Below are 69,729 nucleotides of genomic sequence, written 5' to 3'. Positions count from 1 at the left end.
CTCTGAACACGCGTACGTGCGTGAACACACGCACACGGACAAAATAAGTGAATGTAAAATAAAAAACAAAATAATATAACAAAAATCCCCAAACCAAATAAACGAAAAGCTCACGAATCAAAAGAATTTAGAGCAGTGGGGGATTTACTTGCCTAATAAGTGCAAGGCCCTGGGTTCTGTTCTCAGCACAGAAACAAAATAATAAATGAAATAAAGATGCCTTATTGCTTGTGTGTGTGTGTGAGAGAGAGTCCCAATTAGAAGTTCTTTTTTTTTTTTTTTTTTTTTTTTTTTTTTTTTTTTGAGACAGGGTCAATTAGAAGTTCTACCACACGACAGAGGCTATTTTGTTTTTATTTATTTATTTATTTATTTTTCGGGACAGGGTTTCTCTGTGAGACAGTCCTGGCTGTCCTAGAATTTGCTCTGTAGACCAGGCTGTCCTCCAACTCACAGAGATCCGCCTGCCTCTGCCTCCTGAGTGCTGGGATTAAAGGTGTGCGCCACCACTGGATGGCTCTGGAGAGGCTAAGTTTTAAGTGTGAGAAAGCTTAGAATTGATTGGTCCTTGAAGCTGTCAGTAGGAACAAAGATCTGAGATGAATTTCTTTCTGTTTCCACCCAAAGAGTCTACCAGTCCTGGACTCTGTTAATTAAGTGTTTCTCAGAGCCTATCCTAGGAACTGGGTTTTCACGCAGGGAAGATGGGTCTGCGGATAAGCCGCTTGCTGCCCTTCCAGATGACTTGAGTTCAGTTCCCAGCATTCATGTCTTGCAGCCCTGAAATAAGAGACAATTGTCCCTTGTTCAAGAACACTGTATCTCTGAGGCCTTCAAATAACCTTTAAGTTGTGACTCATCTTACCCCGAATTCCACCCACACAGGATTTTTGAAAATATCTCTTTTAAGCAAGGCAGCTCAAAGCTTGAGTATGGTTTTTCTCTCTATCTAGAGCGAGTACAAGCAAGACACTGTCTAACGTGCTGCCGGCTGTGGTTTTGAGATCCTCTGTCACACGCATAACCTAACCTGGAAACGAGGTCAAGATCCACCACAAACATGTGGGCTGGGGCGGGAAATACACTGTAATGTCAGTGTCACTGGCGGGAACTGCAAATGTTTTCTTTCTTTCTTTCTTTTTTTTTTTCTTTCTTTTGGTGATGATTATGGTCAAAACCAAAAAAAGCCAGTTGGCTCAGACCCAGACCACATTGCATACTGGGAGGGCACCTGAAGGTGGAAATCAAGGGTTAAAATAGCCTGCTGGTTGCCTTTCTACATCACTTCTAGGTTTTCAATTAATTGATTTTTAATTTTTATTTATGTGAATGAGGGAGCCGTGTGTGTGTGTGTGTGTGTGTGTGTGTGTGTGTGTGTGACATATTCGGGTCCCTGAGAAGACCAAATTAAGACAAAGGATCTCTTGGAACTAGAGTTATGGCAGGTGGTGAGCTGCCTGATATGGGGCTGGGAACTGAACTTGGGTGCTTTAGACGAACAGCATCTGCCCTTAACCACTGGACCATCTCCAGTATCTCATCTCCCCTTTTACTTCATTTTCAAATCCACAAATGGAAAAGCTGAAATACGTACAATTTGAAAATCCACTTGCTAGGTGTTGCTTTTTGCCCACACCTGTTTAAAACCGAGGCGCTTCCGTTATCGGCCTGGACGGATATATTTCTCCCTTACCTGAGTCTCCCTCCCTTTATAAACAAATTGTTTTATTTAACTGTGTAAGGTGTTTTGCTCGCACACATGTTTGTGTACCGTGTGCATGCCTGGTGCTGGAGGAGGTCAGACGAGGATATCAAATACCCATATAGACAGTTATGAGGGGGCTGGAGAGATGGCTCAGAGGTTAAGAGCATTGCCTGCTCTTCCAAAGGTCCTGAGTTCAATTCCCAGCAACCACATGGTGGCTCACAACCATCTGTAATGAGGTCTGGGGCCCTCTTCTGGCCTGCAGGCATACACAGACAGAATATTGTATACTAAATAAATAAATCTTTTTTTTTTTAAAAAAAAAAAGCCCCCATTGGCTCACCTGACAATTATGAGGCACCATGTAGGTGCTGGGGATTGAATCCAGGTCCTCTGGAAGAGCAACCGCTCTCCACCCCCTCTTGTCCCTTTCCTGTGCATCCTGAGCTGTAAAAACATTTTGATGTCTCTGTGTTGGGGTTTGGCTGGCCCTAAGGCTTTCTGCTTTAGCTCCTTGTGTCAGCCTCTCTTCTGCTGGAGGATCTTGGGTCTGTTGCTGCGACTTCAGCTTTCCTAACCAGAAGCCATCGGGCCTTTGGTAAGCCTTGGCTAAAAGGTGGTGTGCAAGTCGAGAGAAACTTGGCCAGCATCACCAATGCCATAGAGTAACTGTGAACTGAATCAGGTCCAGGAGTGCCCCAGAAAGCAACATTTATCACGTGACCACTGGAGCTGGCTCCCGCAGAGCTTTGCAGCTGGTTTGATTCAAGGGTTAGCACCTGGGCCTGGATCTGCCTTTTGTGTCCACTACCTTCTGTTTGAAGTATGTAAATCTTATCTGTGTGTTTCCTAAAGGGTTCAAAGCCTATGCAAAACTTGGTTGCTGGGAGGACTCAGAAAACCGAGGTGTCCTGTGACTGGGAATTGCTTTGGCATTTGTCTCTTTGGGGAGCTTCAGATATGAGGTTTTGGTGTGTGAAAACTGACTTGCTAAGGTGTAAATTGTCTAACAATAAAATGCTATTTGCAAAGCTACAGTCAAGCCGTTCACCAGAAGCTCAAAGGCTACAAATCATCCTAAAGTGACCCTGTTTCTTCCACAGACCCGTGTGAACCCAACACCTGACACAACATCCCTATGGTGGTGTTTCTTGAACATGCTTAGATGTGTGTTTTGTGTTTATCATGATTTTTGGATTCCTGTTCTGAGTGTTCAAAGTATAACGAAGCGTTCTTATTACCTGGTCTTGGACATCCTGCAAAAGGCGATTTGGTGGCGGCAGTGGCGTCTTCCTCTGCCTCTTTCTATTTTTGTGTATGTGTTTATCTTTGTAAGTGTATGCCACGCCTGTCGTCTGTGCAGTGCCGTGGAAACCAGAAGAGGATGTCGAGTCCTTTGGACTTGTAGTGGTTGTGAGTCACCATGTGGGTGCTGACCTGTTTCCTGGAAGAGCAGTCAGTGAGCCATCTCTCCAGCCCCATTAAAAAAAAAAAAATGAACTGAGTTATTTATTTAATCATCTCTCCAGTCCTGCTGCTGGGAATATTTTTTTGGTTTCTCTGTAGCTTTGGTGCCTGTCCTGGAACTAGCTCTTGTAGACCAGGCTGGCCTCGAACTCACAGGGCTGCCTCTGCCTCCCGAGTGCTGGGATTAAAGGTGTGCCACCGCCTGACGCTGCTGGGAATCTTAATCAGCATGATTTATTTTGGTGGAGTGGCGATGGGGTGTAGAGCCGTGAATTGCATTTAATGAAACAAAAATCTAAAGTAGAATAAAGCCTCTTTTTGAAAAAATGGTTAGCCTTCCAATTCTTTTCAAATCATGTCTCTCACTCATTACCTCTTTCCAGCTAACATTTCTGGCCACCGTCCCCGCCCTCTGCATGCAGGTGAAGCGGCATTGACGGACTACAGCTCCCGGCATGCCCCCGTACACTGGGTCACGTGAGGTCCGGAAGCTCTGGCCACTTCGCTGGGTGAGGCGGCGGCGGGGGCTGCTGGCAGCCCGAGTATAGCGGAGTAGGTACTTCGGCGGGTCTCAGGTGCGAGTCTGCGTGCGTCCGGGTGCTTGGGGCCCTAGCCCGGCTGGGTGCGCGGGGAGCTTCGGGTGCCGGAGGCTCGGGCAGCTGGTGGGTGTGGCAGCGCGGGCACGGCTGGCCGCTGGACCCCTCCGGACCCCACCGGAGCTCCCGGTGCTGCCGCTGCTCGGTCCTGAGGCTTGTGTGCACCGCAGGGGGGGGAGGACACCCTAGAGGGAAGGTGGCCTCAGTCCAGCCCACGCGATCCCCCGGCGGGGGGAGACTTGTACTCCTCGAACCATCGGTCCCTTGGCCTTGGATCATGGGACATTTGAACTGAAGAAAAATGAAACCCAAGAAGAGGGCTCATGGTTTAGCCATTGGAGGCCTCTTTTCAGGTAGGGTGGAAGGCTTTTGAATAGGTTGCACCGAGGTCAGAGAGGAAGAACGGACTTCGTGGAGAAACTAGGCTTTTGTTTTCTAGTAACTACCAAGAATTCGGCTCTGTTACTTATTCATCTTTCTTTGACTCTTATTTGCAGAGTGTGGCCTGTTCTTAATTTTGATAGGGACAACGGGAATGTGTCCACTTAGTTTTAATGTTTCCTGAAATACGTTAGGCGATGCTGTGATTACTTACTGAAATGTTTTAGAGGAAGCATAGTTGCCAGGGCGAGCAAAACCAGACTTGTAATTGCTAGCCTCTAACCATTGCTTGGTATCTTCACACACGTTTCTGAGTTTACGAAATAATCGCCGATGAAAAGAGCGCCTTTGCTTCTTTGATGGCTGGATTATTTCTTCGCCATTTGCCAGATGTTTCCTGTCTGACAGACTGCCCTAAAAAATGCAGTAAATCGTTTCATTTAATCCTTAAGTGAGGAAATTGAGCCTCAAAGAAGTGAACTAAATGGACTTGAATTTTCATGTCAGAGTAATGGGTGGTCTTTCTCTGGCTCTCAGGAGCAAGCAGGTTCAGTGTTCACTGTCTAAGGTTCTGGATGGGTGCCTGTTCGTCAGTGAGGGTGACATGTCATTACAGTGACCATTGGCATGGTTAGTGCTTTGTCTGGAGGAGGAAGGAGAAAGTAGTTGTCTTTGGAACGTGTCCAAAAATAGCAAATAAGGAGAATGTGGTCTTAGGAACCTTGGTATAAAAGGGTGTGGTTTTAGAACCCTGCCACAGATAGCTAGGTCCTTAAACATCTTTGGTAATGAGGCAGTTTTAAGAAAAGAAAAAAAATTACTAGATTTGGGGTGTGTGTGTGTGTTGACAGGTGTCAAGTTGTCCAGGTCACCTCCACCTCCCCGCCTAGCTGGAGATAACCTTGAACTTCTGATCTTCCTGTCTCGCTAGGTTTGCTACTGTTTACCAGCGCGGCAGGTGTAGTGTGTGCTGGTCAAACACTCTCCCATTGACCAAACCCTGCTTCTAAGGCAGGCTTCCAAATGAATGTGCACTCTGCCTGTTTTTGAGACAAGGTGTAGTTCTGTAATCCAGGCTGGCCTCAAATTTAGGCTCTTCCTGCTGGGATCATAGGAGTATATACCTGGGTAGGCTCGAGTTTTGAAAAGAGAAGGGATGTGCGTGGAATTGGTGAATAGTTTCTAGTTAGATGACGAGAGATCAGAAAGATACTGTTTAAGTGCGGAGTATTGGCACATAAACGATAGCACATAAAGTACTGTGAAATCGCCGAACTCAGCGATGCGTCTGATGCCTTTCTATCTACCAGTACTTTGAGTACACATGTAAAAACCAAATCCTTGAGAGTCGGATGATTGCCAGTTCTGCCCATTTGAGGGTATAAGGGAACCACACTTGTTTATAAGTTGGACTTTTCCTATCCTCAACTACATACCAGTGGGTTTAAGATGTGGTAATTCTAATTATGTATTATGCAGCCTGGCGTGTTTTCTCTTTTAACTTTCCCGCTTACACAATATGCTGTGGAGTCTAGTTAGAGCTGGATTTGAGTGCATGCTTTGTCTCTCAGGAGAGAAATTACTTTCTGAGATTTTTTTTCTCACCTGAAAGCCACCTGGAGAGCTGGCTCCAATTATATGTGCAAAGACCCTATCAGGATGCTGGTGTCTTGTAGGCAGGCATTCATCACCCTGGGCGATGGTGACATAAACCTTTAGCCCCAGCATGTGGGAGGCAGAGGCAGAGGGATCTCAGTGAGTTCAAGGCCAGCCTGGTCTACAGAGAGTTCTGGTCAGCCAGGGCTACACAGAAAAACCCTATCTCATAAATAAATAGATAAATAAATAAAGAAAGAAGAGAAAAGAGAGAAATCATTGACAAAGTTTGTGTTTTATTTTGATGGTCTGAGTGCTCTGGGAGGTCCTGGGGATACAGCTGTGGACTTAGTACAGAGAAAGACACCATTTTTTAAAATGGAGTTTACAGATGAACAGTAAACATGTATCATTAAAGAAGCAGAAATGGGAATGGAAACTTTTTATTTATTTATTGGTACAGGGACTTGAACGCAAGTGCTCTACTACTGAGCCATGTCTAGTTCTATTTTATTTTTGTTTCTAGACAGGATCTCAATGTTACCCAGGCTGTCGTCTGTTATTGCACTCCATAGTCCACACAGGCCTTGAAATGGCAGTGTCTGTTGTTGACTTTGAGTAGGTGGGACTGACCATATTTCGTGTTATCTCCAAGGCCAGTGCATTTAGTGTTTTGTAATGAAGTCTTGTTGTGATGCTGACCTTGAACCGCTGAGTACTGAGTCTCACCTCCACTCCCTCCTAGCTGGGCAGTGTGCCGCAGTATCCTGCTCATGGGGTCTCACTGTGAAGCTCTGGTGTCTTGTAGGCGGGCCTAGAACTTGCTTTGTGGACCAGGCTGACCCCAAACACCTCTGCACCCTGAGTGCTGGCGTTAAATGTGACCACACCTGGCCCCAAGGGGAAGTATTTTTTTTTATTTATTATGTATACAATATTCTGTCTGTACATATGTCTGCAGGCCAGAAGAGGGCACCAGACCTCATTCCAGATGGTTGTGAACCACCATGTGGTTGCTGGGAATTGAACTCAGGACCTTTGGAAGAGCAGGCAATGCTCTTAACCACTGAGCCATCTCTCCAGCCCCCAAGGGGAAGTATTTTTGATGAGTGGTCCGAGTAGTTCTTGGGGAGGTGACATCTGAGTAATGACCCCCAGAAAGGGAAGACCAAGCTGTTGTAGAGAACCAAGAGAAAAACACCAAGGTCCAAAAGGATGCCTTGGTGGGTTCAGGAATCGGAGATGGGGGGAGGTGTAAGGAGTGGGGAGGGAGAGGAGGCAAGCGGACAAAGAGTAGATTGTGGCCTGGCAGAGGACTAGAAGCCGCTCAGCTGCCCAGTGGGGACTGGTACAATAGATAGGGATTTATTTGTTCACATAATGGGACCTGCTCGGACTCAAGCAGCAGGTGTGTAGGTGCTGAGAAAATAGATCGCCTCTGATGGTGAGGAAGAAAAGGGCCCGGACTGTGTGCTGTGTGCTTGGAAGTGTGTTTGTCTGAAGGGCTCTGCTTGGGGTGAATGCTGCGATCCAGAGTCTGCCAGAACAGGAAAGGAACTCATCAGACAGGGGTTTGGAGATGGGAGGTGGGGGTGAGAAGTGGGGCGGCCTTCCTGTTACTCTCCGCCCTTTTATATCATTTGATGTTGTGCTCTGTGGTTTGTATTCGAGGCCTCTTCCCACAAAGCTCATTTGGTGAGGTCCTGATGCCCAGGTGGCAGTGCCCTTGAGAGTGATTGCATCATCAGGATGCTAACTTCATCAACAGCTAAGCTACCGCTGAATTCCTACCCAATAGGCTGTTAGGAGGTCAGTCTTGGTGGAAGGAGATCTGGGGGCCTGCCTTTGAAGGGTGAATCTTGACTTTGCCTGCTGCCTGTGGCTCCCATGCTTCCTTAGCTGCTTGCTGTGAGGTGAGCATTTCCCCCTCCCCATGCCCCTCCATCTTGACATTCGGTCTTGCTATAGGCGCAGAGTCGGTTGACCCAAGCATGGAGTGCCGCCTCTGAACTGTGAGCCATTGTAAATCCTTGTCTTAAGTGGTTTGCATCAGGTATTTGTCTTTGTGATGACCAAGCTTACCACTGGGAAGTACAGTAAAACAACCTTCAGCCATCCAGCCCAGTCTATGCAGGCAGACCCCACCAGCCCTGATGTTCCCCATCCCTTAGTCACACCCATTTCTTACCGGGAACTAAGACAGACAGACAGACACACTGGGAAGGTTCTGCAAAGACCTTCTTCTTCTTCTTCTTCTTCTTTTTTTTTTTTTTTGACAAAACTGACAAGTTTCTTGGAAAGCCATCAAAAGGTTGTAAGCAGAAGTTGATTCCTCCTCCCCCTATCCCCCTCTTTTTTTGATGGGGCTAATAATAAACCTGGGGCCGTGCATATTCTGTCCTTGCAACTTAATGTTAGCCTACATTTTTGGTAGCAATACTGTAGCTAGCTAACCTTTGATTTTATGTGTTTCGGGGATAGAGTCTTTCTTTGTAGCTCAGGCTGATCTCAGAACTAACCATAGTCCTGCCTCAGCCTCCTAAGTGCGTTCACACATGTCCTACCCTGCCTGATGGTCAGATTAATGTTGTAAGATGTAGTTTTACAGCCGGGCGGTGGTGGTGCACGCCTTTAATCCCAACACTCGGGAGGCAGAGGCAGGTGGATATTTGTGAGTTCGAGGCCAGCCTGGTTTAGAGAGCTAGTTCCAAGACAGGCTCCAAATGCTACAGAGAAACCCTGTCTCAAAAAACAAAAAACAACAACAACAACAAAAACAAAACAAAACAAAACAAAAAACCCCAACAAAATACAAAAAAAAAATGTAGTTTTACTAATGTGTGAAGAATCATTTGGGGGTGCTGTGAATATTTAGGGAGCGAAATCCTGTTACAGTGGGCAGGGGGGGTAGATGAGGGCAGGTCATCTTAGGGTGGTGGCAGGGGGTTCATTGGGATATATTTTGGAGGTAAAAAGGACTGCATTTAGTAAGGGGCTGAATGTGGAAGCTCAGAGAAAGGGGAAAATGAAGAATTAATACTGTTTACTTCGTTCATCCACAGGAGGGATGCAGGTGTTATTTCTGAGGGGAGGACTCCCAGGGGAGGAATAGAGTTGGAGGAAATGGATCCTATTTTAGGTCTGTGGAGAGAGACCGGAACCCTGGAGTGTTAGGGTTAGTGGCGGGAATCTGAGAAGCGTCGCTCTAAAGCCACAGGACTGGGCGACAGAGCAGAGGAAGATCCTGGAAGTTTAGAAAGGGAAGGGAGAAAAGAAAGCGCTCGCTGTCTCAGAGGTTGAGAAAGCAGGGTTGTTAGGGAAGTGTGGGAGGATTGCCCAGCAGCGTTGCTTGCCCTTTGAGGTTTGTGGTTTGAATCTGAAGTCAGCCCACTTGTGTGATTTTTCTCTGACAGAGCTCCCTACAGGGAAGGAAGCGGGCCAGGCCTGGTAGAAGAAAAGACCCACTGGGGAGATGGCGGCCCTTAACCTGGTAAGGAAGTATGGGCAAGGGGAGGAACCTGATTTGGGTGAAATGAGTGCTGGAGCTTGAAGTATCAGAGGCAAGGGTGTTTCGAACTCATCTGCGGGAGCTAGTGACAGGCCTGAGTTGCACCCTTGGAGTGAGACTTCTTGGGGAAACGGGGAGAGGATAAGTGGAGAAGACGTAGACTACAGAGGGATTTAAGGGGGGTGCTGGGAAAGGACCTCTGAACAGGAGCTGTCCAATGTGGGGGCCAGTGCTGGAAGGCAGAGTGGTGGGAAAGCCTCCCCGGGGCAGGGTGGACATGGACCCCTTGGGGTTTTGAAGCAGGTGGCCTGTGAGAGGAATGCTTGCTTCTTGAGCACCTGCCCGTAGAGACAGCAAGGTGTCTATCAGGAAGTGGGATTAGTTAACTCTCTCTGTGTTTTCAGAAGGCCTGATGGGAGGGTGGACTGGGCAGTGGGGGAAGACCATGCCAGGGGATGACGGGGGCTGGAGGGCTGGGGGTGGGTGGCTGCTGTGGTATGGTTTCTCTTCTACCAGCCTCCGTTTTTCATTATGCTGTGGATTTTCATCAAATGTTACTAATACAGAACATTTTCACTTAAAAACGCGTATGTTTTATTTACTTACTGAGATAGTGTCTGCTCTGTAATAGCCCAGGCTGGCTCAGTGGCTCACTATGCCCAGTACAAGATACCTTTAAAGGGTTACTGGATTTGGTTTGGAACAGACTATAGCTATCTCTGTAGAAGTGAAATTTTGGGTCATACTTATAAACCCAGCACAGGGGAGAACAGCTGAGGCAGGAGGTTCCAGAACAGCCTGGGCTACAGCATGAGACTATGTTTAAAGAAAACGACAATGGAATTTTAGGAGTAACAATGTAACAAGTTAGGGGAATGTTGTATCCCAAAGCAGCATAATGTAGGCGGCATTGTTTCCAGATGTGTGGCAGGGTAAAACCATCTAGTGTCAGCATTCATAGTGCACTTGTGTTGTGTTTTGCCGAGCATGCGCGCGCGCGCACACACACACACACACACACACACACACACACACACACACACGGTACATATATTGAGGCCAGAAAACAACTTCCCTTTTGTCTTGGCTGTGTTTTGAGGATTGTGTCAGGTGGTCACCTTGGTCAAAGGTGCCTTTACCTGCTGAGCCATCTTGCTGTTCCCACCTTTATAATTAACTCTTTATTGTGCGTACGCATGATGTGTATGTATCTGCTTTGGCGTGTGGAGGTCAAAGGACAGCTTTGTGAGGTTGGCTCACCTTCCCTTCACCTTTTTGAGGGTTCCAGGAATGGAATGCGGGTCACTAGGCTTGTTCAGTCAGTGCCCTGTCTGCTGAGACATCTTGTTCACCCCCAAAGTACTATGTAATTTATATATGTGTGTGTGTACTCTTTTTTTTGAAAAGTACTGTTTTTAATAGCCTTCCAGGCCTCATTATAGAAATCACATTGCTTAGTGGTTGCGAACTTGCTTTAAAATGCAGTGGGTTTGGATCTGATTGATGATAGAGGTCTGTGTTTTATTTTGTTTTGTTTTGATGCACTGCAGGGGATTGAGCTCAGGGCCTTTGTGTGCCAGGCAAGCCCTCTTCTACTCTGCTGTGGTTTCCATCCCTGAGATCTTTTCTTTTCTATTAGTCAGGTAGCCCTGGCTGCCTTGGAGCGCTCTGTGTAAACCAGGCTGGACTTGATCTGCCTGCCTCGCTTCTGAGTGCTGGGATAAAAGGTATAGCCCACCAGTTTGAGCTACTAGTCCCTGCCCAAGACCTTATTATGTTATTTATTTATTTATATTTTATGTGCATTGGTGTTGTGCCTTCATGTATGTCTGGGTGAGGGTGTCGGGTCCCCTGGTTCCCTGGAACTGGAGTTACAGACAGCTATGAGCTGCCATATGGGTGTTGGGAATTGAAACTGGGGCTTCTGGAAGAACAGTCCATGCTCTTAACTATTGAACCATCTCTCCAGCCCCAAAACCTTATTTTTAATATGTATATGTGTAAGAGACCTTTTTTTAAATTTTTTGCTGTTGGTTTTTTTATTTGTTTGAGACAGGATTTCTCTGTGTATCCCTGGCTGCCTTGGAACTTGTTATTGTAGACCAGGCTAGCCTTAAACTCAGAGATCCACCTGCCTCTGCCTCCCTAATGCTGGGGTTAAAGGCATGGAGCACCACTGCTGGCAACATTTTACTGTATATATTTTAGTTTTAAGGTGACAATGTAGAAGTTTGAGGGATATTGATCAAAGGATATAAAATTTCCTTCAGAGAGAAGGATTAAGGTCAAGATCTCTGTTGCATATCATGCTAACAATGTATCTAGTAGATTTTAAGTGTTCCCTTCGCAGAAGATGATACCAGGTGAGGAAATGCTTTGTTAATTCCCTTGATGGAGCTATTCCACAAAGTGTACATATTCTAAAACATGCTGTATACGACAAATGTATACTGTATTTTGTGACTTAAAAAAATATAAGCAAACCTAGGGCTGGCTACTAGGTAAAGTGCCTGCTTTGTAAGTCTGCTGACCTGTGTTAGCTCTCCATAGCCCATAGTGAAAGGAGAGAATTGCTTCTAAGGATGTCCGTGACCTCCACAGGTATAGCTTAGCATGCATGCTCAAATTCTCTCTCACATACAATAATAAGTAGATATGCACATAAGTAATAAGGAAAGCTAATTCTTAGCACTGTCAGCTATTACACAATAATTATGTGTTCAGTAATCATTGAAAAAATACTAAATGACAAGTTACTATGTGATGGTACCTACCTGTAATGCTAGTACTTGAGAGGCTAAGGAAAGAAGATTGCTCCAGTTTGGAGGCCAGCCTGGACTATATAGTGAGTTTGAGGCTAGCCTGTACTACATAATGAGATGTGTCCTTATTTTTTTTTTTTTTTTTTTTTTTTTGTTTTTCGAGACAGGGTTTTTCTGTAGCGTTGGAGCCTGTCTTGTAACTAATTCCAGCTGGCCTCCAACTCATGGAGATCCATCTGTCTCTGCCTCCCAGGTGCTGGGATTAAAGGTGTGTGCCACCACCACCCAGCCTAAAATTTTGTTTGTATGTGGATTAGTGTTTTGTCTGCATGTGTGTCTGCCTAATACCTGCAGAGGTCTGAAGAGGGCATCAGATTCCCTGGAACTGGAGTTACAGAGGGTTGTAAGCCATCGAGCCACTATGTGGTTTTTTGTGTTTTTTGAGACAGGGTTTCTCTGTGTAACAGCCTTGGCTGTCCCAGAACTCCCTTTGTAGACCAAGCTGGCCTTGAACTCTCGAACTCACTGAAATCTGCCTGTCTCTGTCTCCCAAGTGCTGTGAGCCACTATGTGGATGTTAATTTTTTTTTCAAGATAGGGTTTCTCGGCCCCAGTCACTGAGCCTCCACCGAGGATTCAGCTGCCTCCCCCTCGAGCCCCCTCGCTTCCTGACGCTCCGTGTCCCCCCCCCCCCCCCCCCCCGCCTTCTCCCGCAGCCACCTTCTGCAGGCCGTTTCCACAGAGGAAAAGGAATCGCATTGTATGTCCGCTCTTCAGAACCTCCACTCTTTCGACCCCTTTGCTGATGCAAGTAAGGGTGATGACCTGCTTCCTGCTGGCACTGAGGATTATATCCATATAAAAATTCAACAGAGAAACGGCAGGAAGACCCTTACCACTGTCCAAGGGATTGCTGATGATTACGATAAAAAGAAACTAGTGAAGGTGTTTAAGAAGAAATTTGCCTGCAATGGTACTGTAATTGAGCATCCAGAATATGGAGAAGTAATTCAGCTACAGGGTGACCAGCGCAAGAACGTATGCCAGTTCCTAATAGAGATTGGACTGGCTAAGGACGATCAGCTGAAGGTTCATGGTTTGTGGCTTTTTTTTTTTTTTTTTTTTTTTTTTTTTTTGGTTTTTCGAGACAGGGTTTCTCTGTGGTTTTGGAGCCTGTCCTGGAACTAGCTCTTGTAGACCAGGTTGGTCTCGAACTCACAGAGATCTGCCCTGCCTCTGCCTCCCAAGTGCTGGGATTAAAGGCGTGCGCCACCACCGCCCGGCTAGGTTCATGGGTTTTAAGTGCTTGTGACTCTGAAGCTTAAGTGAGGATTTCCTTGCAATGAGTAGAATTTCCCTCCTGTCCCTTGTCACAAATTTAAAAACCTCACAGCTTGTATAATGTAACCATTTGGGGTCCGCTTTTAACTTGGACTAGTGTAACTCCTTCATGCAATAGACTTTTTCTGTCTAGTCTGGAAGTCCCTCATTTAAACAGGTCAAGCAGTAGCCCTGGCAATGTCCAGCCTGAAACAAAGCAGTAACTATGTTTCAGCCAAGCCCAGAGCCCCAAGTTCATAGGCTATGTCTGCCCAGAAACTCCTTGGCTCTCCCCCTACAGAATCCCCTGCCCTAGGAGAATGTCACCACTTGAACAGCCCAGGTGAACAAGAGAATGGGTAACACCACAGTAGCTATGCCACTAGAGGGAATCTCTAGCAAGAGCCCCTGGTGTCCGACCAGGTAGGCAGAATTCAGAAATGGTCATGGACATGTGGCTTGCCACCAGGGTAATGTTTTTAGCCAGGCATATCGCAAGGGATGTTGGAAGAACTGAAGGGTGGGGCCAGCCTCGTATCAATTAAACTTATGACAAGGGAACAAATACCAAACTGATGCCATCGGTCATGTGGCTAGCTGTATGTTTCAACTCAATGGTAGCAGCTACCCAGTGCCATGTGAAGGAACAAACTGGTTTTTTGGTTTTCTTTTCCCTTACAGTTTTAATGTTATGTAATGTATTTAAACCCTATTTAAATAAAACTTGTTTTCAGAAAAAAAAAAAAGATAAAGATAGGGTTTCTCTGTGTAACTTTGGAGCCTGTCCTGTCCTGTCCTGGTAGATGTTTTTTTTTTTTTTTTTTTTTTTTTTTGGTTTTTCGAGACAGGGTTTCTCTGTGGTTTTGGAGCCTGTCCTGTCCTCTTGTAGACCAGGCTGATCTCGAACTCACAGAGATCCGCCTGCCTTTGCCTCTCAAGTGCTGGGATTAAAGGCATGTGCCACCACCACCCGGCCTGATAGATGTTAATGCTCTTAACTGCTAAGCCATTTCTCCAGCCCCTAGGATGTGTCTTTAGGGGAAAAAAAAGTAAGCTAGTCATGATGGTGGATGTCTTTAATTAACAGCATTTGGGAGGCAGAGGCAGGTATATGTGCGTTCAAAGCCAACCTGGTCCTCATATTGAGTTCCTGGCCAGCCTAGGTACATATAGCAAGACCCCATCCCATTTTTTTTTTTTTAAATGTAGCTCATCTGGTAGAGGGTTTCCCGAGCGTGAAGGAGGCTGTGGGTTTCATTTCCAGAACTGCTGAAGTGGCTGTGGTCACGGACACCTGTGATCCTAGCACTCTTGGGTGGCGGAAGCCAGACGACAAGTCATCCTTGACTCTGTAGAGAGTCCAAAGCCAGCTTAGAAGACCTAGACCCTCCCTGGTTAGAAAGAGAAGGGTGGGCTGGAGAGATGGCTCAGCCGTTAAGAGCTCTGGACACTCTTCCAAAGGACCTGGGTTCAATCTCAGCACCCACATGGCAGCTCCCAACTGTCTGTGACTCCAGGTCTAGGGGATGTGGCTCCCTCACACAGACACACATGCAGGCAAAACCCCAGTACACATTAAAAAAACAAAAAAGAATGTCTTAACTTTGTGGCATCCTCACATAGAAAGAAGGAAAAGGAAGGAAATACTTAAATAAAATAAAGAAATAAATCGAGCTTTATTAATTGTAGCAGAACTGGCTAGATTTGAAAGACAGCAGCCATACCCAGTGTGTGTTCACGGCGTTGACATGGTGAAAACAAAATGTGCTGACATCCAGACTTGGCAGCGACCCCCTGTGTTCAGGGCCCCTAGCTCACATCTGAGTGGAAGCCGTCTCTGGGCTGCGGAGGATGTATGTGCACGGTGTTCTTTTTAATTATTGTAATTACATAGGACCAGATGCTATAATAGTGTTCATTTCAAGTGGCAGTCTGCCAACAGCAGGTGACTGTTTAAAACTGTTTTCCCATATGCTTATTAAGACTTCTCGGTTTCATCTGTATGGCTTAGGATAAAGTGGTTAAAATCCACATGGTCTCAGATATCTCAGTACATACATACATACATATACAGAAGTATCCATGTGGCTCTGAATTATACAACTATTACTGCTAAAGCAGTAGTAATCTCAACTTGTTGCGTTTTATTTTTTTTTATTTTTATTTTTTTTTTTAAATATTTATTTATTTGCTTATTATGTATACAATATTCTGTTTGTGTGTATGCCTGCAGGCCAGAAGAGGGCACCAGACCTCATTAAAGATGGTTGTGAGCCCACCATGTGGTTGCTGGGAATTGAACTCAGGACCTTTGGAAGAGCAGGCAATGCTCTTAACCACTGAGCCATCTCTCCAGCCCCCACTTGTTGCGTTTTAATGTAGGGATTCATTCATACTCACACTGTGTGTGGGGGAATGGTGCACACGTGTTGGGGTAAGAGGGTAACTTGAAGGAGGGAGTTGGTTCTCTACTCTCTGTGTGAGTCTTGGGGATCCAACTCAGATCATCAGGCTTGGCGGCTTGTGTTGTAACTGACTGAGCCATCGTGTTGGCTCTAGCTTTTCCTATTACTACATTTTACTTTTTTATATCTTATGTTCTTACAGTGTTTTGAGGTGGAATGTGTTCACGTAGAAGGAGTGTTTTCTTTGCTTCTTTTTTCTCTTAGGTACTCCCAGGCAGGTCTAGAATTTACTGTATATCAGGGATGACCTTAAATAATAATAATAATAATAACAATAATAATAATTCTCCTCCTCCTCCTCCTCCATCACTTATACAGTGTTCTTCTGTCTGCATGCATCCCTGCCTGCAAGAAGAGGGCGCTAGATCTCATTACAGATGGTTGTGAGCCACCATGTGGTTGCCAGGAACTGAACTCAGGGCCTCTGGAAGAGCAGCCAGTGCTCTTAACCTCTGAGCCATCTCCCCAGCCCCGACGTTGAATTGCTACGTCCACCTCTCCAGTGCTGGTATTACAGGCATACATTACTATGCCTGGTCTATATGGTGCTGGGGGCCAAACTCAGGACTTCCTGAATTCCATGCAAGCAATTTACCAAGACCAAGAACTGTAATTTTGGTAGCAACACATGATAAGCTCTTGTTTTTGTAACTTCTGGAATTATAAACAGGTTATTTTGTCAGAGTTTTTAGTTTTATTATTGGCTCATAAATTTGTTAGCATTTTTCAGAAGGAATGATTTCAAAGTGAAATTAGCTACATTCTATTTATTTGGGACTAAAGCAATTTTCTTTTGGAGGGATGGGTTTATCAGTGGCTTGCTGTGTATCCTGGGCTAGTCTTGATGATTCTGCCTCAGTCTCCTGACACTAAGATTACAGATGAATGCCACCATGCCCAGTTAAAGTGAAAGTATATATTAATGTATTCAAACAGATTTTATTTTATTTGTATGTCTGTCTGTTTTCTTGCATGTATATATATGTATGTGCACCACATGTTTCTTGGAACTGAAGCGCTAAAAGTTGAACCTGTGGTGTCCTCTGGAAGAGCAGCCAGTGCTTTTTTTTGGCCGTTTTCAGCTTGCAGTCAGTGCTTTTAACCACTAAACCATTTATCTAGATTTTTTTTTTAAATTTATTTATTATGTATACAATATTCTGTCTGTCTGTATGCCTGAAGGCCAGAAGAGGGCACCAGACCTCTTTACAGATGGTTGTGAGCCACCATGTGGTTGCTGGGAATTGAACTCAGGACCTTTGGAAGAGCAGGCAATGCTCTTAACCACTGAGCCATCTCTCCAGCCCTATCTAGATTTTTTTTAGGTTTGTTTTTTATTATTTTAAATTATATGTAGGTATATGTATCTGCAGGTGCATGCATGTACATGGGTGCAGGTTCCCATGGAGACCAGAGGCAGCAGATCCCCTAGAGCTGGAGATACAGACACTGTGAACTGCCTGATACATAGATGCTGGGAACTAGGCTCAGGTCCTCTGGAAGAGCAGTCCATGCTCCCAACACTGAGCTGACTCCTCAGCCCTGTGCAGACTCTTTATTTTAATCAACATTTCCAATATTACTTGGAACTTTTTTGGTTTTGTTTGTTGGTTTGTTTTTCGAGACAGGGTTTTCTATGCAGTTTTGAAGCCTTTCCTGGAACTCACTCTGTAGACCAGGCTGTCCTCGAACTCACAGAGATCCTCCTGCCTCTGCCTCCCGAGTGTTGGGATTAAAGGCATGTGCCACCACCACTGCTTGGCTTAATTGGAACTTTTGTTACTTACCTTTAAGGGCTAAGTTCTTCTGTGTTGTCTGTTTACCTCCTTTGCTTTTTCTGTAAAAATGAATGCTTTTCTTCTCCATTTGCATGGCTGTTCCTTCTACTGGGTATATTCTTTTGTTGAAGTATCTTTTCCTACTCCAGGACTAGCCCGTGACTACAATACATAATTTTCAATACAGTTTTCTGATACCAGATAGCTTATGAGATGAAGTTGTGATTATTCATTGACTGGTCATAAACCTACTAGTTCAGATTTCACAAAACTTATTTCAGATAGATTGGGTTATCATTCTCTCTGTCTGTCTGTTTTTCTGGTGTGTGTGTGTGTGTGTGTGTGTGTGTGTGTTTGTAACAGATCTCCTGTAGCCCAGGCTGACTCAAACTCACTTGGTAGCTGAGGATGAACTGAGCTAACTCGATTCTTCTGCCTGAACTTCCCAAGTGCTGGCGTTAGAGGCATGTGCCAATAGGTCTGCTTTTTGCTTGAAAAAAGAAATGTCAATAATGTATCTTTGTCTTTCCAGAAAGAAGTGATGTAATTTATCACTGAAGACTGAAGTCGGGGTGAAGAGGGAGGTGGGCGAGCATGGCCTGGCCACGATTTCTGCAGAGGGGGTCTCTGCTCAGCGGCTTCAGCCATCACCATGTTGCCGTGTTCCTGCTCACTTTCTTCAGGTAGTGGCTTCCCGACTCTTCCCGACTCATCTGAGGAGTGGTGCTGCATCAGAGAGCCCAGTGTGCCGGTTGACACGGGCTTCCGTCTGTACCTCATTTGTTTTGTTTCAGTTTTGATGCTTGGCATGGAACTCATGGCTGCAAGCTTGCTGAGTGCATTCTGTGTTGCTGAGCTAAACCTCTCGCGCTCAGCTGTGCTTTCACCCCCCAAATATTTAATGACATTCTCAGAAGTCAAAGTGTTTGAGATAGGGTCTCACTGTGTAGCTCTGGTTGTACTGGAACTTGCTATGTAGGTCAGGCTGACCTTGAACTCACAGAGTTCTCTGCCTCCTGAGTGCTGGGATTAAAACGTGTGCCACCTCACCTGGCTACAATTTGACATTGTTAAAAACTTTATGTGTATGAATGTTTTGTCTGCATGTACACCACATGCTGTAAGTGTACCACATGCATGCAATGCCTGTGGAGGCTGGAAGAGGGCATTGGAGCTCTTGGAAGTGAAGTAATTAAGGGTTATGAACCATCACATGGGTGCTCAGAAACTAAACCTGGCTCCTCTGCAAGAGCAGCAGCAAGTATTCTGTTCCCTCCCTCCCTCCCTCCCTCCCTCCTTCCCTTCCTTCTTTCTTTCTTTTTTTCGGGACAGAGTTTCTCTGTGTGTAGCTCTGGCTGTCCTGGAATTAGCTGTGTAGACCAGGCTGGTCCCAAACTCACAGAGATCCACCTGCCTCTGCCTCCCGAGGGCTGGAATTGAAGGTGCATGCCACCACCACCACCTAGCTAGCATCAAGTGTTTGTATTTATTGAGCCAGCTTCCAGCTCGCATAATTCAATTTTAAAGTTTTATTTTAATTAATTTCTGTGGTGATGGGAATGAAATCATAGCATTTTATTTGTGCTTAGCAGCACGTTTTGTTTTGTGGCTCTTAATTATTATTATTATTTTTTTTGTAACTTTATGTATAGAATTCAGTCCTGGCATGTAATTCTAGGCTGAGCCCCTGAGCTTTATTTCCAACTCTATTTTTATGGAGACCAGGTACATATTTGTGGTTTCAAGGCTAGCCTGATTATGTGTGTGTGTGTGTGTGTGTGTCCCACTACCTCTGTGCTTGTATTATAGATGTGCATTCTGATATCCCCATTGTACTTTGTTGATGGCTAGGATAATAGTTCTCAAGGTCATTTTGTTCTCTGGGGGTGATTTGACAGTCTTGTGACATTTTGATTGTCCTGATGGAGGTTTACTATTTTCATTTAGTGTCAGAGACCAGGTGTGCTGCAAGTGTTCAACCTTGACAGAGAACTTGTTGATATACATTGTTGCAGATGTTGAGAAACCCCAGTCTGATGTCAGGTGCTCTCTGTTGAAACCTGGAGCTTGAAACAAAGATGTGTGTGCTCAGGAGAGATGGACAGAGCCTCTGAGAGCAGCAAAGATGAGAGGGATGTTGTCAGGAGTTTGGGTTACTCCTGTGATCCTTGAGGCTTAGCAGCCCCGAACTAGTCCACATGACTGGAGGAGTTGTCTGTGTTTATGGTTCTATAGTCCTAAGTGACGTTTTTAGTACCATTTAATTATCGCGAGTGCCCTCTGCCATGGCGTGAGCGTGGAGGTCAGAGGACAAGATCTTGGAACCGTTCCTCACCTTTTACCACGTGTGCCCTAGGGATTGAATTTAGGCTGTTCGGCTTGGAGCCAGATCCTTTAGCCACTGAGTCATCCCACCAGCCCTATTTAATCTTTATCGAAAACACTACACATGTTATTTTGTGACATTGGTGTTTTGCCTGCATGCATGTCTGTGCGAGGCGTTGGAGCCCCTGCAACTGGAGTTACAGACAGTTGTGAGCTGCCATGTGGGTGCTGGGAATTGAAACCAGGTCCTCTGGAAGAACAACCAGTGCTCTTGCCTGCGGAACCCTCTCTCCAGCCCCAGCAGAGCCTGCCTTCATTGGCAGCTTTTGCAGTTTTCCTTGTAAAGCTTCCAAACTTGAATAAAACAAATGTGCACCTTTGGTTTTTGTTGAACGCTGTTTTCTTTGCTTCTCATTCAGTTCTGTTTTCTCTCTGTGTTTTGCAGCTATTCGTTGCTCCACGCGTCAAGAAAAACATTCAGCAACGTCAAAGTCAGTATTTCCAAGCAGTGGACCCCAAGTGCTTTTAACACATCCGTTGACCTGCCTGCAGAGGTACGCGGAGTGCTGGGGTGGAGCTAAGAAGAGCTCTCCCTTAAGCGATTCCTAAGTTCTTTTCATATCATCTGATCAGGACTTTGAAACAACTTACTGTGTCTTAGAGTTTGAGCTCCAGACTGCTGTGAGTTCAGAACCTTCAGATTCAGCCCAGGCACCTAGCCCAACACCGTGTTTCTCTCTGTTGGGAATTCACACAGCTCTGGTCATTGAGTTTTGCAAGTGCTGTGTGCATTTCTCCCTTTGATTTAGTTATTTAGTTTTCATTTTTTATTTTTTATTCTAGTCTTGCACCTTTCTCCTTTCCCTCCTCTCTTCCTTCCTCTCCTCTCCTTTCTCTCTCTCCTTTTCTTCCTTTTTTAAATTTTTTTTTTTTTTAATTTTTTGAGACAAGGTCTTTATGTAGTTAGTCCTGGCTGGCTTAGGACTCACTCTGAAGATCAGGCTGGCCTTGAACACACTGCCTGCCTCTGCCTCCCAAGTGCTAGTATTAAAGGTGAGCGCACCACTGCCTGGCTTCTTCTTTTTGGAGACAGGGTTTCTCTATGTAGTCTGGCTACTCTGGAACTTGCTCTGTAGACCAGGCTGGCCTCAAACTCACAGAGATCCACCTGCTTCTCCCTCCCGAGTGCTAGGAGTAAGGTATGCACCATCCAGCTGGCTACTTTTTTCTTTTTCTTTTTGGTTTTTCTCTGTAGCTTTTGGAGCCTGTTCTGGAACTAGCTCTTGGAGACCAAGCTGGCTTCGAACTCACAGAGATCAGCCTGTCTCTGCCTCCCAAGTGCTGGGATTAAAGGTGTGCGCCACCACCGCCCGGCAAGTACTCTTAACTGGTGAACTATCTCTCCAGCCCCTCCTCACCCATTTTCTGCCTAAATTTTGCCATTCCCTTTGGGGCGAGATAAATACCTTTTTTTTAAAAATATTTATTTATTTATTATGTATACAATATTCTGTCTGTGTGTATGCCTGCTGGCCAGAAGAGGGCACCAGACCCCATTACAGATGGTTGTGAGCCACCATGTGGTTGCTGGGAATTGAACTCAGGACCTTTGGTAGAGCAGGCAATGCTCTTAACCTCTGAGCCATCTCTCCAGCCCCCTTTTTCTTTTTTTAGAAAAAGAATGAATTTTATTTATTTGTATGTTTTGAGTGTTCTTTCAAGTGTTTGTTCTTTCCTTCCATCATGTGGTCCTAGATTTTGAAGTCCTTGCCAGTCCCTCATTTCTTTTGTTTGAGCAAAACATCTTTGGCTCCTCCAGCTGTAGTTCGGTGACCTTGAGCTCTCAGTGTGGGACTCAGCTTCAGTCTGCTCAGTGTCCAGAAATCTGGGATTTGTATTTGGGGACTCTGGGTCCCCAGGTGTGATGGGTTAGTGGCAGCTTAGAGCACTCAGCATTGGGGTTTACTGCAGGGAAAGGGCAGGAAAGTGAAATTAGCAAACGGAAAAGCGCCCAGCGTGAAGCCGGCAGGAAACCACGCAGAGTGTTTCTAGTTTTCTAGTTTTTAACAAGAGCCGTGAATTGCTGTCTACCAGGGTTTTTATTGGCGCTGGTCACACAGGCACACTGAGATTCCAGAGTCTTGGGAAAGCAGGGTTCAGGATTGCTGGGTGCAGAGAGTGGGAGTCCTCCCTAGTCTGGTTAGGGTGATCTGATGTTTAGGGGTTAGCCTTGTGAGCAGGCTTCACTAAGAGCCGCCTTGGGCCTGGTTGTCTCTTCATGGTGGTGACCACTCACACTGTTAGCTCCTATGGGACAGTGTCGGCTCTTTAACCTGCTTGCTGCTTAATCCACCCGTCCTGGTACTGGGGATCGGATCCAGGATCTCATCTGCACTAAGCAAGCGCCCCACCACGGGGCTTCACCCCCAGTCCTTTAGGTATTTATTCGACTCTAATTGATGTCGCAGTAGGTGGTGCTATTCTTTTTCTGCAGAACTGCTGACTTTGCAGTCTGCATTGACTGCTCAGCTCCACAGAAGTCAGGCTCTGGCGTGCCACGTAGAGCTCTGAGTTTCTTTACAATCCCATCCTGTTGATGCCCACACTCTGACCCAAGGCAGAAACTGGGAAACTACTTTAAATCCACCAGCCCCCAGGATTTTACCTTCTGTTAAATTACAGTATTTTGGGTGGTTGAGAGCACTGACTGCTCTTCCAGAGGACCTGGGTTTAATTCCCAGCACCCACATGTCAGCTCACAATGGTCTGTAACTCCACTTCCAAGGGACCTGATACCCATGGCAAAACACCAATGCCCATAAAATAAAAAAATTAATTAAAAAAAAAGGTTCGCCTGGCAGTGGTGGTGCATGCCTTTAATCCCAGCACTTGGGAGGCAGAGGCAGGTGGCTCTCTGAGTTCCAGGCCAGACTGGTCTGCAAGAGCTAGTTCCAGGACAGGCTCCAAAGCTACAGAGAAACCCTGTCTTGAAAACAAACAAAACAAAACAAAACAAAAAAAAAAAGAAAAGGTTCAGTAATTTTGGTCTGGAAAGATGAATGCTCAGCAGTTAGGAGCACTTGTCCCTGCAGAGGACCCGAGCTGGGGTCTCGTCACCCATGCCAGGCAGCTCACAGTCACTGGGAATTTCATTTCCAGGGGCTCCGATGCCTCTGGTGTCCGGGGCACCTGCACTTATGTGCAAGCATGTGCATGCCCCACCCCACAGTAAGACAGAGATAAAAATAAATATTTAACTTTTTAAAATTACATTTATTTGTTTTATGTGTGTATCGTGGGCACCTGCATGCCACGGCAGTATGTAGAGGACGGGATGGTGTCCGGAGTCCACTTTCTCCTTCCACCATTGGGTCAGCTCAGGTGGTCTGGATTATACCTGTGATCTGCCTCGCTGACTCCAAAAATAAATCTTAAAAAACAATACCGCCAACAATAAAGTTTCTCTCTAGTTTTCTGAAGTGCACAGTCTAACCTCTGCCCTAACCCTCAAGCCGTAGAGCTGTGTCCTGCCCCAAATGCTCCGGCCTTCATTTGGGGTCAGGTCTTGCTGCAGTCCCAGCTCCAGGCAGCGGCTCATCTGGGAGGCTGTTTTTGTTCTATTTTTTTATTAATTAAAAAAAATTTTATGTGTATGAGTGTTAAGCTTGCATGTGTGCACATGTGTGCCTGTTTCCAACTGAGGCCAGAAGAGGGCGTCAGGTTCTAGGGAGCTGGATTTTTGGGTAGTTGTGTGCCACCATGCGGGTGCTGGGAATAGAACCTGCTCTTAACCTCTGAACCATATCTCCAGCCCCAGGGAGTCATTTTTTAAAGTATATAAAACATGGCTTTCCTGGATGGAGGTGCATGTGGTTTTTAATTCCTGCATATTTAATTCACCCAGAACTTATTTCTTCTAAATGCTTGCATTTGCATACACAACCTAGTCTTTTTTTTTTAATTTTTTAAAAATATTTATTTATTATGTATACAATATTCTGTCTGTGTGTATGCCTGCAGGCCAGAAGAGGGCACCAGACCCCATTACAGATGGTTGTGAGCCACCATGTGGTTGCTGGGAATTGAACTCAGGACCTTTGGAAGAGTAGGCAATGCTCTTGACCTCTGAGCCACCTCTCCAGCCCCCCACAACCTAGTCTTATTACTGGAATGACTTGGTCACCAGCGTCTTGGCGGTTTGACTGAAGAGAAAGAAAGGGTTAACTAAGGAACATCCTCAGTGCGCTAGAAGTAGTAGTGGGTCCTTGGCAGAGCTGGACTTTGCAAGTGTGCAGCTTTTCACACGGGGGCTCTGATGGTGTGTGCCCTTTCCACGTGTGTACACGCGTGACTGTTTCCTTGCCTCCAGGCTTGTGTGGGATGTGTGGGGTGGAGGTGGACGCGGGTGGCTGGGAAGTGTGAGGCACTAGAGTCGCACAGAGTGACTTGTCCTGGTCCTGTGTTTCTGCAGGTCTGGAGCAGCAACCATTTGTTCCCCAGCACAGAGGAAGCCACTCTTTTCCTTGGAACACTAGATACTGTTTTTTTGTTCTCCTATGCTGTGGTAAGTTTTAAAATTTTGGAGGTTTTTTTTTTTGTCTGTTTTTGTTTTTTAAATAACTACTTAAAGTTTTGTTCTGTTTTGTTTTTTAAGACAGCCCTGACTGTGTAGCCCTGGCTGTCTTGGAAGTCACTCTCCCCAGAGTGGCCTTGAACTCACGGAGTTCCACCTGCCTCTGCTTCCTGAGTGCTGAGATTAAATGCGTGTGCCACCACTGACTGGCTGAAAATTTATTTTTTTTAATGTTTCTTTATTCATGTGTATGAACATTTTGCCTGCATGTATGTCTGTACACCACATATATGCTTGATGTCTATAGAGGTGAAACAGGGCATCAGATTCCCTGAAACCAGGCGTACAGACAGTTTTGATCCACCGTGTGAGTTCTGGGAGTGAAACCCCGGAAGAGCAACCAGTGCTCCTAACCACCAAGCTATCTTTCTAGCCCCTAATTGGTTCTTTCTGTTGATTTGCCTTTATTTCTGTGGTCTCCAGGCATGGCGCTTTCTGGAGCAGTACGGAACCAGTTGGTCCCCTCATCAGAAAGAGAGCTGAGGGTTTTTCACTGCCCTCTTCCTCACAGATCCACAAGGCCTCCTGTGGCCTTTGTAGAGCAGAGTCTACCGCTATGCTTCCAGTGTGCAGGGATGAGCTCTCCTTGTCATTTTTATCCTTTGAGGCTTCTGTGTTATTAAGGCAGTCGGTTTATCAGAATTAGTTGGTCCTGTGTCCATTTATGTTTGAAGTCAAGACAGTGACTCCAAGGTGTGTTGCACTTAAGGTATTTAGTTCCTGCTGGGCCCTAGGAGAGGAGGGAAGCAGCCACTTGTGCCTTTCGTTGGCCATCGCCCTCCTAGCCTTCCCATCTTCCTTGCTTTGTGATGCCCTGAAATCGAAGAGGAACATGCAGCTGGGTGCAGCATCACTTCTGTCCTGTGCCTTACAAGAGCCAGTCCGTGCATGTGTGGAACACTTCTGTTTTTGTTTCTCTTTTGTTTTCTGAGACAGGGTTTCTCTGTACCTTGGGAGCCTGTCCTGGAACTCACAGAGCTCTGCCTGCCTCTGCCTCCGGAGTGCTGGGACTAAAAGCATATGCCACTACCACCCAGCGTGGGGACACGCTTTAACCCCAAGTGCAAATGGTTCGGAGAATCCTGCAGGAAGCCTCAGGACCACTGTTTAATCTAGTTCATCCAGAAAATGGAACATGCCTGGGGGCTTGTTCTGTCTTCTTCTGCCGATGTTTGCTGAGGTTCTGACATCCATAGACAGTTAGGGTAGAGATGTGAGTGAGGTTGGACTTTTCCAGTTACCTCCCTTTAGTTTGCCCCGTTTGTAACATGTGCTTCCAGTTTAGACCGTTACTGTGTGGAGCCATCAGTGAAATGCTTTCTCTTTAGGGCCTCTTCATCAGCGGCGTCATTGGGGACCGGCTGAATTTGCGATGGGTGCTGTCTTTTGGCATGTGCTCTTCTGCATTTGTGGTAAGTTGAAAGATTCTTATGGGGATAGTGGTTATTACTGGGCTGTCCAGATGGCTTACAGGTTAGAGGAGCTTGCTGTGCAAATCAGATGACCTGAGTTCAATCCTCTGATCCCACAGTGGATGGGAGAGGCACGCCGAAAAGTTGCCCTCTGACCTCCACGAGTGCACTCTGGCATGTGTGTACTCCAACTCATACTTGCATATCATAAACATAAGCATGAATAATGAATAAAATTTAAAAACACACAGCTACTGCTATTTTGATCAGATGGTCTAGATCATGGCTACCCCTTTCCTCTGGATCTAGTGTGGAGGAATGAGGCTAGTCTTCATGCCGTCTGTCATCCTGTGTGTCTTTCACGTAGGCCGATCTTTCTACAGCAAGAACCCTGGCGTCCTCCCTTGATTCCCATAGTCTGAATAAACAGCACGGTGGTGGGGCTCTCTGGAGCCTGGTCTCAGGTTGCCTGACAGTCACGCTCGCTTGCCTGCCCTGACTGTTGATTCCCTAACCTGGCCACTGTTCGCTACCCAATGCTTTTATTCTCCATCTTCTTGCCTCAGGCGGCCCTGTCGTGGCCAGGTGACACCCCTGTCTCTGCTCCTCTCTCTGAGGTCCTGCTCTGGCAGGAATCACTCATGGCCTCTTCTGGGCTCTTAAATGCGTTTTTCCCTCTTCACCTGTCCTTAGATTTCAGTCTTGCTTTCCAGAGTAAGCCCCCAGACCCTAGCCTGGGACAGCTCAGCTTGCCTCCTCTTTCTCCAGTGTTTCCCCTTCCTCATTTGCCAAGGGGATGTGCAGATCCCTTTCTCGCACAGTTCAGCAAGGGTCGTGTGTGTGTGTGTGTGTGTGTGTGTGTGTGTGTGTTTGTGTGTATACAAATGGCACCTGATAGTGAGGTGCTGTGCAGAGCAGCATCTGAATCAGAGTCATCTTGCTGGGTTCTTATTGATTGATTTGAATCAACTCCTAGACTTTATTTATTTATTTATTTATTTATTTATTTATTTATTTATTATGTATACAATATTCTGTCTGTGTGTATGCCTGCAGGCCAGAAGAGGGCACCAGACCTCATTACAGATGGTTGTAAGCCACCATGTGGTTGCTGGGAATTGAACTCAGGACCTTTGGAAGAGCAGGCAATGCTCTTAACCTCTGAGCCATCTCTCCAGCCCCTCATCTCCTAGACTTTAGTCAGATTCTGATTTATTTTAGTCTTTCAATGTCTGCCATTTGCATACTGAAAAAACTTTTTTCTTAAAGTTTTAGATATCAAAACACCGTTTTATAAGCCAATGAGCTGCACTTATATACTTTTTTAATATTTAAGAACATTCAGATGTATATATAAACCCTTTAGGTTGTAGTCTTGTTTCCACAGACAAGCATGATCCAATAACTACCTCTCCCTCTTCCCACAGCGGCTGGCAACCATTGACCATTTTCCTGTCCTATTCTAGACTTACAGCTGAGAGCTACAGTATTCTACTTACCCACGCCAAGTCCTCTCAGAATAGACTTGAACTGCAAATAAAATGTCCCTTTGAGCAGAATGTCTGCGCATGATGGAAACTGTTGAATAATTCAGCAGATGATAGGCAGGGCTCGCTTACATGACTGAACTTAGTAACTGCCTAGCCACAGCTGGCTTACCTGGGACAGTCCCGCAGTCACAGCTGGCTTACCTGGGACAGTCCTGCAGCCACAGCTGGCTCACCTGGGACAGTCCCGCAGTCACAGCTGGCTTACCTGGGACAGTCCCTCAGTCACAGCTGGCTTACCTGGGACAGTCCTGCAGCCACAGCTGGCTCACCTGGACAGTCCTGCAGTCACAGCAGGCTTACCTGGGACAGTCCTGCAGCCACAGCTGGCTCACCTGAGACAGTCCCTCAGTCACAGCTGGCTCACCTGGGACAGTCCTGCAGCCACAGCTGGCTCACCTGGGACAGTCCTGCAGCCACAGCGGGCTTACCTGGGACAGTCCTGCAGCCACAGCGGGCTTACCTGGGACAGTCCTGCAGTCACAGCGGGCTTACCTGGGACAGTCCTGCAGTCACAGCTGGCTCACCTGGGACAGTTCCGCAGCCACAGCTGGCTCACCTGGGACAGTCCCGCAGCCACAGCGGGCTTACCTGGGACAGTCCTGCAGTCACAGCAGGCTTACCTGGGACAGTCCCGCAGCCACAGCTGGCTTACCTGGGACAGTCCCGCAGCCACAGCTGGCTCACCTGGGACAGTCCCGCAGCCACAGCTGGCTCACCTGGGACAGTCCCGCAGCTACAGCTGGCTTACCTGGGACAATCTTACAGTCACAGTGGGCTTACCTGGGACAGTCCCGCAGCCACAGCTGGCTTACCTGGGATAGTCCCGCAGCTACAGCTGGCTTACCTGGGATAGTCCCGCAGCCGCAGCGGGCTTACCTGGGACAATCTTTCAGTCACAGTGGGCTTACCTGGGACAGTCCCGAAGCTCAGCGCCTGGTTCTGTTCTGACCCAGTGTGCACACCTGGGTTTGTGTTGTGCTTCAGTCCTCTGGAGATTGCTGTTCCTAGAGGGGATGAGGGAATAGATGGAAAACAAGGCCTCTGCTTCTAGAGTGGAGGGTGCAAGTTGAAGGGAGTGTGTGTGTTCACGTGTGTGTGTTCACGTGTGTGTGTTCGCGCGCGTGTGCTTATGCAGGTGCACGCATACAGAAGCCAGTGGAGAACATTGTGGGTTTTGCTCTCTCACTCTCTACCTTACTTTCTTGAGGCAGGGTCTCTCACTGAACTGGGTGGGAGCTTTGCTGACGGCTAGTGAGCCCCAGCAGTCCTGTTTGCATCCCACACAGCACTGGGTTGCCAGGGTACATAAGACCACACTCAAGCTTTGACAAGGGTGCTAGGATTTGAACTTGGGTCTTCATGCTTTCATAGCAAGCATGCTTACCCACTGAGCCGTCTCCCCATGCCACGGCTGTAGTTTTTGTGTATCCTGAAAAGTGGTTGGGTATATTGAAAGCGTGTCCCCTTCTCTTTCCTTTTCTCGAAGGAGTTTGTCTTCGGCACTCTTACGGAATGGCTGCGCTTCTACAACAAGTGGCTGTACTGCGGCCTGTGGATTGTGAACGGCCTGCTGCAGTCCACTGGCTGGCCCTGTGTGGTGGCTGTGATGGGCAACTGGTTCGGGAAAGCTGGGTATGCTGCGTCCTTCTCTGGTCAGACTCTGCTAACTCGGGGCTGTAGAGCACGCCTCATCCTCTCTGTTTTGGAGAGAGAAGGTCCATGAGCGTGACGGTCCGTAGACACCCAGGGAGGCACATTCCTGTGGCTGCATCTCCCAGTTCTTTCTTCTTAGCCTCTCTCCCTAGAAAACTGTCACTGTTCCACCCGAATGCCATCCATTGTGCGTGTTGGTTTGAGTTTAGCTCCCCTTGCCACATTTTGAGACTGTGGTTTCCTTATCATTGCATTAACTATAAGGAAACAGCCATGAAAGTCAGGGACATAGCCCAGTTATAGAGCATTGTGTAGCCTATAGAAGATGCTGAGTGCAGAAGAAAAGGTATCTGTGTGATGGGCCTAAGGCCACCGAAAGGGGGAGTGCTCTAATTCAAATGTTGCCGTGATTTGGGGCTTACAGCATCCCCTACCCCTCCCTTCATGTTAGAGTATGTTTGTTGGACTTGGTATGTGTGGTGCAGACTGCAGAAGGAAGGGAGGTGCCTGCTGATGAATCCTCCATGTCTACCCAAAGAAGGCATGCTGAGTGCATAGGAGGGAAATAGGTCAAGTGAAGCAGACTTGCTGTGTGGTTTACCATTGTTGATGAGGCTCCTGTTTCAGAAGCATTAATGACTTGGAGTTTAGTCATTGTCCCTGGACAGTGTGTATGTGTTTTCATGGCATGCTCACCTCCTGTCTGCTTTCTTTGCGTGTTTGCTCTTACACTTAGGAAACCGAATACGCAGTGCCTTCCACTGTGGTGTGCAGCATACCCTCTTGCTGGTGCTTCTCAGCTGCCACCTTCCCCAGTTTCGTAACGGGAGCTCCCTTGGTCATTAACATTTACCTATAAACTGTCCCGTGAGGATAAGTACCGTTCAAAAGCACTCTGGTATTTCAGTGCCTAATGCCTTCCGTTTCGCTCTGACTTTAGGTTAGCAAGATTGCATTGGAAAGATGTTTACTTTTTATATTTTGGGTTTTTATTTGTTTGTTTTCAAAAATAGATGAAGCCAGGCAGTGGTGGTGCACGCCTTTCATCCCAGCACTCAGGAGGCAGAGGCAGGTAGATCTCTGTGAGTTCGAGGTCAACCTGATCTACAGAGTGAGTTCCAAGATAGGCTCCAAAGCTATAGAGAAGCCCTGTCTCAAAAAAACAAAGAAGAAAGAAAGAAAGAAAGAAAGATGAATAAAAAGAATTTTTGGTGGAGTTAGAGATTGCACAGGACTTCATGAATACTAGGCAAGTACTCTACTATAGAGTGTTATTCTCCAGCCCTTTTGTCTCTTTATTTTTTCGAGCTAGAGTCTCACTAGTTGCCCTGACTAGTACAGACCAAGCTGGCTCAGACTCAGAGATCCATCTGCTCTGCCTCCCATGTGTGTGCTCCCACACTCGGCTTAAAATTTCTGGTCTCTGTGTAATCCCGACCGACCTCAAGCTCGCAGAGATCTACCTCCCTGCCTCCCGAGCGCTGTGATTACAGGCGTGCGCCACCGTGCCTGGCAGGAAGGCTTCGTGCTTTCCGGACCACAGTGTGTGATGTTACTGATAGAAGGAAGCTAACTTGGTTGGCAGGGGCCTTGGACTGTGTAATGAACTCTAACCGCTCAAGTTGCAGCCCAGCGTGGAAGTCTTTCAAGAATGTAATGCAAGAAGAGGAAAGATGATAAAAGTATGAGCCCTGAGTGAAAAGTGGGGGTGTTGCCTTGGCAGCCCCGCTGCCCATGGTCCATCATGGGTGTGGAGGGGCTTCTGAAGGGGCGGAGTCTTACTGTAGAACCTAGGCTGGTTTTGAACTTGTAATCCTCTTGCTCTGGCCTCTCAGGTGCCTGGCAGACTGGTGTTGAAGCTGCTGTGGCGAGAGGAGCCAGGCGAGTGTTGCTTTAGACTCTGACTCCTTGGAAACCTTAGCAGGAATCCATGGCGTCCACTCATCTAGGAGAACTGAAAAGAATCAGTTTCCATAGGCCAGATTCTTCTCGTACGCCGAGGTCCTGGCTTGCTTACTTTCCCCTTCCAGGACCCCTTGATGGGTTTTAGTGTTTTTATAGTATTGGAGCTTTTCATCTTTTTTTGTTTGTTCTTGAGGCAGTGTCTTGCCGTGTGACATGGGTGCCTGGAACCTGCTGCCTTCCAAATGCAGAAGGGTTAGAAGCGTAAGCCACCATCCCTGGCTTCTTTTCTTTAGTTCTTTCTGCACAAGGAATTCAAGATTTCTCTATTGCTCTGCAAGTGCTCCGACTCTGAGGTCAACATTTAGCATCTAAATGAAAATCTAGCATCATGAAATCTCAGAAGAATCTGGTTTTATCATTCTGGCATATTTTTCAAAGGTTTAAATAGAATGTTAATTCTTCGTAATGTACATCTTTACTGTTTGAGCCGTTTTTATTTTGACACACACACAGAATCCCTCTGACACATTGCCTTTGGTCTTTCTTTGTTCTCCTTAGCCGAGGCGTTGTCTTTGGTCTCTGGAGTGCCTGTGCTTCAGTGGGCAATATTTTGGGAGCGTGCCTGGCTTCATCTGTTCTGCAGTATGGTTATGAGGTGGGTATTTTTTCACCATTGTGTGTGTACACTTGCTCTTGCTATTTAAGCCAGGGTGACCTCTCCTGAGGGCTGTGATTATAGGCGTGCACCACCACGCCTGGCAAGAAGGGGCCACAGTGTGTGCTGTTATTGAGAAGGAAGCTGACTTGGTTTGCAGGGGCCTTGGGTTGTGTGGTGAACACTAACGCTCAGGGGTCCATCATGGGTGTGGAGGGGCCTCTGAGGGGACCTTCTGTCTCCAGGGTACATAGCCAACAAAGTCCATCCAGATGGGAGGTAGTCTTTTGGGTGGGCATGTTCAGTCTGCTGAACATTTGGCAGAGTCTGAGTGGGGTGGAGTAGTGAATCCCCAGTTGGCTCAAATCAAAGTAAGCCTGTGCTTGTAGAAAGAGGAGTAAAGACAGATCCCGTTCTCTGACCTCTGAGTCAGATGCTCCTTTGGGAGCATTGTCATCAGATGCTGCCAGCTGTTTGGACTGTTTTAACTGCTTTGAGTTCCTGAGGAATCATGGTCAAGAAGCCCTAGACATCCATCCCAGATAGGCCTAGGAGCCAGAGTGATGCTCGAGGTAAAACCCCTGGAAAATGGTCCCTATAGCCACAGAGCAAGAGGCTGAGTGTGCTGGCTGTTACAGTGCTGGGTGTGTGGAGAGCTGGGCAGTCCGTGCTCTGCCTGCAAAGTGTGTACGTGTGAATGAGGAATAAGAAGGATGTAGATTGTCTGAAAGTCATAAAAGTACATTTTGAGGTTTTTTTTAACCAGTTAATTTTTATTAAAAAACAAGTAAAAGAATAAGGGAACAACAGAAAGACTATACTGTGTGTTTACTAGCCTGGTAAAATGCAGGCCGGTGACCTGTGGTGCTCTTGAGGTTGTGAAGCAATGGACATGGCAGTTGTTGGCAATGTCTGTCAGATTACAGCTGCTCTGACCAAGCTGTTCCACCTCCGGGAAGTAGCGGCACCAGCGAATGTGCTTACTCGCGTACAGTCAGTGTTATCTGCAGTTATCTCAGCACAGTTTGTAATAGCAAAGACTGATGTTAAAAGCCAGCCGATAGAGAGGTAGTTAAGCTCCGGCGAACCTGTTGGAGGATGCGGTGTAGCTGCGACTCCAGACCAGGAGCTCTGAACTGAAGGAGATCCAGACACTGGGAAGATCTCAGACAACAAGCAGGCCAGGCAGTGTGCCCTGAGATGCCAGTTTGGAGAAAGGCAGGCTGGATTGCTTGAATTAGCTTGTATGTTTCCCAGTGGTCCCTGTAGAACAAAAATTACGCAGCAGTGCTTATATGTTTGGATAATTGAGAGCTGGATGGGTTGGGAAGGGATCGGGCAGAAAGGATTTACTCCACCTCTTAGTGCTTATTTTCTTGAATGGATTGCCCGGTTAGAAACCTAAGTGATTAAAAGGAAGTTGCTCTCTGAGAGAGAGCTGTTCTGGTCCAGGTAGAAGCCCATCACCTATCACAGTCACCTTTTTTCCGTGGACGTTTTCCCATCGCTCACACGTGGCTTGTACCGATTGTTCAAGTGTGAATTTCACTCACCCTGTGCTGCTCCTGAATCTGGCTTCTGGAAACGTGGCTTTGATTTTGGCGTTTCTTGTTTAAAAATTCTGCCTCATTGTCTGTATCGATAAGGCAGCTCATACAGCCTGGCCACTGAGTCTTTCAGGTTCCCCTCCACCTCCCGTGGCAGTTTTCTTCCCGTGGTCCCAGACAGAAGCCCTCCCCTAAGGCACGCGGGGAGCGCCCATCCCATCCCCAGGCTGCCAGCGCCTCTGCTGCTGTGCCCAGGAGGATAATTTCCCACCATGCCCTTCAACGTCATCGAGCTGCATCAGCCTCCTTTCAGCTCTTCTTCCTTTTGAATCCTGTAGGTTTCTGCTAGGGCTAGGTCTCATTTATTTAGCTGCATGCTACCTGTTCAGACTGTAGGGTATTGCTTAATCCCCTCAGCTGGGTGACATGTCTTCAAGGGCAGATACTGTGTCTCTGTAGGAGTTTGAATGACAAAAAAAAAAATGAGATTTTCGGGGGCTAATCCTGACTTTTCAATCGTAATAGTGCCACTTGGTATCCAGGGGACCCTGATGATCCTCTGTCAGCCTCTCCATGTCCTTGGGAAAATGCAGTGGGGACTCACAGGTCAGGACACTTGACGCAGTGCCTAGCCAGGAAGCCCTGGGTCTTGAAGTCCTCCCAACCTCCCCTCGTGTGTCTGTAATGAACACAGCTATGATGACCACCTCTGAGTAAGATTCACCTCAGCTGTCTTTCCTCTCCTCCAGTACGCCTTTCTGGTGACCGCGTCTGTGCAGTTTGCTGGCGGGATTGTCATCTTCTTTGGGCTACTAGTGTCACCAGAAGAAATTGGTGAGGAGAAGCCATCTCTGTCATTCAAAATACCTTACTGTTGTAAGCCAAGGAGGTCCAAGGACAGGAACTGGGATTCTCGGAGGAAAGCTGCACACTCCTCTCAGGGCACTTAGGAGCAGTTTTGCCCTGTGCATCCTGTCCAGTTACAGCCAGTCTGTTACCACTGCATGTGTTTGAGGGGAGTGAGGCTCACATTTGAGTGCAGGAAGGTCCGAACATTTGTAGACGGTTTGTGTAATTGAGATACTGGCTAAGAATGTCACATCTTGAGACTAGATTCTTTTCCTTTAGAAAGATGATTCAGTTTGATGTTTTTTGTTTTTTGAGACAGGGTTTCTCTGTGTAACTGCCCTAACTGTCCTGGAACTAGCTCTGTAGACCAGGCTGGTCTCGAACTAACAGAGATCCGCCTGCCTCTACCTCTCGAGTGCTGGTATTAAAGGCATGCGCCACCACTGCCCAGCCAGTTTGATATTTTTTTATGGTTAAATATGGAGTGTGTACAAGTGAAGCCATAGGAACAGGGGTGTGCAGCTCTTCTGATCTTTGAGCCAACAGACTCTGGAGCCTTTATTGGTTTTAATTTCCTTGGTGTCTGAACCCTAGTTAGGTCTTCAACATGAGGAAAATAAGAACAGCCTCAGCCCCCAAGTGGTGATGAGTGCAAAGCCTCACATGTGGGCAGGCACATGGTGGTGCTCTGTAAATGGCCGCTGTTTTTGCTGTCCTAGGTCTTCCAAGCATTGAAGCGGAAGAAAACCCTGAAGAAGATTCACACAGGCCTCTCATTAACGGTGCTGAAAATGAAGACGAGTACGAGCCCAATTATTCAATCCAAGAGGATGGGGCTGTCACCCAAGTGACGGCGATAAGCTTTCACCAGGCTTGCTGCCTTCCTGGAGTCATACCGGTACGGGCTCTCCTGGCTTCTCCCTGGCCAGGGGTCGGGCTGATATGTTTTGTTTTGAGATGATCGTGTTGCATCCCTTAGCTTCCCCGATAGCCTTGAAAACCCAGAGACTAAATATTTGCAGCTTGGGGGAACTGAGAAATCTTAGTGTGGTCACTCGGCTCTGTAGCACATAGAAGCTGCAGACAGACATGGCCAGATGTAGCCCACAAATCGCTGCCCTGACCTAGCTTGTAAACTACTGAGGCAAAAATAACAAGGTTTTAAATATGTGTTTTGAGCCTGTGGCATCTACACGGACCTAGAGGGGTTCTGAATGGTTCACTCTCTGCCTTGTTTGTGACTTCTGGACATTCCAGGGAGCAGGCTGTTGCCCTGTCCAGGGCAGAATACTCAGTATTTCCTGGTAACACATTCCAGTGTTTCCACAACCTTTGCAGGAAAACCTCTGTGTGAGCTAGACCCCTTCTGCTGCAGTCTGTCTGTCTTGATGTTTTGGGTGCCCTACCCTTGGAGTACAAGTTAAGAGGCCTAGGTTGTATTTCCATCTTGCCCGCTAACTTCCTGTGAGACCTGGTTAAGTCACTCAGTTCCCCTTCCTGTGGGGGGTGATGACACCCATCTTGCCTGGGTCAGTTGACAAAGCACCTGTTTTTGTCACCTTGCTTTCAGGATGCTTAGGCATTGTCCCCTCCCCCACTTGAGTCTGTCTGTAGGCCATCCTCTGCCTCTGCCTTCCTCTCGGCTCTCTTCTGCCTCGTGGCTCTCTACTAAAAACAAAACAAAACAAAACAAAACAAAAAAACTCTTCCAGCAGGTAGTCAAGTGTCAGTCAGATATAAGTGTAATACCCTAACACCCTGAAATGCTTGACTCCAGGGACAGTGGCTAGCGTTAGGAAGACTCCGGTTCTTGTGGCCTGTCCTTAGGAAGATCCTGTCTTTCAGTTATTAAAACATTTTGATGGTGTTTGCTTGGGTTGAGACAGAACTTGGGTTTGCTGTGACAAAACAAGAAGCTCCTTTGCTGGTTCCTTTGTACTTCCTAAGCCATTGTTCTCCAGCTCGGGCGGGGTGGAAAGGAAGTCTGGTTAACCCGGGCCTTTGTCTTTGTAGCAGCCTGTGGGAGCTCTGCTGCTTGGGATTTGGCTCTCTACGGGTGGCTGCTGCCCTGCTAGAAGCTCTTTTAGAACAAGTGGCACCTGGGGAATAGCTGGCTGGCGCTCAGGGGCAGGAGTGTACTAGCCAGACACCCTTTGAAGTCAGCCCTCTGCCTCCGCCTTCCCTTTGATGCTAATAGTCAGGGTTTCCTGGTAATAATGTGTTGGACGCAGGAGTCTCAGCCATCACCCATTTAAGGTGCTCTCCTTCAAAAGAGAGCCAGGAGGCCAGTCAAGACCACATCCCTTCCTCTCTGGCCCACCAAAGATGCTTTCCTTTGTGGGATGTAGGGCTTTTGGGGAGCTCTAATATGAAAATGGTCCTCAGGTGGCTCTCTTTCTGAGTGTGACTGGGCTGCTTTGCTCTCCGTAGTGGCCAGCATTAACTGTGTAGGAAGAGAACCAAGGAAGTCTGGCTGCCTGCAGTGTGAGCTGAGATCTTAGCTAGGCTGATCCGTCCGTGGCTGATGCGGGTTGGCAGCGCGGATACCATGGACCTTTTGTCTGAATAAAGAAACATGGGTACAGTGTGTACTGCTCTCTGGGTTGCAAACGCTGGCTTGCCTTTACCAGAGGAACGATAGGAGAAGACACTGGAGATAGCTAAGAAAAAGCTGTGTGCGTTTTTTGTTGTTGGTTTTTTTTTTTTTTAGAAGCCAATGAGAGTCAAGAAAAGAGAACGGGCTGCCAGGTAAAGCCAGGGAAGTCACGCTGTGCCGTTTGCTGCTCATTGATAGCTGTGTTTTCCTTGCAGTACTCACTGGCCTATGCCTGCCTGAAACTGGTGAATTACTCCTTCTTCTTCTGGCTGCCCTTTTATCTGAGCAACAACTTTGGGTGGAAGGAAGCCGAAGCTGACAAGCTGTCCATTTGGTACGACGTCGGAGGCATTGTAGGTACGCACATGGGCATCTCCTTCCGCACAGGCAGGAACCTTGCTTCATTTGAAGTTTTACTGCTTGCTCCACAGCCGTCTCTCCCAACCCACCCGACCAGTAAACATGCAGACTTGTGTGAGAACAAAAAGTCCATAGAGAGGAGAAGCAGCCCGAGACGGCTGTGATTCATAGGCTGTCTTTTCTTAGTCTTTGGTTGATGGATCAGTCCTTTTGTCTTGGGACCGCTCGGGAATCCCTTTAAATGCAGCCCCTTTGTACGCTTTCAGGGGTGGCTTGGCTTTGAAGCTGATTTTTGTGAGAGCTTCAAGGTGAAGTGGGAATATGTTGGCTTCGGCTTCCTCCCACTGTCCCCCTGTCTCTGGCCAAGGAAGCAAACACAGCACCTTTCAGGGTAGATTGTCAGATATCAGAGGGAGGAAGAGCAGGGATTTTCCTTTCCTTTCTTGTGTATGTCTGTGTTCGCAATTGCCTTGCTGTATATGGAGGATTTGTTTTATTTTCCAGGCTGGGGATTGAACCCTGGACTTTGTACATGCTAGCAAATAAATAACCCTAGTTCCGCAACAGATTTTACAAGTGTCTTTGTGGTGTAGGCAGAAATGCAAAAAGGAAATAATAAACTGTTAAATAAGGCCAACGATTGCACACTGGGGCCCTACCTTAACATCTCTGTCTCCGTGATGTTTACATACAGAGATACAGTAAGACCAAGCTACCCTGAGCGCATGAATGGCACAGTAGGCCCTTAGGTGGCACACTGGCCTCATATCTGAATTCGGCCACTGGTAGCCTTAGGTCCAGAGCCAAAGGTGATATAGATAGCCCGAGACCTGCCATATTCTGTGTCCTCCAAAATTAAAGGTACCTCAGTGTAGAAGGAAAGCTGCAGCTCAGAGGTTCTGTTGACAGCTTGTGAGGCGTCTTCCTTAAACTTGGTGTTGTTGAGGCCAAGCCCACACCAGGCAGCCCGAGCTGCTTTCTGGTTTATGGTCTTCCTGCTCCAGCCTCCTGGGTGCTGGCAGTAAGGTTTACTTGGTTAGTTCATCATGCTTTAAGTTAGAGTGAAGAAAATCCGGGGATCGCTCACTTATTATTTGGTGGGGAAAATAGTATATATGGATAATAATGGTTCTGAAGGGTTTCTTTTTTCTTACTTTGATGCTTGATTTGTGGTGTCCTGTCCATGGGCCATCACTGCGGGGAGGGGACACTTGAGAGAGGAGCGTGCCTCAGAGAGCCGTGCCCAGCCGCTGCTCTCCACCCATGTGTGCTCTTTGTGCCTGAAGGTGGGACTCTGCAAGGCTTCATCTCCGACGTGCTGCAGAAGAGAGCGCCTGTGCTAGCCCTCAGCCTGTTCCTGGCGGTGGGCTCCCTTGTTGGGTATAGTCGTGAGTATCCCTTTGCAGTGGCCTTGATTCACTTGCTCAGAGTCAGTGGTCAGCCATGGGGAGAGCTGTGCCTGGGAACTGTCATCACATGGTTTTATTTGTGTGGGAAGGAAACTGGCATCTCTCCTGCTTTGTGGGTCTGTTTAAAAGCTTGCTTGGGAGTGTATTGCTTTGTTTGCGGGCGGCTCCAGAGGGACAGCATTTAGAGCCAATAAAACCATAAAAGGGGGCAAGGTTTCAAAAGCAGGGAAGATGGTAATTAGTAGGCCGTGTGTGTGTGTGTGTGTGTGTGTGTGTGTGTGTGTGTGTGTGGTGTGTGTGCACACGCGCGTGCGTGTTCTAAAGACGGTAGAGTCTTCTCTGGCTTTTAGACATCTCATTAGCTTGAGCAGTAGCCAGAGGCAGACAGGACAAAAGCTGGAAGGGGTGGTGAGAGTCGGCTGTCTTTGTTGTCTCCAGAGGGATTGCAAGGTGTCAGGGATGCAGCCGCTGTGCACTGAAGGAGGCACATGCCGCTGCTGTGCCTGCACAAGTCACCGTGCCGTGTGTCTCTTCTCTCACAGGCTCTCCAAACAATAAGTCCATCAATGCACTTCTGATGACCATCACAGGTACGGCCGACACTCTGCTCACTGCTCCTCTCGGGGTCAGAGAGCGCTGTCTCCCACAGAGGGACTTATACTAAAACCTCTGCTCTATAGCACGCAAGTGAGAGGGAGATTGATGCCTCCTTTGCTAGCTTCTCCCCTCTGCTTGTGACTGACCCCCTCAACCCCTGTGATAGAAACTGTCCCCGTGGAGGGGTCCTAAACATTTAGATTGCCGCCCCAGGCCTGGATTTGACTTCAGAAAGTGACTTAGGAAGGTAGCACATTGGAAGTCCAGGACAGCTAGCTTTTTCTCTGGTGCTGAACTGGGTTGGTATTTCCCTGAGCGCTAGGTAAAATTCTGGGTACAATTAAGGAACATGTGTTATATATGTGTTATATATATGTTATATATATATATATATATATAAAACATATGTTATATATATATATATGTTACTTTTTAATTCAGCATGATGTGTGACTGATTCCAGTAAGATGACCCAGTTTACAAGCTCCACGCCACACCCGCACGTGGGTTGGCTTTCTTTCTTTTTTTTATATTTATTTATTATGTATACAATATTCTGTTTGTGTGTCTGCCTGCAGGCCAGAAGAAGGCATCAGATCTCATTTCAGATGGTTGTGAGCCACCATGTGGTTGCTGGGAATTGAACTCAGGACCTTTGGAAGAGCAGGCAATGCTCTTAACCGCTGAGCCATCTCTCCAGCCCCCGTGGGTTGGCTTTCTGAGCGCAGTGGCAGTTAGGGTCCCTGAACCTCTGGAACAGCACTGTTTGTCCCTCTCTTGCCAGTGTGGTGTTGCCTTGGGTGTGTGTTCCGCTACTTTGTTCTTACCCGTGGATGCTGTACAGACACTAGTGTGTCACACCCTTCGGGAAGGGATTTTAGAAGAGTAGACATCAGTTAGTGTGAGAATACTGTCTGGGAGCATTTCCTTTATTTTCTGTTTCTCCCCAACATTTTGATGTTTTGTCTTATCTGACTAGAATTATGGATCGTATTTTAACCCAAATCTGTTCTCGTTATGGCTTCAGGGTTTTTTATTGGCGGACCGTCCAATATGATTAGCTCGGCTATTTCTGCAGACCTGGGTCGCCAGGAACTGATCCAAGGGAGCAGCGAGGCTCTGGCGACCGTCACGGGAATCGTCGACGGAACTGGGAGCATTGGTGCTGCTGTGGGCCAGGTGAGAACAGCGTGTGCTTGCCGGCTCCCACGGTAGGTGGCGCTCTTGTGCTGCGAGCCGCTGTACAGCAAGCCCTAGGCTTTCAGCCTCTGAGAGGTGGGACCTGATATGGGAGGCATCTCATATGACCATAGATTGCGTCACGGCCACCTCTGAGTGTAGTCTGTGTTCTCCATGCCCAGACATCTGTGACTGGTCCCAGAGGGTGACTTAGGTATCCCTATCCTGTAATCATCTGGGATGCAGAACACTGGAAGTCTGTGGACCTGCTGAGATGGAACCTGTTGATCCGTGGATTCCCCTGTGGATGCCGAGAGGCTAAGACGGTCCTACTGTAGTAGTCATAGCGACTTGAAGTTTGCTGGTTTGCCTGACTAGTGGGTGAATTGCTGCTAGCTGATGCAGTGAGGAACAGTGGACTATCCTGATGGTACACAGCCATGGAGTGGATGTATATCAGTATCTGCTCGCTGCAGTAATGCAGGCTCCCTGAGGGCAGCATCATGGTTTGGTTCCCCTGTAGCCTTTCCTGGCACACAGGAGACACGCTGCTTCCAAAGCACTGCACAGTAAACGGTTGACACACTTAGGATATTTGAGTGTATGATCAGGGGGAAAAATTAACAAGGGCAGGAGAAATACTTCTTCATGCTCTGTGATAGAAATCAAACAGGGCCACTGTCACCCATTCAGAAGGCTTCATGTCTGAAGGGACAGTGAATAAGCATTTTATTTTATACACCTACATATTTACATGTTTGTAAGTCTGTATGTGGAGGCGTGTAGATGGAAGTTTCTGTCCTGCTCAATTCTGCAGCCATTTAGTCCCAAATAAGCACACAGAGGCCTATATTAATTATAAACTGTTTGGCCTATTGCTCAGGCTTATTACTGACTACCTCTTACAACTTAATCCATAGTTCTTGTCTATGTTTAGCCATATGGCTTGGTACCTTTTCTCAGGAAGGCATTCTCATCTTGTTTCCTCTGCTTCTGGATGACGACTGCATCTCTGCCTTTCCTCTTCCAAGAATTCTTCTAGTCTGGCTGCCTCACCTATACTTCCTGCCTGGCCAACCAGTGTTTTATTAAACCAATATGAGTGACAAATCTTTACAGTGTATAAGAATGTTACCCCATAGGGGGCTGGAGAGATGGCTCAGTGGTTAAGAGCATTGCCTGCTCTTCCAAAGGTCATGAGTTCAATTCCCAGCAACCACATGGTGGCTCACAACCATCTGTAATGAGATTTAGTGCCCTCTTCTGGCCTGCGGACACACACAGACAGAATATTGTATACATAATAAATAAATAAATATTTTTTTTTTTAAAAAAAGAATGTTACCCCATAGCAGGTGTGTGCATGCTGTGTGGCATATGTGTGGGTTATGGAGCTTGAACTCAGGTGACAAGGGTCTTTACCCTCTGAGGCATCTTTCTGGTCCCATCACATTGAGTATTGTATTTTATTCATTCTTTCATTCATTTTTTTTTTTTTTTTTGAGAGAAGGTTTCTCTGTAGCTTTAGAGCCTGTCCTGGAACTCACTCTGTAGATTGATCAGGCTGGCCTCAAACTCATGGAGATCCACCTGTCTCTGCTTCTTTTTTTTTTATTATTTTTTTTTTATTTTTTTTTTATTTTTTTGGTTTTTCGAGACAGGGTTTCTCTGTGGTTTTTGGAGCCTGTCCTGGACTAGCTCTTGTAGACCAGGCTGGTCTCGAACTCACAGAGATCCACCTGCCTCTGCCTCCGAGTGCCAGTGTTAAAGGTGTGGGCCACCATGCCTGGCCTCTTGGGGATTGTTGAATGACTTGCCATTGCCTCACCAACTCTGAAAGCTAAAACTCCACAGCCTGGCCCTCAGCTATTCCCTGGGCTGCGCCAAGTGATGGTGTTGCCTCTACCTTCCCCTGACTTTTCAAGGATTTGTTATTTTTCTGTTCTGGTTTCCATAGCAGCTGGCTCATACCTCCAGGAGAACACTCATTATCCATGATGTTCAACTGCCAGCCTGGGTGTCTGTGCTCTCTCTGTACCAGAGTCTGCATTCCTTGAAAACCAGCTTGTTCCAAGCTGAGCACGATGGTGCACACCTGTGATCCCAGCCTCAGAAGCAGCGGGATTGCTTTAATGTCAACCTGGGCTGTGTAGTGACAACCAGGTCATCAAGGCATGGCAGCATCCTGTCTCTATAAAACTAAAATTAAAAGTGAACTGTTTCATCCACCTTTGTATTTCTAAAACTTAGTATGTTGTTTATGTGTGTATGTGTGTATGCATGCCTGTGCTGTGTCACACATGTGGAGGTCGGAGGACAGGAAGTTGATTCCTTGCTTCTGGGATTGGGTTCTGGAGGGAAAACTCAGGGTGCAAGTGTCCTTACCCACTAGGCTATTTCACCAGCTTCCTTAGTGCATTCTGGACACACATTTGGGGGTATGACCCAGCTGCACTGTCTACTAAGGAGAAATGAGAATAAATGTGTACACTGAAAGTTAAACATTTTAGGCACCGAATGTAGAGACAGCACAAATGTCCAGCAGCAGATACATGCATAGATGGGATGCGACAGTAGCCATGCACTGGAGTGTTGTCCCCCAGTCCTGACCACATGTGCAGTGGTGCGTGTTCATGCGCATGCAGACATGCAATGAGTATGTTTTTTTTTTAACAATTGAAAGAAAAATAAATCTTTTTTTTTTTTTTTTGAGGTTAGTTACAGTTACTGTTTGGAAGCTCTGATGGGGTGGGACTTGTACCTTTGTGGGTTGGCGAGTTTGCTCTCCAGGCTGGCCAGAACTCAGTCTTCCTGCCCCATTTGCTCGGGGGCTGCTTCCAGGTGCACCACTGCACCCAGCTGGACTTGAGCCTTTTCTCTTTATCAGGACCTAGGCTATGTCGCTCAATCACCCTGCTTTAGCTTTTCCCAGCACATAGTTCAGTAATACTGTGGTTAGTGTGGGTTACATCATCTGTGTGGTCAGGTGATTTTCAACACTAGTGTCAAGATGTTCAGCAAGGGAAAGTGGGTTCTTCAGCAGTGGTATGGGACAAACTAGATATCCACGTGAAAGGGGTGTAATTGAATCTTGTTTTATACTCTGCAACAGTGAATTCAAAGTGGATCAAAGATCTTACTCTAAAAGCTAAAATTTTGAAATTCTTAGAAGAAAACCTAGGAGCCAATTTTGATGAAAAATCCATAAAAATGGCGACTATAACACACAGGCAGAGTCTCAATAGCCTTAGTAGGGAAATACAAACCAGAACCACACTGAGGCCTTGCTTCATTCCTAGTGAAGATGGCTGTAATTAAGAAGCAGGAAATAGGACCAGCCTGGTCTACAAGAGCTAGTTCCAGGACAGTCACCAAAGCTACAAATACTGTCTCCAAAAACAAAAATAATGTGGTATGTACATTCAGTGTAATTCTGTTCATCCGTGAAAAAGAATGAAATGCTGATGTGTGTTACTATATGATTGAACCTTGAAAATTTGCTGAGTGACTAATCATACAGGAAAAAAAAACCAAATTATTTCCATGAAATATCTACAGTAGGTAAATTCACAGCTTCAGAAAGTAAACAGAAGTTATTAAGGCAGGTATGGTGGTCCATGCATGCAATCTCAGCACTTGGAAAACAGACAAGAGGATTGCTACAAATTCAAGGCTGTCCTAGACTATATAGTGCTATCAAGACCAGCCTAGGCTATAGAGTGGCTTTGGGGAGAAGAAAACAACAAACTAGAACCTGCCAGTGGCCGGGTGTGGGTGCTGTGGTTTACAAAGCTCTTGTTCTAGGTGAAGATTTGGGAAGTAAATGCTGTTGTGGTTGCACATCATCGGTACTGTGATTGATGCTGCTGACCTCTGTGTTTAAAAATGGTTACCACTGGGGACTGGAGAGATGGCCCAGGGTGAAGGATACCTGCTGTACAGTCAAGAGGACCCATTAGGATCCCAGCCTTGAGGTAATCCCAACTTTGAGAGAGAGCCATCAACAGGAGGATTGCTGGGACTTGGTGGCTTCCAGCCCAGCTGAGAAAACATGATCCCTACAGCCAGGGAAACCTCAGAGGAATAGACAGTGTGAGGGAGGACACCCAATGCCTTTTTCAGCTTTTACCCTTGGGCATAAGCTCACGCACCTGCACATATATGCACACATACATACACACACGCTTTAAAAAAATATAAAATGGCAAATTTTATGTTAGTTATTCCTGTAGTAAGAAGGTGGGGGGAAGCCGGGTTAAGTGCTCTTAGCTTCTTTTCAGTAGTTGAAAGTAAAGAGAAAAGCCAGGTGTGGTGGCATGATACCTTTAATCTCAGCACCTGGGAGGAGAGGCAGGTGGATCTGTTTGAGTTCGAGGACAGCCTGGTCTACAGGGTGAGGACAGCCAGGTTACACAAAGAAACCCTTTTTCAAGAAACCAAAAATAAAAAAAAAAATCTCAAACAAACAAAAAAGAAAATAGTTCCATTGTGGAACAGATTATGTGGCTGCCCTCACTGGGGTCAGCTTCCGGCTGCTCGGGCCTACACAGTAAGGCTGTGTGCCTCAGAAATACTTAAAAGGGGAACAGCATAGGGCGACAGCTTGCTCTGAAAGCATCAGCTCTAGGGCCTGGGAGATGAGGAGGGAGCTGGAGGCACAGCAGATACTGTTCTTCCTCCTGGAGCAAGGGGAGCAGAGCAAACCTAGGAGTATAGCTTCTGCGGTTTTGCGTAGAATGAGCCAGTAATAAAATGCAAATGGAGCCAGGGTGGTGGACCATGGACCAAGCCTGTAGCCCTTACCAGCATTCAGACTGGCAGCGTGTTGTGGTGAGACCCTGTCTCACTATGGGAGTATATATGTGGAAGATCTTTGTAACGACAGATGTTACTGAACCCCCAGCTCCTGATTTTCCAGAGTAGTCCTGACTAATCTCCTTTTAAACTACGTTGTCTCGTTTATATTCTTTGTGTATTATCGGGGGTCAGCCTTGGCAAAAATACCCTTTCCATAGTGGAGGTGTGGGAATTTAGAAATATAGTAAAGAATATGAAGACGCGAACAAAAATAATAAAACGCAGGAACATATACGATAGTATAGGGAGGGAATTTCTCAGTGAGTACTGAAAATTCTCCTGCCCGTGTTTAATTTCCTACTGGTTAATATACCCCTGACCTCAAAAGGTAAAAGGAAAAGAAAAGACAACATTAACAGACAAGTTGAAGGTCACGGCTACTTTCACCTACTTTCCCCAGACTCACGCCCTACACCAAACACTCTAGGCAAACCACTCCCAGGGTGGAATGTCAAGTTATTTCCTGGAACTTAGTGGGATCCTTAGACTTTGGTTTTAGGTAGCCAACTACTTCCCTATTCCAGGAGCAGGAGGTCTGGCGACTAGCCACACCTGTTGAGGAAGAAAATCTCGGGAGAGCAGAACTCTGATTTACAACTAGGTGGGGCCTTTGTTAGAAGCACAATAACCTTGAATGAACTAGAAACAAGTCCCTGACTCTTTGGCCTCTCTGGCCTCCACAGAGTTTGAGTGCTTTGCACCTTGTGACGTCTGCAGCCTGCACAGGTCAGAAGAGGGCGTGGGTTCCCTGAGCTGGAGTGACAGGTGGTTGTGATTGAGAGCAGCTAGGGCTTTTAAGCACTGGACAGTCTGTCTCTGCAAGCCTGACCTCCGTTCTCTTAAGGAAGAGTCTCAGTAGCCCAGGCTGGTCTCAAAGCAGTTGGTGGTAGAGGATGACCTTGAATTTTTGGACCCCCTTCCAGGACTGGATCACAGGCTTGCACGGCCAGGTTCAGTTCTGTGTTTAAGTGGCTGTGTGAATGCTGGCTAAACATCTTACCAATAGAGCCTTGTCCCCATCCCTCACTTTGTTAATTTATACAGCGTTAGATCATATTTTCCTTTTTCTTCTTTTTAGTATCTGGTGTCTCTGATCCAGGACAACCTTGGATGGATGTGGGTTTTCTACTTTTTCATTCTCATGGTAAGCGTGTGCTTTTTTTTTTTCTTTAACCATTTTTCCTATTTAACTTAGAACATTTGACTTCATCACTACTTGAAACCAACAAAATTGCCGATTGCTTGTAAAGACGTTAGTGTGAAAAGTAACATTTGTTTGGCCTGAGTGAAAAGTAACATTTGTTTGGGCTGAAAAGAGGGCCCCCAGTTTGCCTGTCCCAACCAGAAACTAACAAGTGTGGCCAGTTACAATTCCCGAGAAGCAAAGGCTTCCTCATAATGGCTAGGCATCAATCAGTGTGCTCCTCTGGGCTGCGGACTGGGCTGCTAAGTAGGCCTTGAGAACTCGGAAGCAAAAAACAGTCTTACTTTTGTGGTGAAGCTCTGATGAACACTGTCTGCGGGGCAGTTGTTCCGCTGAGATGTTGCGCTTTATGGGAAGACGGCCCCAAAGGCCCTGCTTTTAAAATGCTTTCCGTTGAAAAGGCGTGTGACGTATTCTGTCATTGCTGATGGGACAGTGCTCATGACTGGTGAACTTGAGCTCATCTGTGTGCGGCTCCTCCTTGAAACCAGGCATCCTAACTGGCCACCATCACTAGCTCCAGGCAGCTGTGTCTAGCCTATTCCAAGGATGGCCAGGATAGGTGAACGTGAACTAGGTATGTTAACGGAGCTCTTCTCTAGCTTCTGGTGACTCAGATTCGGTCACACACACACAACTAATTTTCCAAAGTTGTTCTCTAATTCACTGAAGACAGTTTTCTTCCTGTGAAGTCAGAATGTGTTTGCTCGAACCCCTTGCTAATGTTTGAATCATGATGCTCTTCATTTTAAAACCTTTTTCTCTTCACAGACAAGTTGTACAATTCTGTTTATCTCACCGTTAATAGTGAGGGAAGTATTCTCTCTTGTGCAAAGAAGACAAGCTCGTACACTGAGTGAATGATGGGTGCCCCCGAGAGAGAACGGACTCATGAGGGCCTGTGGGTCCCAGTTCAGGTGTGTGGAGTCGTCAAGGTGCCGGTGGAAGCTCAGCTTGTCAGGCGTCACGCAACACTGCCAACCGCCCCAGACATTGTCGAGTAAGGGCCGGATTATTTTTGTACACTACAGCATTTATTGGTGATTTTTTTTTTTTAGTTATATCGGTGAATGTACTGAAAGGAGAAGGAGCTGCCAACATTCCTGTTGGGCTTGTCGGTTTATCCCATTAACCTGCCGTGTTGTTTGGTCCTGGACCCTTGTTCTTTACTCTTAATTCAGAGCTAAGGGAACAGGAGGCAGAGATGGGCAAGTCTGTATTGACGAGAAGACTGCTGTGTGGCCCTCTGAAAGCAAGATGCAGAGAGTGGATCACCATGAAGGCGTCAGAGCAGAACTCAGGCCGGACGAAGCTCCGGCCCCGCCTTGGACAGAGCGATGATTGCCTGTGTTTGTGGCCTCTGGAAGTCCTCGTCCTCTCCAGAATGGTTGTCAGCTTTTTCTCCGACTTCACTCACGTCCGACTAACTCCTAGGAGGAGTCTTCCGTTCATGAACTATAAATTATCTCAGACATTCCAGTGTGGGGCTTTCAACCTCAGACTTAGAGTCTGGGAACGTTAGGGCCCTCCGAGAAGTCATGCTATGTAGCCTTATTCTTGAAAACCTGGGTTTCTGGAGTTACCTCAGAAGACTCGAGTTAGAGACAAGACAATGGCTCTTTGTTGCAAGGTGTGAAGTGTGTGTATTGAATCATGGTAGTCCATTGTTAGGGCCTGAGGCCTGTCCTTTTTAGAAGATGGTAGAGTGTATCTCTTTGAGACTGAATTCTTTTTTTTCTTTTCTCTCTCTCTCTTTTTTTTTTTTTTTTTTGTTTGTTTTTTAAGACGGGGTTTCTCTGTAGCTTTTGGAGCCTGTCCTGGAGCTAGCTCTTGTATACCAGGCTGGCCTCCAACTCAGAGATCTGCCTGCCTCTGCCTCCCGAGTGCTGGGATTAAAGGTGTGCGCCACCGCCGCCTGGTGAGATTGAATTCTATATGAGAATCAATACTTTAAGGTCATCCTGTACATACATTTTAAATTATGTTGCAGACTAGGAGGAAAATGTGCAATTTTGAGGGACACCTAATTCACATTGGGTTAGGGACTGTTCTTCCACCTCTTGTTTTATGTTCCAAATATGTGTCGACGAACTTGTTATTTAATCTGCAGACTTCTGGTCACGTTACTGTTGAGTCACTGACGTAAAGGGAAAACACAAAGTATAGGAAGGGAGGGGAATGGAACAACTTTTGTAATAAACGCCCAGCCGTTTGGTTATTTGATCTCTGCTCAAGCTCTGTGCTCCCTCTCATTTTTCTTTGCCCTGGCCCTGGGATGGAACGTGCCTCGCACATGCCCAGTGTGCATCTCTTTGCTGCACTGCTCTTCCAACCCAACTCTACATTTAAGTACAACGGATGCCCAGCACTGCTTTGTCGCTGGCCAGCAGACTCTTAGCCCACAGCCTTGGGAGTCAAGCTGCTGCCCCGCCTTAGGTACTGGGAGACAGCAATGCTGGAGGTGCTGGGAAAACCTCCCCCCCCCCCCGACCCCCCCAGCAGATTGCTCCTGGGTGAGCCCTCTTGTTATCACCGACCTCTTGTTGACCTGTAGCTCAGAGCTCCGTCCTCTTCAGCTGGACCTTCGTGCTGCATCCTCAGGTACAGATAGCAGCCAGTGCTTTCTTTTCCAGTTGAGCTTCCTATACACGAGCACCCCCTTGACTTCTCCGTGGTTCTCCAAGCTCTACCTGAAATGGAGTCATAAAGACTCAGAACTGGGTGAAATGACAGCCTTGCTCTCTCGATCTACTTCTGCCTACCTGCGAAGGAAGTAACTTTAACAAATGCTTACGAGTCACCTTACTTTCTTATTAAATGTTTCCCTGGAAGAAAAAGTCAGGGGCTGGGGAACAGCCTGAGTGAAGTGCTCACCGTGAAAGCATGGGTACCTGAGCTTGGGTCCCCAGCACCCACTTGACGAGCTGGGTGCACCAACTTCGGCCTGTAAGGAATCCCAGCGCTCAGTAGGTGGACGTGGACCTAGCTGAATTAGTGAGCTCGGGTTCAGGGAGAGACCCCTTCTCAGCAAGAGTGAAGGCTGGAGAGATAGCTCAGCAGTTTAGAGGATGCTGACTTCTCTTCCAGGGGTCCAGGTTCAGTTCCCAGGACCACATGACAGCTCATGATCACCTATACTCCAGTCTCCAGGGCTGTGTCCTCTCTTCCAGGGGTCCAGGTTCAGTTCCCAGGACCACATGACAGCTCATGATCACCTGTCTAACTCCAGTCTCCAGGGCTGTGTCCTCTCACACGGCCTGCGCACACTGCGCTTACACACATGCAGCTGGAACAAGGCTAGGGTTAGGGTACACATAAATAACACATCTTAGAAAAGTGGGGGGGGGGTGGTAGAAGACCTCCGCGTGCAAGTGTACCCACACACCATGCACACATAGTAACATATATCAAGCATGGGAGAAAAGGCCATAATAAAAGTAGGTTTGAAAGAAAAAGAATCTTCTGTCAGTTAAAAAATAATTTGGAAAAAAAAATATTAGTATGAGGCTCTTACCCAGTAAGATAAAGAATTTTTGGTTGGGAAACATTTTGTCCTTCAAATATGTCACATTCTAGAATTTAAAAATAGTAGTTATATATTCCTTAAGTAAGAGCTTAGGAAAAGAAAGAAAATCCCTTCTTGACAGCTCGGTGGAAGGACTAGAGCATGGCGATCTGTTTCCACGGTACTGTGGCTAGTACGCAGGGCCTCTGTGCCGGCTCTGCAGGTGCTCGTCCACTGGATGGCTGCCTCTCCAGCCCAGGGTGCCTCCTGGTTACCCCTGATGCTCTGAAGCTCACTGTGATCCTCCGCCTCTGCCCCCGGGATGACACTCGAGCACCACGCCCGCTACAAGGGATCCCACTTGTTCCGAATAGTTTTTCTGACTAAACTCCTGTTTTTCTGTCCTGTTGCCCTCCTGGCTCTGCCGCCAACTTCCTCTTCAATGACCGAGCAGAGTAACTAGCAGGGAAGCTTGCCAGCACTGCCAGAACTGCCTGTCATTCAGCTGTAGTCATCGGTGACGTCACCAGCGGCACTGCCTTTACCAAAGAGGACGCCGGATCCTCTTCCCACCCACATGGCAGCTTGTGGAGCTCATTGCATTTGGGAGCTCTCCCGCCTCAGTCCTTCTGTTTCCAAAACCTTTCCCTTGTGTTTGATACTGGTAATAGCTTTATCTTTTCCCAGGACTTCTTTTTAACTCCTTCCTTTGACTTCTAGAGCATTTTAATTTTTGGGTTTATGTGTATGTATTTATTTGTTTGTTTGTATATTTGGTGACTGTGGCTTCTAGGATCACGTGTGTATATGCATGTGTGTGCGTGTGTGTTTATTGTGTATAGGTGTGTGGAGGTGACATTGCTTTCCTCGATCACACTCCATCTTAAATTTATTTTATTTTATGTCTATGGATGTTTGCCTGCATGTGTGTGCATCATCTCTGTGTAGTGCCCTCGGAAGCCAGCTGAGCCCAGAAGTCGAACTGGCATTACAGACAGTGGTGAGTTGCCTTGTGGGTGTTAGGAATCAAACCCCGAGCAGCCAGTGTGTTTAACTGCTGAGCCCCACCCCCTCCAGCCCCACCTATCTTACACCTGTCTCCACGTAGGCCAATCTGGCAGCCGCTTGCATTGATTGGTTTGTTTGTTTGATTTTGGTTTTTCAAGGCAGGATCTCTGTGTGTGGTGGCGCATGCCTCTAATCCCAGCGCTTGGAAGGCAGAGGCAGGTGGATCTCTGTGAGTTCGAGGGCAACCTGGTCTACAAGAGTTAGTTCCAGGACAGGCTCCAAAGCTACAGAGAAACCCTGTCTAAGGAAAATAAAACAGTAAATAACCCCAGACGGTTTTGTCGCAGGGCCGTCTTACAGGCTCATCCTTTGAACCTTGCCAACTTTAAAACCTCGGTAAACGCTGAGCCTGTTGTAGAGGTCTCTAGTTTACTGGCTCTGCTCTCTGAGAGCCTCCTGTAGAATTGATCTGGTTAGTTTACAGCTCGCTAGGGTGGCCATGCGCACTTGCTCCTGCTTGTCCTAATTTGTTCCCCGTCTCCACTCTCTCAGTCTTCATTTGCCTTCAAGCTCCCCCAGCACCATTTAGTCTAAGAGCCTCATGTGAGCCTCCCAAGGCCTCTGCTGCTTCCTCAGTCAAATCCATCTTACTCAGCTACTTGGTGTCTGAGGCCCGTAGGCTGTTGTGGCCCTTTTCTTCTAGGTGAGACTCTGGTGTGGTTGGTGCTGGATAATGTTGCTCTGGTTGGAAAAGTTGGAAGGAAAATAAGAATGGAGGGTGGGCAGAACAGGCAGACAGGCCCTGCGTTGCTCACGATAGCTCCCCTGCAGTAGCCGCTGATGCCATCAGGCTGTCTGGCCTTATACAGGTGCCATCCCCAGCTCTCAGGTTACTCAGCAGCGGGGAGATGGTTTGGGCTGCAGTGGGGCTCAGGCAGCCGCGTTGGTGCCTGACTCGGCAGCGGGGAGACGGTTTTGGCTGCAGTGGGGCTCAAACAGCCGCTTTGCTGCCTGTTATTTTCTAGGTTGCTGCTTTTCTCCAGCCTTTCAGGCTTCCTCTGCCTCCTGGTCACCCTGTGATGATGAGTCTTCCCTGCTGGAGCCTTCCAGGCCCTTATCTTGGGCACCAACAGCCAGGCCTGCTGGCTTTACTGCCTGATTGTATCTTCTGGTTGTTTCTTGTCATTTCCTCAATTAAACCGTGAGTGTGGGCAACATGTCCAAGGATAAGCATTCCTAACTTCCTGATTCACCTTTCCACACAGCTTCTTTTGAACTTTTAGATACTATCTTAGTTACTACCCTCCCCCTGGCCCTTCCTTATTGCCTGGAGCATTTCTGGTGAATTGCTTGTTTCCACACGCATCTTAGATCAGATTAGATGTGAAATACTAGTGTTGGTGTAGACATAGGTGGTGCAAAGCCTTAGCTGGGAATGTATGTACTAATAAAGCCTTAGCTGGGAATATATGTACTAATAAAGCCTGGCATTTATCTTTAGTTACTTGTTACTAATGGCATTTTAGAAGCAAGAACCTACACAGAAGTAGTTCCAGGGAATCCAGCATTCTCTTCTGGCCTCCATGGACACCAGGCACACACGTGGTACACATACATGTGAATTGTGTTGATTGGTTTTTGTCAACTTTGCACAAACCTAGACATTTGGGAAGATGGAATCATAATTGAGAAAATGCCTCTGTCAGATTTCCCGTCTATATACTATTTCTATCTATTTATCTATCTATTGCCCATATCATATATACAGACAATATGATGGCGGCACATATCCATGGGCAGGTGGTACTAGATTATATAAGAAAGTAGGCTGAGCAAGCCAGGAGGTTGCTCTCCTCCATGGTCTCTGCTTCAGTTCCTGCCCTGACTTCCCTTTATGATAAACATGGGACATGTAAGCTAAATAAACTTAGTCATGGTGTTTTATCATAGCAGTAGAAACACTCAGACACGTGAAGTTTTTTAAAACTTGCTGTCAGCGGGGCGATGGTGGCGCACGCCTTTAATCCCAGCACTCGGGAGGCAGAGGCAGGCGGATCTCTGTGAGTTCGAGACCACCCTGGTCTACAGAGCTAGTTCCAGGACAGGCTCCAAAGCCACAGAGAAACCCTGTCTCGAAAAACCAAAATAAAACAACAACAACAAAAAAAACTTGCTGTTCTCTTGACTGAGGTTACCCCTTCGTTCCCAACCATCCAGACTTGAAATGACCACACAGAAACTGTACTAATTAAATCACTGATTGGCCTATTAGCTCTAGCTTCTTATTGGCTAGCTCTTACATCTTAAATTAACTCATTTCTATTAACCTGTGTATCGCCACATGGCTGTGGTTCACTGGTAAATTTCCTTTTGTTGTCTGTCTCCTGCAGGCTTCTCCCTGGCTTCTCTCTGACTCTGCCTTCTTTATTCCAGCATTCAGTTTAGTTTTTCCACCTAGCTCTGTTCTGCCCTGTCATAGACCCAAGCAGCTTCTTTATTCATTAACCCATAAAAGCAGCACATATACAGAAGGACCCATCACTGTCCCGTTTACTGTTGAAAGTGTACCACAGGCTTTGTGGTTCAGAGACCTGCAGTTGATAACCCAGCGAAGATGACTGTTGTCTAGGGTTACAAATTGATAGGAGAGAGCCCAACACCCAGTGTTTTCCATCTTGCCACATGGCCTGGCCTTCCCTCCAGCTGACTCTTGTCCTAGGCTCCCTTCTAAGGTATGGTTGTACAGTGCACCCATCTTTCTCCAGGCCAGGGTCTCAAGTGGAACTGGCAATTGGGAGGCTTTTTGTGAAGACTCCCTATAGTCCCTGTACCTGCCTCGGGGTCTCAGGACTTCACAGAGCTGACCGGGTCACCCTGGGGGTATATGGCTTTGCCAGATCCTAGCCCCCTCTGCAGTAGTTTTCTGCTATTAGTTCGGGGTGTGTGTGTTGTATGTTTGTGCATGTGTGTGCATACATGTGTAGCTCAGAGTTTGATGTCCAGTGTCTTCCTCTGTTGTTCTCCACCTTATCATTTAAAATCGTTTGTGTATGGGTATTTTGCCAGCAAGTATGTCTTTGTACCATGTGTGTGCCTGGTGTGCAAGGAAGCCAGAAGAAGGTGTTAGGTCCCCGGAACTGGAGGTGTAGGCAGTTGTGAGCCACCATGTTGGTGCTGAGCATGGAACCTGGTCCTCTGCAAGAGCAGACAGTGTTTTCAATTGCAGAGCTGTCTCCCCTGCCCCGTCACCTTATGTTCTCATACAAGGTTCCTTGCTGAGCCTAGCTAGAGCTTACCATTTTGGCTCGACTGGCAGCAGGCCAGCAAGCCCCTGAGATCTGCCAGTCTCTTTCTCCACCCGCAGGGCTGGGGTCACAGACGTGTACCAATGAGTTCTAGAACCTGAACCAGGTCCTCATGTTTGCTCAGGAAGCGTTCGACCCGCTGAGGCATCTCCCTAGCCCTTTTGCTGCTTCTCCCTCCTTCTCCCCACCCCCTCTCATTTTCAACATAGGCTTTTTCTTTTTTTTTAAGATTTTTTTCTCCCTACGAGGCAAATCTTTTCTTTTCTTTTTTTTTTTTTTTTAAGATTTATTTATTCATTATGTATACGGTGTTCTGCAGGCCAGAAGAGGACACCAGATCTTACTACAGATGGTTGTGTGTCACCATGTGGTTGCTGGGAATTGAACTCAGGACCTCTGGAACAGTAGGCAGTGCTCTCAACCACTGAGCCATCTCTCCAGCCCCAACATAGGCTTTTTCTATGTCGCCCTGACTGCCCTGGAACTCAGTCTGTGAACCAGGCTGGCCTCGAACTCACAGAGATCCACCTCCCTAGTGCTGGGACTAAAGGCGTGCGCCATTATCACCCGGCTGCCCGCTAGCTTCTTTAAGAAGTACTTCACTGTCCTTCCAGATTTTTCTGTTTGAGAAGAATGCTGGCACCCACTGAAATTGCCCCCTCCTCTGTGCTACAGGGCGGGATAGTCGGTGAAGGTGGGATTACTTCCTGTGCATGGCTTACCCAGGTCTGACTGTCCTGCCTCCTGCTCACTTACCTTTCTCCCTATGAATGTTTCATTAACTTGGGATGAAGTTCTTGCTTCTCAAGTATCGTTAGCCGGCCCTCAGCTGCTTGTCATTGCCCCTGTTTAAAGGAAACGCCATGAGGCCAATGAGATGGCTCAGTGGGTAAAGTCTGACACTGGCCACCAAGTCCCGTGGGCTGTTTCATCCCTAGGACTTGCTGGTGGAAAGAGAGCTGACCTCACACACTCACAAGGAACAAAATTAATAATAACGTTTTAAAATGAAAGGGCCTTCCCCCACCCTTTGTGCCCTTTCAGACAAAAAGTAGCAAGATCATTTGAAACTGTTTAGTAATCCCTTTTGTCTGTGTGGCCCAAGAAAGTTGTTTTTTTTTTTTTTTTTTTTTTTTTTAATTCTTTTTTGTTTTTCGAGACAGGGTTCCAAGAAAGTTTTCATCTCACTCCCAGAGCATTAGAGAGTGGCTGATAAGGGCTGCAGTCTTCCACAGGAATGCTGAGTTTAATGGGATAATTGTACTTAGGGAAAATCTTTTACCCAAGACTTCAAAGGCCTTTGTTTTGTATGGCAGCTGTTTGTCTGGGCCCCAGAGAGTGGCATCAGAGGCCCATAATCCTAGGTGGAGCCTGTGTGTGTGTGTCTGTGTGTGTTTTGTTTGTTTTCCTGAGCTCATTATGTTCAGTCTTCCGCGGGGGAGCAGCCACTGTGCCACAGGTGGAGGTCTAAAGAAAGCCTCGTGCCCTGGAGCCAGGAGCACAGGGCTGGGAGGGGAAGCTACCCTGCAAAGGGCACGTGGCCCAGGACTCTTTCCCAGCAGTTCACCTAGTAACCATGGCTGATACTGCTTGGGTTCAGAGGAGAGGTGGTTCTGTGAGCAGCCCTCGAGAGGTTGCCTGTGCTGCCTTGTGTTTGGTAGAACTTTGAGAAGCACCCGTGACATGACTGGGATGGAAGATCTCTTTGAGTTGAAATGGGATTAGCGCTCAGTCTATGGTCAGTTAGAGGCCATTGACAGAGCCTCTGGGTGAAGGGGTGAGGCTGAGATGGGGTGGCAGGAGTGGCCCTAGGAATGCCAGCCCCGCCCTCCCCCACCCCTCGCACATCTGCCTACTCAGTGGAGACTGGGACGTTACCAGCTGGCTGTATGGGGAAGACCGTGGTTCTGATTGTTTTTTTTTTTTTTTTTTTGGTTTTTCGAGACAGGGTTTCTCTGTGGTTTTGGAGCCTGTCCTGGAACTAGCTCTGTAGACCAGGCTGGTCTCGAACTCACAGAGATCCACCTGCCTCTGCCTCCCAAGTGCTGGGATTAAAGGCGTGCACCACCACCGCCCAGCTCGTGGTTCTGATTGTTAAGGAGGCTTCTGTACAACGGTTTATGTTTTCATCTCTCTTTCCTCTTGCCCAATTGAAGTTCTGTCCCTGATGCAGACCCTTGCTGTGCCTCTGGACTCCACAGGGGGAGACAGATCGCTGCAGCGGCCCTGACACCAGACGTGTTCCTTGTGTCGTTATTACTTTAGGTCAGTTCGGCTCCTGCTCCATCCTTCACGCTGGGAGTTCTGCTGGGAAGGTGCTAGGAGATCGCCACCCACCCCCTGCTCAGACACCAGGTGCACTCCTCTCCCTTCAGCCTTTAAGTCACCACACATTTGGTTGAGGTGGTGGTCAGGACCCCTGAGGACCCCTGGGCCATCCTCTCACCTCTGTGCTTCATGCATCCTGCTGTGTGTGGTGCGCTGATTTTAAATGGAGGATCGCTTACTTGAGCTTCATTATTTCTCACTAACTGTGCCTTCTGTCCACAGCCCGCAGTCCAGTTTAGAATCGGGGACTTCGGGGCTAAAGGGAACTTAGCCTGCAGTCTTCTTGGGGTGAGTTCTTCATTTTTAACCTTTGTGTTTTATCTTGATAGGCTCTCACTGTGTAGTCCTGGCTGGCCTGGAACTCACTGTGTAGACCAGACTGACTTTGAACTCACAGAGCTCCCACTGCCTCAGCCTCTCACGTGCTGGCATTCAGAGCATGTGCCACCACTCCTAGGTCCTTTGTCTTAAAAAAAAAAGGCAAAGTGAATTTGCGTGTGTCTGTGTGCATGCACACGTACAGGGAGTTCACGCGCTGGAGTCCCTGCAAAGTCAGAGCAGTTTTCCCGGAGTCTCTTCTTTCCTGTCACCCTGTTGAAGCTGGTGTTCCCTTGTTTCCGGTGCACCGGGCACTCAGGCTAGCTGTTTTCCTGTGTCACTTTAGGAGTGTTTGGGTTTAGATAAGCACATGCCCCCACGTGGTGGGTTGCAGGGTTGTCAGGTTTACCCACCAAGCCCTTTCCCCCATCTCCTTTTTTGTGATGTTCCGTACAGGTTCTCATGGTCAGTCCAGACTGCCTACACGCTCCCAATCCTCCTGCCTCAGTTTCCTGACTGCTGAGATCACAGACATGAATTGCTGTGCCTTTCTCCTTTATGTCATTTTACTGGTTGGTCACTGGCATGTGCTTAGAAATTGTTTCCTCCCCCTGGAAACCCATTCTGTTGGATAGCTTTTTTGTTTGTTTGTTTGTTTGTTTTTGTTTTTTTTTTAGACAGAGTTTCTCTGTATAACAGCCCTAGCTGTCCTGGAACTTGCTGTGTAAACCAGGCTGGCCTCGAATTCACAGAGATCTACCTGCCTCTGCCTCCCAAGTCCTGGGATTAAAGGCGTGCGCCACCACTGCTTGGCCCTGTTGTTGGATAACTTTAACTGTAAGAAAACTCGTCCTGTTGAGTGAAAATGGCCTAACTTCTTCCTGTTCTTAAATCCCCCTTCTCTGTGTGAGGTGTTATATTTTGCTTGTTTTGGGTAGTATTTCTTACTGCCTTGAACAAGTGTTGGGGCTACCAGCACATACTACAGCAGTGGCTGTATTTTCTATTGGAAAACTGGAAACTGTTCCCCTCGCGCCCGCTCTGTGACCAGGCTGGGCAGTACCAGCTCTTTTTTTTTTTTTTTTTGGTTTTTTGAGACAGGGTTTCTCTGTGGTTTTGGAGCCTGTCCTGGAACTAGCTCTTGTAGACCAGGCTGGTCTCGAACTCACAGAGATCCGCCTGCCTCTGCCTCCCGAGTGCTGGGATTAAAGGCGTGCGCCACCACCGCCCGGCTAGTACCAGCTCTTTGGATCTGAAATTCCTTTTCCCTTCTCAGTCTTCACCTGCTTTTACTTTCCCAACTCGGGACTGCACACCAACAGGAAAATCCTAGACAGAGTTTTCTCACCTTCGGTGTTGGCTCTCTGCTTTCAATCTTGTGCTTGTCCGTTTGCACCATTAGAAAGTCAGGACCGCGTCTTCTCCGTGTGAGTGCTCATATGCACTGAACCCGGGACTGTGCACTGTTAGAAAGTCAGGACCGCGTCTTCTCCGTGTGAGTGCTCATATGCACTGAACCCGGGACTGTGCACTGTTAGAAAGTCAGGACCGCGTCTTCTCCGTGCGCGTGCTCGTATGCACTGAACCCGGGACTGCGTACCTGCCAAGCATTTGCTGCGCGTCAGCTGTACCTTGGCTCTGGGAAGCATTTTTAAATCCCCTTTAAGGGCCCCAGCAATGGGGGCAGCTCTTTAGCAAACTGCTTAGTTTTTACATATCTATTTCTTCCTGTTTTAGTTTTTTTCTTTTCTGTAACTTGTTTTTATTGTGTGTGTGTGAGCGAGTTTCTGGAGTAGTAAGCGCTCTGAATAGCTGAGTCATCGCTCCAGCACCACCAAGTCCTCCTGTGTAGCCCTGACTGGCCTGGGGTTTTCTATGCAGACAGACTAGCTTCTGCCTCCCAAGCACTAAAGGCATGAGCCACCATGCTCATTTTCATGTTTCCATAAACCCTCAGACCAAGTAGCACATTTTATGTCTGCTCTAAACAGCAGCAATAACAAAAATCACTTATCTATGTTGAGGAATGTATTACTTCATTTTTATTGTACATATATTCAGCCAGAGTCAGTGGATGGACTCTGAGCTGTGTTTGTGTAGGTTATACACTGTGAACTCTATGGTAGCAACTTTTTTCTTAAGCTTATTCACAGAGTTGCATGCCCATCACTACTATTTAATTTGTTGTTGTTGTTGTTGTTGTTTTGAGACAGGGTTTCTCTGTATAGTTTTGGACTACTATTTAATTTTATGTTATTCCCTCAAGAGAGAACCTCATCACCTCAGTGGGCACCCTCCATTCTTCCCTCTCCGCTGCTCCTGATGAGTCCTGTTTGACAGTCTGTCTACGGGCTTGCCTGTTCTGACATGTCATATAAATGGAGCTCTACAGCACGTAGGTCTTTTGTGACTGGCCTCTTTCCCTTACACTACTTCAGGGCTGTTATGTTGTGCATTTTGGTATCTGTTTAGCACAGAGCCAAACTATTTTTGTTTTCTATATTTTTTTTAGTGTTGATGTCTGGTTATTTGTGGCCTCATTGACTAGGAAGAAGCTGATCTTCCCAGATCTAGTCACTTCTTAGAGAGCAGAGGGCTGGTCTAAGAACACCTCACGCATGTCCAGAGCTTACATTTGTAGCTAACAGTCACTCAAACTGGGATGGCAAACATCAGCCATATCTCCAAGGTCATGTTATCAGCGTGGGATACAGCAGGAGACTCTTATTCTCAGGGACCAATGCTACATGATCTATAGCTATATATGCATATTATATATGTGTGTGTGTGTGTGTGTGTGTATACACACACATACTTGGAGTTGGCCCTCTGAATTGTGGGGTACGCATCCATAGTCAGTCTACACCGGGTTTAAAATATTAGCATCTATAGGGACCGGTAAGATGGCTCAGTGGTAAAAGTATTTGCTGACAACTGTGACAACCTAAGTTTGATCCCAAGGGCCCCGAATAGTAGAACGGGGCCTCAAACGTGGCTTTCCCTCTGCTCCTGGTATAAGCACACACCCACACAAATAAATATTAAGAAAGATTGTATCTGTGCTGAGCTAGTACCTTTTTGTCTTGTCTTTGTTTTTAATCCACACAGTTTAACGACTGTCAAGACACATTGTACTGGGTACGAAGGATGCAGTGATGGTTTAGAATGCAGGAGAGAGGAGCTGTAGAGGTGACTCAGCGATTCTGAGGCTGCTACTCTTCTGGTGGACCTGAGCCTAGTTCCTAGCACACACACCAGGCAGCCCCCTGGAGCTCTAGTCCCAGGGGATTTGATGTCCTCTTCTGGCCCTCGAGGGCACCTGCTCCAACTACAGGCACAGGCACAGGCACACTCGGACACATGCACACATAATTCAAAATAAAATCTTAAAATTCTTTTAGATTTATTTTCATTTTATGTGTATGGATGCTTTACCTTCATGTATGTCTGGCACCATGTCTGTGACTTGGAGTCCAGAAGAGGGCACTATATCCCCTGCACCTGGAGTTATAGACTCCAGCTCTGAGCTTCCATGTAGATGCTGGGAATTGAACCATATTCCTCTGCAAGAGCAACTGTGTTCTTAACCCCTGAGCCATCTTTCTAACTCCCAAGATAAAATATTCTAAAAGAATAATAAATGAATCAGGCAGTGGTGGTGTATGCCTTTAATCCCAGCGCTCAGGAGCCAGAGGCAGGAGGATCTCTGTGAGTTCGAGGCCAGCCTGGTCTACAGAGTGAGTTCCAGGACAGCCAGGGCTACACAGAGAAACCCTGTATTGAAAAAACAAAACCAAACAAACAAAAAAGCTAAATAAATGGAAGACTATATATAGGTTGTATCAAAATTTTTATTTATTTATTTATTTTTTTGAGGCAAGGCCTCTTTCTGGCACCGAGGTGATAGACAATGTAAGCTCTTCCTGCCTTGGTTTCCCAAGTGCTGGGTGGCTGGCCTGTGCCACCATGCCTGGTACCACTCGCTCATTCTGTTAAGGGATTTGAGCATCTGCAGATCTTCGTGTACAGGATGTGTGTTCTTGTGACTGCTAGGGAAGACTGCCTTTCCCTGAGTCAGCACAGGGATAAGAGGCTGGAGGAAGATGCCAGAGGCCTTGGAACTGGGTTAGAGCACCCAAAACCAGGTCCTTTAGAAAAGCAGCGAGTGTTATTAAGTGTATTTCTATCCTGGTCCTGTTGGATGCTGGGGTTGAACCCAGGGCTTTTATGTGTGCTAGGCATGAGCACTAGTACCAGCCACACCCCAGCCCATGTCTTCTGCCCTTTTGAAGTTCTGATCCAATCTGATGGTCACTGTCACCTGCTGTGGGTGTTCAGGTGATTCTCTCCATCTGCAGGAGCACTTAAGGTACCTGCTGTGCACATCCCGCACACCTACCCAGGCTTGCATCTTTGTAGGAAAAACACAACAGAACAAACCAATAGCTGGGGCTGGTCCTCCCTCTTTCCCTGTGGAGACATGCTTGTTCTCCAAGGCATAGTTCCGGAGGCCCTCCTCACTCACAGCCAGCCGGGTGATTCCTGTCTCTCCGACTGAGTGCGTATTAGGGTGGTTACGTGTCTCCTTGCAGGCCTCTCTTGATCTCTCTTGCTTCCTCCTAGGCTGTGCTTGCTAACAGGACACAGAGCACACTGCCTGCCAATACCTGTCCCCAAAAGTCCAGGACACAAGGAAGTGTGAGGACAGAGGCCTGCTGACTTCCTCCTCTGGAGTCTCCTGCAGTTTAGTACAGAGTGAAGGATCTTCTGGTTTTGGTTTCTCTGTGTAGCCCTGGCTGTCCTGGAACTCTCTCTGTAGACCAGGCTGGCCTCGAACTCACAGAGATCCACCTGCCTCTACCTCCCGAGTGTTGGTATCAGCCATGCACTGCCATGCCCAGCTCGGAGTGTAGGTTCTTAATATTTAAACTCCAGTAACCAAGTTGAGATGGTCTCTGTGGCACTTGGCTCCCTATGTCTCCCGTGAGTTAAGGTTTCCTTGGGCTGCATGGAGCTGGCGAGGCTGAGAAGGCGCCCAAGTGCTGCAGTCTGGAGAACTATTCATGGGGCCCACTCTGATGTTTCCTTAGGGAATCTAGAACTTAAATACTTCTTCGGCCCTTAGTAAAATAAATAGCCAGGTGATTCATCTGGTAAATTCTACCAGGTCTGCCCCGCCCTGCCCTGAATTGACTTTAACAAGCTGCCTCGGTTTGAACCAGAAGGAGGTGGCTCTGAGTGGCAGGTTCCTGGTTTCCAGGAAACAGAAGCAGAATAATTAAATGTTTGTGTCTATGAGCTCAACCTGTTCAGGTCCCTTGTTCTTAACAATGCTTGTCTTCTGGAGCCAGCCTGGGAAGGAGACAAACAGCCCGGGGTGCCAGGGTTCTGACAAGAGCATCCGCGTCCTTGGCAGGTCTCAGAATAGCACTGGCAGCTCACGGTGACTCATCGCCAGCAGGCCTGCTCACCCGTGCTCCCAATCCTAGCGTGAATGAGGACTCCTGCCACTTCCTCCTGTGCCCGGGGCTTTCTGCTTTTCCCAGGCTCTGGGAGCTTGGGCAGAGGGGAGGTTTGCAACGTGAAGGCCAGAACAAGGCACCTGCCGAGGGTCTGGGCCAGAGGTAGGCCCTTTTGGAAGGATACCAGCTCCCCTCGGCATTGGAAAAGGGGACTCTACCTCTGGACTGCCCGGCCTCATTGAGCTAAGGGCGTGATGCCCTTGTGAGGACCTCCACATGTTCTTCAGGAACGCATTCTGCCCCTCTATAACCTGTGGTTAATTGGCTTTCTTTGCCCCAGCCCCACCACTGTAGAAAACTATTTTTTTTTTCTTGTCCCTTGTGTAGCAAGAATTCTATTTATTCACAAACCACAGCTGTTGGGTTTTGCTTCTGGGGCCGATTTCTCAGCCGTTCATAGCTAGAGCAGGGGATGTCATCACTCTCAGCCCCGAGGCCCCCTGTGGATCCAGGCCACTTTGACCAGCAACACAACCGTTAGCGTAGAGGCCGCCCAAGGCATGCTGTAGATTTCTTGTTGCTCCTTCGATTTCATCTCCAGCTGCCTAACCTGGCTTTTAGTGCAGACCCTCTGCTTTCACCAGTCGGGGGCTGGGATTACAGGGTGTGTGCCGCCACCCAGCTCCATGTCACACGTAACAAACGGTGACCCAAGACAGGCCTCAGGTCTGAAGATCTGAAAAGCCAGTGCCATTCTCTGGTCAGCACCCAGCTCCTGCTGCGCGTCCCACTTTGCTTTCGGAAGCAAGTCATCTCCCTCTTTTGCGACTTTGACAACATGGATTTTTCTGGGATCCACTTGAGCTAAAACTGGAGCATCTCCCTTCCTCCCTCTCAGAGGGAGCTCTCTGCCTTCCATCTCTGCCTGTGACTGTCCTTACCAGTCTCCCAGCCCTGTTTCGGGACATTTTATAGAAATGCAGATTTGGAGACTTGTCTGGAATGACACAGCACTGTCTGGGGGAGGATATTCATCTGTAGCTCCTGAAGGTCCCCACGTCCTTGTTGCTACAGGACACACATGCTCTGTAGAGAAATCAGTTTTAGTGGCAAGAAACCAGATATATCCAGAAAGAGAACACAGGGCTGGGGGTGTCGCCTACTTGATAGATGCAGGCCTAGCTTGCGCAAAGCCCTGGTTTCCATCCCAACACTATATCCAGGCCTGGGGGAGAAAATCTTTATCCCAGCCTCCAGCAGGTGGGGCAGAAAGATCAGAAATCCAAGGGCATCTTGGGTGACATGGGACCCTGTCAACAATAATAATAATGTAATAACAATAGTAATAACAAGCCGAGCTTTGTGGTAGCAAAGCCTTTAATGCCAGCACCCGGGAGACAGGAGCAACGACAGGCAGGTATTGGTAAGTTCAGGGCACCTTGGTCTTCAGAGCAATTCTGGTTGGGCCAGAGCTGCCTGGTTGAGACCCTGTCTCAGAAAAGAAGGAAAAGGTAACACAGGAGAGCTGAGCGTCCTGAAGATTCCGTCCCCCTCTCTCTGAGGAGACCCAGAGAGGCTGGCGAGATGGCAGGGATGCTGTGTGCTGTACCAAAGTCCAAACTCTCAATGCGTTGCCATCTCTAGTTCGTAGCTAATTCCAAACCCACAGCATAGATCGATGACCTGTTCACTGGAAACATGTTGCAGGACCTTGTGAAGCCTGGACATCCGTGTCCAGAATTCACTACAGTGGGATACCCTGGGAACTGAAACATGAAGCATTTTGAAGTGGTGTTCCTTTGTCTCGTCAGAACCATCTTATAAGATGGGGGGATGGAGACGAGCTGTGCAGATGGAGACTTAGCTTGTCCTCAGCGCTGATCCCCCAAATCAAACATGGTTGGCAAATTAGGGTTGGACCCTTGATGTGTGTTGTCTGTCATGCTTTTCTTCTCTTTATCTGTGTCTGTCTGTCTTTCTGTCTGTCTTGCTTTTTCCAGGAAAGCTCTTAGAAGAAGCCAGCCACCGCTGATAGAACCGGGTGGTCTGCTGATTCTGAGGTGACCTTCTTATAGGCTGCATTTGGTGCTGTGCTGAGTCGCCCACCCTCTTCGTGCCATTGCTATCAGAGTCTTGAGCATCCGTGCTACTGACGATCCAAGCACCCCACCCATCCATCTGTCTAGGCCTCCTTTTAAAGCATAGCATTTACTTATTTATTTCTGTGAATGTGTGGGCGTATACAGGCTATTGGACCTAGATGGAGGTCAGAGGACAACTTGCAGGTGTCAGGTTTCTCCTTCCACCCCAGGTGGTCCTGAGATTTGAACTCAGATCATCTAGCTTGACAGCAAGTGCCTTTATCTACTGAGCTATCTTACTGGCTCCAGGCATCTTTAATGATGGGACATCTGGTTGCAGGCAGTCATCCACAGAAGTCCACTGGATGTCACAGTCAGCTGGGACTGTCCCTCTAATCTTAGTTTAGAATCTCTCTGAATATGTCTCACAGGGTTGAAAGACCATGACCCTGTCTTTCTTCCTTCTTCCTTTGCCTTTGGTAGATATCACTGATTAATCATCAGGGTGATTAGTCTGACTGAGCCCAGCTACGAGCTCTGATCATGTTTGGCCTGTGGGACTGCATCAGTGTTCTCATTGGGCCTTCCACATTTCTTCTCTATTAGCATGCAAGGCCTGCAGAATCTCTGGGAGGGGGGGGTGTTCCTCCCAGGGGAGGTCCCTCCCTCTCACTTACATGTTGTGTGTGCATGCATGTGTGCCCATTTGATGTAGCAGTCAGAGAACAACTTTGGGGAGTAGCTCTCTCCTTCTGCCATGTGTGTGAAGCTCAAATCCCTTCACCCCACCATCCTGCTAGTGAACTCAGGTCAGCTGGCTTGGCGGCAAGTGCCGCCACTCCCTGAGCCATCTCCCTGGCCCACTTACCGCTTCTGTACCAGCTCCCATTCCAAAGACAGGTCTTTTGTTAAAAGGAGTGCATTCTACATTTTAGAAATTCTGAGTCCCAGACTCTGTCTTAGGGTTCCAGTCGCTGTGAAGAGACATCACGATCATGGCATCTCTTAAACAGAAACACATTGCATTGAGATGGCTTCCATTCCAGAGATTCAGTCCATGATCACCGTGGTGCGACGTGGTGGCACGCAGGCAGCCATGAAGCGGAGAAGGAGTTGGGAGTCCTACGTCTTGATCCACAGACAACAGAAAGTGAAATGAACTGGGCGTATGTTGAGCCTAGGAGACCTCACAACCCCCCCACCCGCGACACACTTCCTCTAACAAGTCATATCTATTTCATCAAAGCCATTCCCTGTGCTCCCCCATAAGGGGGGCAATTGCATTCAAGCTGCCGCAGTCTCTCTTGCCGCATTCCGTGACGTCACTGTTTCTTAGCCACAAGAATGAGCATTTTCCCATCTCTACTTTCTCCCACCCTGTCCCGCGCACTCTCAGAACCCTTGTTGGTCTCTGCCTCTCCCATCTGCTGTTCCATCGGTTCCCTTTCCTTTCTCCTCTGACTTTAGTCTTCCCCTGTTCCCACAAATTCTCTCCACCCCTTCAACCTCTCCTAACCTAAGAAAATAGACAACAATCAGAGCCTTCTCTCTTCATCTTCACAGCCATGGCTCATTCCCACCTCTGTCCCCTTGAAGCCATCGGTTTCTGGGGAGTATGCTGGAAGAACCAAGTCACTGGCCCCAGCCTTAGTGGCCGGGCAGTGGAACCACCCACAAGGACAATCGGACTTCCTCTCTTCAGGCATAGCCTGGCCTTCCTGTGGCTCTTCAGGGGCCCAGGCAGGTGGCTCCTCTCTTCTTCACTCAGACACCTGGCTAATTATTCTCAAAGCTGCTTTGGGAACTTATTGTTCTGCCCAGATATAGCTGGGCAGTCACAGTCCCGTGGGTCTGTCCCCTCTTCCCTTCCCAGCTGCTTCCCTCCCAGGGTTCTGCCTCTGTCCACACGCGCAGATGCCCACTCCGCTCTTCCCCCATGGGCTTGCACTAGCCGCATCTCTAGAGTGTCCTCCATGTTCCTCTCTGCTAGCATTGAGCTCAAGGTCCTCACCTCACAGTCCCACTAGTGTGCCCCACAGCCAGGAGTGGTCTTCTCAGTTTTTGAGGCACATGTTGTATTTTTTTGAGCCTCTGGAAAACACCGCTCTTGTTTCTGCTGCTAGTTCTACCCCGGCCTTTGGTGGCCATGAGGAATAGAATATATTTGTTGTTGTTTTAGACAGAGTCTCATGGAGCCCAGGCTGGCCTTGGACTTGCTGTGCAGCTATGAGTTTGCTCCTCCTATCTCTTCCTCCCAGATGTTGGAATTACAGATATGCACCATCATGTCTGATTTGGAACATGCTTTTGTTTTATCCAAGGTCCATCCCTGCTCCACTATGCAGGGGCAACGCTGCTACTGTGGGTCCTGTCATGTAAGTCTTTGTGTAGACGAGGTTCATTGCTCTGAGCTGAAGGTCCTACATACACAGAGCCCAGTGCTCACCCAGCAAACCCTTGTAAGTTTTCAGAGACACTCCGTAGGGTTTTGTTGTTTTGGTAACCAAATCTATAACACAGAATTTGCCATTTTAACCATTTGGTTGCATTGACAGCATCTGCCATGTCAACATTATTTCCAGAATTTTTAAATGGATGTTGTTGTGTGACTCAGTCCATCACAGACATGCGTGGAAGTCAGAGCAGCTGCCGTCACACTGTGGAAGGGAGCGACATCTCCCTCGGCTCCCCGAGGATATTCAACCATAGACAATTGATGAATGTGGGCTGGGGGATGAGACCCTCCATGAGACAGACGTCCAAAGTCACCCACGCTCCTGCAGGTAGCCCTAATAAACGCATTTGCCCACCATGGTGGACTTAAGTAGAATCATTTCTTTGTAGGCTCTCCAGGAAAAAAAATCAGACAGCAGCCATGAGCAAGCAGTAGCTTCTCATTCCTTGACCCCAGCCCCTGCCCTGATAACTGGATTATTATTGTTATGTTTTTTTTTAGGTTAATATTCAAAGTAATGGGCTTCCTCATGGCATCTTCATACATGCAGATCATCATTCTGTTCTTCTGTGTTCCCCTCTCCATCCAGACGGTTCCCTTTCTTCCCCAGGTCGTCCCACCTTCTGCTTTCCTCTTATCTGTTTCCTGTTACCCTCCCTACTTCCAGATCCCTTGAGAATTCTTCTTTTCCTCTGATAACTTCTCTATGAATTTGCCCATTCACCTTATTTAATATTAATCTAGTCCTACAATATCTTGCTGTTCTATTGGAACAATCTGGAATGGAGTTGCTTGGTTCTGTCACAGCGCAATATTTAGCTTTATTTAGGGAACCAGTGTAGAATTTAACTAACTTTGATATAATCAGAGCATATACACAAAACCTAAGAAACTTTCCTTTTTTTTTTTTTATTTTTTAAGGATTAGGAATCTGGTGTGCCTGGGTCCACCCCACTGTAGGGATTTGATTGCGGGCACAGTAGAGCCTGCTTTCTGGAGATGGCTCTGGTCTCCTACTCAGCCAGTAGAAGACACTGGTGTCCATAAAATGGATGCTTGCCACCCACCCTAGCAGTCTGAGTTCTCTGCCTAGGACCTGCATAGTGGAAGGAGAAACTCGGTTCCTACTGGCTGTCCTCTGCCACACACGTGACATCACACACATACACAGACACACAGGCTCACACACGCGGGCACACACACTGGCCTTTCTGGGGCCCAGTACCAGCTGCTCCTCTCCCTCCAGGAGGTCGTAGGTGTTTTGCAGTTTCTTCCTCTTGCCTGTATTTGCACTCTGTTGTTATTTCCTACACTTCATTCCTTTCCTCGTTAGGGCTGGAGTTATCTAAGGTCTAGGCCCCTGCCTTCTCCTTCTCTAATTTACCCAGGACGGATACATACTTGCTGGTTTGTTGAGTTTTGGATAGAGTGGCTGAGGTTTAGGCAGAGCTAACTGGTAGTCACAGCTGACTGAATTAACTATCTCAAGACTACATCGTGCGCGAGTGTGGTAAGAAGCAGAAAAACAAAGAGGGGAAACGATCACAGGAACCAAGGGATGGGCTAACCACTTCCTCTTTTGAAGTATTTATTCATTACTGTTCATTAAAGTTAGCTTCTGTTCCTCCCCATCCCACCTTTTGTTTTGGTTTTTCAAGGCAGAGTTTCTCTGAGTAGACCAGGCTGTCCTGGAACTCACTTGTAGACCAGGCTGTCCTAGAACTTGGAGATCCACCTGCCTCTGCTTCCTGAGTTCTGGGATTAAAGGTATGCACCACTACCACCCAGCTTTTCTTTCCGTCCCGCCCTCTCTTCCTTTATTACATGCTGGTGAGCAAACCCAAGCCTTTGCCTTCCCTCCACCATCACCTCTGCCCACCCTGTATCTCTCTCGCTGTCCCTCTCCATCCCCCATCTGTTTCTGACTCCATTTCTCTTCATATGAGGCCCTCAGTCAGCCGGTGCGGTGGCTTTTCTCTTGCAGTCCCAACACTTAGCCAAGAAGCTGAGATGGAAGCATATCCAGGATTGGGAGGCTATATATTGAGTTCCCCGCCAGTCAAGGCTAAAGAGTGAGAACCAAAAAGAACCAAACATGATAGTGTGTGAGAATATAGCTCAGTTGGTAGAGTTCAAGGTCATCCTTGCCTAGAAGAAGTTCAAGGTCATCCTCAGCTGTGTAATAAGCCAACCCGGGATGCTTGAGACCCTGTCCAAAAACAGGACCTTCCCCATTAGGTATGACTTCATTTTAATTTGATTACATCTTCAAAGACCCTTGTCCAAATCAGGCCACATTTGTAAGTACCTGAGGAAGGAAGGCATGATTCAACCCAGCAAGGGCACAGGACGAGCAAGCACCCCTGCAGTGAGGTTCCTAGTGAGATTCTGGCCAGCAGAGTCCTTAGCTGGCCCCCAGGTGGGCTCCAGGTTTGAGAATCCATGGCGAAGAAACCTGACTGCATCATATCCTCTCTGGCCGACTTCTGAGCCCCTTCCTGGTGGGCTGCCATAACTGACAGGTAGCTCATCTGGACCAGTCTGGCCACCAGGAAGCTCCTGGGCACGATTCTATTGAGTATTCACTTCCAGACACGCTTCAAGGGAAGGTGAATTTCTGACTCTTTGATAAGACACGCACACTGCTTTGAGCACTCGCTCGTGCCAACTGCTGAGGTTATTTTAGAGGCGGCAGTTGAGTTGACCCAGAAATAATTCCTCCTTTGAAATGCCCCCCCCCCCAGATTGCTAGCCACTGGGACTTTGATTCAGCCTTGCATTGTGCAGCTCCTCATCAATTGTCTTTTAAAGAGGTATTTTCATTATGTGTGTATATGTGTCTGTCTGCGTATGGTCTGTGCATGTGTGTACAAGTACCCGAGGAGACTAGAACTGTCACATCTCCCTGGCCGTGAGCCACCTGGCATGGGTGCTAGAAACTGAACTCAGGTTCTCTGC

The 69,729-nt window shown here is 47.4% G+C and overlaps 3 protein-coding genes across 5 annotated transcripts in view; 2 read left to right on the top strand and 1 right to left on the bottom strand.

Moving 5' to 3' along the window:
• The window catches only part of LOC121435645 (ras-related protein Rab-19-like), a 13,175-nt gene extending 9,546 nt beyond the window's left edge, over nt 1-3,629 (bottom strand). Inside the window, exon 1 of the mRNA XM_041635114.1 lies at nt 3,539-3,629. Coding sequence (XP_041491048.1) covers nt 3,539-3,629 — 91 coding nt within the window. The remainder of the gene's footprint in view (nt 1-3,538) is intronic.
• Nucleotides 3,630-9,180: 5,551 nt separating this feature from the next.
• On the top strand, nt 9,181-18,150 carry LOC121435572 (eukaryotic translation initiation factor 1-like). 2 transcript variants are annotated; one of them, XM_041635020.1, is made up of 3 exons: nt 9,181-9,235; nt 12,732-13,111; nt 18,111-18,150. In XM_041635020.1, the coding sequence occupies exons 2-3, from the start codon at nt 12,778-12,780 to the stop codon at nt 18,134-18,136; spliced, it is 360 nt and encodes a 119-aa protein (XP_041490954.1). In that variant the 5' UTR covers nt 9,181-9,235; nt 12,732-12,777; the 3' UTR covers nt 18,137-18,150. The 2 variants fall into 2 exon arrangements, with proteins under 2 accessions (XP_041490954.1, XP_041490956.1); XM_041635022.1 differs by lacking the exon at nt 18,111-18,150 and adding an exon at nt 13,303-13,477 and having other exon boundaries at nt 12,732-13,104.
• LOC121435571 (sugar phosphate exchanger 3) lies at nt 18,126-48,696 on the top strand. 2 transcript variants are annotated; one of them, XR_005972586.1, is made up of 15 exons: nt 18,126-18,261; nt 20,349-20,457; nt 24,375-24,467; nt 25,865-25,948; nt 28,985-29,130; nt 31,615-31,711; nt 34,008-34,092; nt 34,827-35,005; nt 36,919-37,060; nt 38,350-38,451; nt 39,015-39,062; nt 40,097-40,248; nt 46,184-46,249; nt 47,081-47,226; nt 47,368-48,696. XR_005972586.1 is itself a non-coding variant. In XM_041635019.1 (14 exons), exons 1-14 carry the CDS (start codon nt 18,173-18,175, stop codon nt 47,171-47,173), a joined length of 1,485 nt encoding a protein of 494 aa, XP_041490953.1. In that variant the 5' UTR covers nt 18,126-18,172; the 3' UTR covers nt 47,174-48,695. The 2 variants fall into 2 exon arrangements, 1 of the variants encoding a protein (XP_041490953.1); XM_041635019.1 differs by having other exon boundaries at nt 47,081-48,695.
• The last annotated feature ends 21,033 nt before the right edge of the window (nt 48,697-69,729 follow it).

The sequence above is a fragment of the Microtus oregoni genome, unplaced genomic scaffold, assembly GCF_018167655.1.
Source record: "Microtus oregoni isolate MIOR12 unplaced genomic scaffold, Mior012 000046F_ref0000063, whole genome shotgun sequence".
NCBI lineage: Eukaryota > Metazoa > Chordata > Mammalia > Rodentia > Cricetidae > Microtus > Microtus oregoni.
The sequence above is the reverse complement of the archived record's forward strand: the minus strand, read 5'-3'. Positions and strand labels throughout refer to the sequence as shown.

Bases quoted from the DNA above. Each gene is read 5' to 3' on its own strand.
- LOC121435571 (XM_041635019.1), top strand. From the start codon at position 18,173: ATGGCCTGGCCACGATTTCTGCAGAGGGGGTCTCTGCTCAGCGGCTTC. The intron at 25,949-28,984 runs GTAAGTTGAAAG...CTTTTCTCGAAG, and splicing joins TGTGCTCTTCTGCATTTGTG to GAGTTTGTCTTCGGCACTCT. The intron at 29,131-31,614 runs GTATGCTGCGTC...TGTTCTCCTTAG, and splicing joins AACTGGTTCGGGAAAGCTGG to CCGAGGCGTTGTCTTTGGTC.
- LOC121435572 (XM_041635020.1), top strand. From the start codon at position 12,778: ATGTCCGCTCTTCAGAACCTCCACTCTTTCGACCCCTTTGCTGATGCA. The intron at 13,112-18,110 runs GTTTGTGGCTTT...TTGTCTTTCCAG, and splicing joins CGATCAGCTGAAGGTTCATG to AAAGAAGTGATGTAATTTAT.